The sequence below is a fragment of the Peromyscus leucopus genome, chromosome 15 (genome assembly GCF_004664715.2).
Source record: "Peromyscus leucopus breed LL Stock chromosome 15, UCI_PerLeu_2.1, whole genome shotgun sequence".
NCBI lineage: Eukaryota > Metazoa > Chordata > Mammalia > Rodentia > Cricetidae > Peromyscus > Peromyscus leucopus.
In genome coordinates, this window is record NC_051076.1 from 56,972,875 (window position 1) to 57,043,710 (window position 70,836).

Below are 70,836 nucleotides of genomic sequence, written 5' to 3' on the forward strand. Positions count from 1 at the left end.
CACAACCTCCACCACCAGAACACGCGGTGAAGGAGACACTTGAGGGTTTTACTGATCTGCTCCAGGTTCTGGTACAGGCACCACATCCCAGCTCCCTCAGGAGCAGGAACACACACACACACACACACACACACACACACACACACACACACACACACACAGAGTCATCCAGGGCCACTTGGGTCTGCAGCAGGGTCCAGGGGTGTAAACAAGCCCCTCCACCCCACGCAGACCTGTTCAAATGGAAAGAGAACTCTCTCTGGAGGATTACCTCAGAATTACTCCAGGAGTCCTAGGGTTTCTGCCTTCCCTCACTGCACTGGGAAGAGACAGAGTCTCCATCAGAACCTGGTTTTCCTGCATGCCACCTGCGACAGGACAGGTGTGGGTGTTCCCCTCCTATCCCCAAGCTTGGAGTGGAGAAGACCTAAGTTTCTAAGCACTGGGGATACTTGCCCACCATGCTGTAGGCCTTGGGATCAATCCCAGAACCTAAATGCATCTAAAGGAAAACCCAAGTTTGGGGGGGGGGGTTGTTCCCAAAGGACAATATGCTGAGCCCCTTGAGGTTCCAAACGGAGCCACAAAAAAACAATGTTCACATGAGACTTTGTCTCCCGTGGGGCGCGGGGGGCAGGGATGGGGATAGAGGGCGGGTCTGGCAGATTCTCCAAGTCCACCTGCAGCATCCCCAGGATCGAGTGATGAGGATTCAGGTCGCCAAGAGGAAAGGCTGCCCTGTAGGGCTCACGGAGCGTTTGGCACGCGAGCCGGCGGGTCGTGCTCCTCCGTAGGTTCCAGTCCGGGGGGCCCCCGGGGACGCGAGGTGAGGCGGGGCTGTCCCCGCGGCGGGACACGTGCGTCCACGGCGCCCCCGACCGCCAGGCGTCCCCGCGCTGGCCGAGGGCGGGGCAGCTGCGCGGCGCTCCCCTCCTCTCTTCTCCTCCTCCTCCCGCCCGGCCTCCGGTCGACCGGCGCACTCGGCCCTGGGCGAGCTGCGAGCTGCCGGCCGAGCCATGGGCTGCGACGGCCGGGTGTCGGGGCTGCTCCGCCGCAACCTGCAGCCCACGCTCACCTACTGGAGCGTCTTCTTCAGCTTCGGCCTGTGCATCGCCTTCCTGGGGCCCACGCTGTTGGACCTGCGCTGCCAAACGCACAGCTCGCTGCCCCAGATCTCCTGGGTCTTCTTCTCGCAGCAGCTCTGCCTCCTGCTGGGCAGCGCCCTCGGGGGCGTCTTCAAGAGGACGTGAGTGTCGCGCCCGCGCTCCCCTCCACAGCCCCGCAGCTGTGACCACTGCCCTTCTGGGCCGGTTCTTAACCCAGGGGCTGCCTCCCTCCCCCACCACAAGCTCTCCCGGAAAACTCTCCTGGGACTGAAGGTGACTTCTGGGCTATGTATTTGTCTTCACTCACCCCCAAGAGAGCTTAACACCGGTCCACCCTCGCTCACCAAGCCCACCAGCCAAGGAGTGATGGAATGTGCCGAGATACGTAGGACCCTTATTTCGCTGCTCCTCTTAAGATTCTGTAGCCCCAGCACCGGGATTGGCACTGAGGTGGTACCGGCTCAGGGGGGCAGTTCTCCGTGACAGGGCTGGCCTTTGGTTTGAACAGGAGCCCATGCTGGCTCCACTAAGAGTAGCTCCACGTCAGTTGACACAGGTGATCCCCTTTACCTAGGTGGTGGGGCCCCTGGGGTGCCCCTGAGGGTGCCAGGCAAGGCTGTAGCGCTGGCCTGCGGAGGCTGAGCCCTTGGGAATCTGAGACGCGCATAACGAGGGCCAGATAGAAAAGTATAGAGCCTTCCATCCATCGTCTACCTCTGGTACCCAGGGTCCCCCTCTGTACCCCTCCGCCTTGTTACTCCTCCGTGGCCTCTGCCAGGACAGAGCTCCGATCGCTCTCTAGCACTCGGAATGGCACCCTTGGGGTGCCACGCAGAGCACCATCCTCCTGGCTGATTGTGTAGGAGCCCCTCTTTTGGAAAGGTGGCAGCCTTCGATCTCTGTTCAGTCGGGAGCAGGGACCTAGAGCTGAGATGTGAACGGCTTGCGCACCCGAGGCTGCTGTGTGGTCTTCCTAATTCCTCCTGGACTGCAAAACCACGCCTGGGAGGTCTATCACCAGACAAATGACTTAAAAACCGTGTGTAGGGGCCATTCTGGGCCACGGGGCGCTAGGGCTCAGTCCTCCAGGTGTGCAGCTGTGGGAAGATGCAGTGCAGAGGTCAACATAAAGAGGACCCCAGTCTAAGCCACCCAGAGCCTGCCACCCCTCAGCACCTGGAGAGTGACGAATCTCATTTCCCCCACATTCTCCTGCAAAGGCAAGAATTCTCTCGGAAGCAAGTCTTGTGCCTATCAGTGTTTCTGTGGGTTTGGGATAGGATCCAATATGCAGGGATTCCAAAGATCTGTTCAGCCTGAAAAATTAAGGAGAAGGAAGAGGGAATATCTCTGACTGTCAGAGGAGGGAGTCTGTCCTTGATTGGGGGTGCTGGGCCTGGAACCGGAGGATACAGGTGTGCCAGGCAAGCTCCCTGCCGCTGGGGCCACGCTCCTAACCCTCACAGATGTTCTGTTGTGTCCTGCCGACTTGGAGGAGCTCTCCTTCCTAGCACTTTTTAGGAACGTAGGTAGCATAAACAGGAAGAAGAATGAGGATCATTCTGAGTGGCAGGTTGGCAAGCCGGCTTTTCTGAAATGGGAAGAAATACACACCCAAGTGGGCCGTCTCTCCCTGGCCGCGTTCCTCTCTCTAGGTTCCTTATCCACCCCGGGCTCTGAATAGGAAACCACAGCGATATCAACAGCAGTTCCTGAGCACCGTGCAAAGGGTCTGTGCCAGGGCTGGTCTCAGTTCTTCTACCAACTCACTTAAATTTCACCACAAACCCTGTAGAGGGGTACTTGTCCCTGTTTTATACACGAGGAAGCAGAGACACAGCGTGGTTAAGAAATTCACCCAGGTGTGGTAATCCCAGATCTCTGGAGGCTGAGTGGGGAGAATCTTGAGTTGGTGGCCAGCCTGGGCTACATAGCAAGACCCTGTCTCAAGCAGCCAAAAAGAAAAAAGAAAAAGAAAGAAAGGACAGAAGGAAGGAAGGAAGGAAGGAAGGAAGGAAGGAAGGAGAAGGGGGAACGGACTTTGTCCCACATCACACGGCTCCAGGGTTTGAATGTGGGCGTTTGCCTGCAGTCCCCATGTGCCTTGGAAACGGCTCCTGCCGTATGTGTGTCAATGGCTGCCCTGTAGCTAAGGTTTGTGCTGGAGATGGTTACCCTGTCGGTCTTCATGGGGCTGAGTTTTCTTGAGCTCGGACTGTGCCTGGCAAGGCCATGTAGGCCTCTGGGTTTCCTGCTGAGATCTTTCAGAGCCAGGTGGGCTCTGGGGTTGGGCTTTCAATTCCGAGTTTCAGCCTCCACAGCTTCAAGACAAAATGTCACCAAGAACCGTTTTCTTTGACACATAGCAAAGCAGGGCTCTGATGGGAAAGGGGGAGATCCTGAGGGTCAGCAATGGTGTCCCCCAACGGGCTAACTCTGAGCAGTCTCCCCCTTCACACCCCTGAAGTGAACTGAACAGAAGCCCCACCAGTCCAGACGTGGCCTCTAACGTGTGGAGCACAGCCTCGCCTGACTGTTGAAATGCTAATGTTCCTGCAAAGAAATGCTTTGCAGTGTAAGTGATTACCAGTCAGTGTGCCAGGCTGGCACTGGGAATGGGGGATTGCCTTAACAAATCTCCAGGGCCAGCTGTAGAGAGGGTGTGGGGGAGACTGATACACCAGATGCTTTGCTTTAGGGTTCTGCTTAGGGCCTATCGACTGCCTAATGGAAGGGCTCTGGGCCACAGGGCCTTCTAGATGCCTAGCGCAAGCATTGGAATGGGTCCTCAGGGCAACACCAGCCTTCCTCCCTGACCTTAGCAGAGACAAAGAGCTTGGCCTTTGAAGGAGGCCATCTGCAGGGCCAGCAGAGGAAGAGCAGCCACCAGAAGCTGCACTGGAGCCCCCCTAGGAAAATCTGGTTTAGCACACAGAGGAAATGGCTTCCCATGCCTCTAGAGAAGAGACATGGGAAGCCACCTGGCTGGCAGGGTGACTAGGCATGTGATTTGACAGGACAGGTAAGGAGTATTTACACAAAGGGTTAGGGTTTTGTTTTTTGTTGGTTTTTTCCCCCTGGTTTGTGGGACCTGTCTAACCACCCCGGGCAGTTGGGAACCCCCTTATCTCAGGGCATCAGTAGATTGATGATTTGAGATCTCCAGCATCTCCCAGCCTCCCCACGGCTTCTCCTCTGCACTAAGTTAAGGGCTTGATATCTACCTATGCCAATTGACACCTTTCTTATCTTTTAAATCTAATCCTCTCTTACCTTCAAGTCCCATGCTGCTTAGTCCCAGCTAAGAACCCTTCCTAGAAACCTTTGTAGCAAACTGAACCTTCCCATCTTCCTCATAGCCAGCTGGACGTGCGTCCACTTGGGTCTCCAGTCACTTGCAGTCCCTGGAACACAGTACCATCAGTTCCCCTCTCTGGGCTGGGCTCTGATTGGCCTCACTCTGCCCCTTCAACAGCTTGTCCACCTTTCAGCATGTCACAAACCTACGCCAGAGTCCTGCTAGGAGTTCAGCTCCAGAGAGGCTCTCGTTTAAAAACACCTGACAACCAGGCAGAGCGGTGTACACCTGTAGTCCCAGGCCTTGGGAGATGGAGACAGGAGGACCAGGATTCACAGTTAGCCTTCACTACATAAGATGTTTGAGGCCGGCCTGGCCTGCTTGAGAACGTGTCTCAAACAAAACAAAAACAGCAGCAGAAATTCAACAGGGCATTACCACGAATCCCACAGTTCTCCTCCTCAGTATATGCCCAAGAGAAGTGAAAAAACGTTTGTCCACACCAAAAGTGTGGACATGGATGTTCCCAACAACATTACTCATAATAAGTAAGTGGAAATAAACTAGATTTTCATGAGTAGACGGGTCAGGGACATGAAGTGTGGGGCAGGCGAGCTTGTGGAGCCATCCTTGCGAGGGTGTCTCATGCAGCCAAAGTGCTGGTCATGAGATGGCGAGTCGTGGAAGACCACACAGGGTAGGAGACCATTCACGCGGGCTGGCCAGCACAGAGAGCCTGGAGTGACAGGAAGCCTATGAGTAAGAGATCAGACTCTTACTTAGACTCTTACTGAGGCTGGAGACGGGTGTGGGGAAGCACAGGGGTGACTGCTGATGGACACAGGATTTCTCTCTGAGGTGACAGAAATATTTTAAATTTAAGCTAGACACAGCAACGTATGCCCATAATCCCAGCACTTGGGAGGGAGGGGGCGTGGTTAGGTGGGATGGCAGTGGGGATGCTGAGGCAGGAGGATTTTGAGTTCTAGGAAAACCTTGGCTATATAGTGAAATCCTATCTCACAAAGACAATAAACAAACCTCAAAATTTAAACTATGGTAATGGGTTCACCACTTACAATATGAAAAACAAACAAACAAACATTGAGTTATACACTTAAATAGTTGAATTTTATAGTATAGAAACCATATATCAAAGTTTTAATTTAAAAAAATCACAGAACTCTGCCAGATGATGGTGGCACACACCTTTAATCCCAACACTCAGGAAGCAGAGCCAGGCAGATCTCTGTGAGTTCGAGGCCATCCTGGTCTACAGAGTGAGTTCCAGGAAAGTCGCAAAGCTACACAGAGAAACCTTGTCTCAAAACAACAACAACAACAACAAAAATCTCAGAACTCATCCCATGAATTAATTCATTCATCAGCAAATGCTTCTCGAACCCCGCTCTGTTTCAGGAGCGAGGGCTCCAGACAAGGTCCCTGCTCTTCCTAAATATCCATTCTGGAAGAAGGCAGAGTGTGATAGTGGAATGGGATGGGGCCAGGGAGCGGCGGAGTTGAGTGGTGGGCTACTCTCGCTAGGTGCTCAGGGTAGGCCACTTTGGGGAGGTGACATTAAGGACTGGCTCCTGAGGAACAGGTCAGGTATGTCAGGAACTGGGGGAGAGGTGCCCTAGACAGACAGACCTGAGGTTTGGCTCCAGTCTAAGGTACTTTGCACAATGTTCAGCACCCAGTGAGCCACGGAGGACAGGGTGCAGCCACAGCCTGGGTCAGACAGGGTAGTCCTGCCTCCCCAACATGGGACCATGAACAGACTGAAACATCAGTGTGGAGGCTTGAGGTGACTGAGGCGTAGGGGGCCCTTCTTGCCCCCATCAGCCTGGCTTGAGAGAAAATTGCTAACTGATCCTAGCTCCTGGCAGGAGGGGCTTTCTGCCCCTGGAGGTTGATGAATGCTGCTTCTGCGGTGACGTCACCATTCTGGCCTCCATCCCTTCCCATGGGTCTTCTGTGGAAAGAGATGGTCCACTGGGGTGGGGTCCTGAGCATCCCCGCCATGGAGAGGGAGTTCCTGGGAGCATGGCGGTATCCCAGACCCCGGGGCAACTCCAGGCAGCCTGGCCTCAGTGGACCTCTTCCCCAGCTGGGGACAGAGAACAGGAGCGGGCCCTGCCTGTGTAGAGCCATGACGTCTCGCCTCTTTTCACAGCACCAGGAAGCCAAGAACAGGTGCCCGAGGCAGGGACACACCAAGGTGGTCACACGTATACCTGGCAACCAGTGCTGAAAGGGGGTTGGCAGCCTACTCAAGGTCACATAGCCCAGGTGGCCCAGCAGGCAAAGCCACCATAGTCACAGCCAACCCCAGAGAGGACGCTGGCCCCTCCTTCTGGCCGCTCCCACGTACAGCTTCACGTGGAGCCATTAATAAGTAACTTGACCATTTATCAGGCTTCCTGGCATAGGTTTCTTAGGCCTTGGAGGATCGTTAACACTCACATCTGAGTTCCAGCGGAGGGCAGCTCAATGGCACTCTGCTGGATGTTTGCCTCCGTTGGGAGTCAAGACCCTACCCTGGGCTCCGCTCGGCGCTACTCTCTTCCCAGCTAGACCTCAGTTTCCCGATCTTTAAAGTGAGAAGCTCTCTCGGGTTCTAGCTGAGCTGCTCTAGTTGGTTCGCTGTGTGGAGCCAGGAAGCGGGCTCCTGGGATATTCCTGGATCACTCATGAGAAAGGTGGGAAGAAGCCTAGCGTGGGCGCTGGTCCTTCTTCTTGCTGGCACATATCCTGGGCTCCGCACTGATGTTGAGGAAGCCCCGGGCGGCAAGGAGGGATGAGCACTGGGGAGGGAGCTGCCTGAGGCCTTGAGATGGAGCACTTGCTATCCCCAATTAGAGTGGGGGAAACTGAAGCTCAAGAGGGGCTGGGTGGTAGTGGCTTGCCACAGGACACACATTGGGCAGTCCCAGAGGTGAGCCTCGAACCAAGCGTTTTAACCGCACAGTCCACTGCATCTTTGATGTCAAAATCTTTTTAACATTATTACCCTGCAATCTTTGGTTACCCACATTCCTGGAAGGGGCTAAATTGCCTCAGCCATTTAAAATGGGCAATGCATAAACTTTAGTCTGGCCCTGGGAACAACGTATCCTTCTAAGGATTTCTGGAATGCCCACACATAGCCCTACAGCACCCGGAAGAGTGAGCTGCTGGCCTACTCTTTGGCCCAAGAACCCAGAACACATGTGGGGTCAGCCTTCCAGACTCCGGTGGCTTCGACTCCAACCACAGCCCAAGTTCTGGCAGGAGACACAGGGAAGGGATTATCCATGTCTGCTTCCTCCTAGCCTGGGTTCACTCGTGGGGCAAATGGGCACAAGCATGAAGCCCGTCTCAGGGTATTCTCATGTGTACTAAAAGTCTGTACCACCGTGAACGGATTTCAGTGGCTTTCGCGCACACGGTAACGCCAGGCATTACCTACCCAGTCCTTCCCTTTCCTACCTCTCTGTGGCTTCTTCTGTCACAGCTTATTGGTCTTAGGTCCCATCCCTTCAGGATTTTGCTACAAGCCTGAGTGCTGTATTGAACCACTCTACACAAGCCACACCCCCAGGACAGCCGCTAGACACATGCCACAGTCTGCCACTGAGCATCCTCCCAGCTCTCCACAACTGTTTGGTTTCTTTTGGAGTTTTGATAAATGGTCTTGCCATGTAGCCCAGGCTGTGCTGAACTCTCCACCTTCCTCCTTCTACCTGAGAGTTCTGGGGTGGCCGGCATCTACCTCAGAGCGCGAGCATGGCCGGCATCTGTAACGTACTAATTCTTCAGAGTATTTGTACTTGACTTGGTGAGTGAGGTTGTGGTAATGGGTGCAGGTACACACAGAAGTGACTCTTGCTGTCCCTGAAGCTGGTCTGCAAGAGGCTGCCTGCCTGTCTTATACAAGGAAAGGACGCGTGGGAGGAGAGAGAGCGTGGAAAGGAAAGGTCTACGGTTTTCATCAAGCCTTGTGTGCGTAGGCATCCATCCCCTCTGTACTGGGTCCAGAGGAAGAGGCAAATGAGACGTGGTATCACACAGCAGGACACAGAAACACAAGCAAGCACCCAAGTAGGGCAGCTGGGTGGTCAGGGCTGGGGACTGTCAGAGCGGGGACCAAGGGAGAGCTGCCAGACTGCAGCCTGAACAGACCACCCACCTTGCAGCCACCCTTCCCCCGCCCCATCCTCTTCAGCCCAGCCTCGAAGCAGGTCTACCCCCAGGTTCTGAGTGGGAACAGACAGGGGTCATGAACAGTAATCTCAACAGATCAGTCTGGAAATGAGAAAATAACAAAATAATGAACAGCTGCTATCACAGAAGTCTTCTGATCAAGGCTCTAATCAGATACAAGCAGATGAGGTAGCTGATGCCAGGCGGATCAGAGGCAAGTGCTGGATTGAAAAGACAATCCGCTCCACCTCTGAGGATCCCCTCTGCCCTCCCAGTGCTCAGGAACCTCAGAGGTGGTCTTGACCCACCTCTCCCTTTTCATAATCTGGGGACGTTCTTTCACAGCCTCCAGAACCTTCTTGCTGCCCAAGCTCTGCCCACAACACAGCACATTAGCCTGTAGAGTGGTCCTAAACACACTAGCCTTTGGTCATCAGGCAGAATTCACTGCCAAAAGGACCGTGACATCGATCTCTCATGGGGACAGCCCTCCGCATGCGGAAGGCTGTTCTGATGTCTGTCTGAACTGGGAGCTGCTCTGACTGGTCTCAGTAGGGATAGCCCCTGACCTCTGTCCGTGCAGAGAGGTCACTACATTAACCAAATTCTGCTATGGCTTTGCTCCTGGCAGCTTGGCTCTGCCCGGAAACACAGCTCTTGCCAATTCCTGTGTGAAGGGCACATATACCCGACCCTATTCTTGTCCACCTGAGGACTTCCAGACTCAGGCTCACCCTGGGTCCCCAACCCTTATCCGTAGATATATGGATGGCGCTGTTCCCTTGAAGATGCTCCAAGTAGCCTCCCTGACAGGAACAGGAATATTGTTTCATAGAGAATTACTTAGAGTGAATAATTGAAGGTTTTAGCAACATAAAATGATAGTCGAGCTTTGTGAGCACCAGTGTGACATCTGGTGTCCTCATGGCAGCCATGAGAAGCCATTGCTGTACTTAAGGACACGAGCCTACTCACCCACCTGCCTGTGACCCACCAGCTTGTGAGCGGTTCCCTTCCCGCTGGTAGCAGAGCAAAGGCAAGGAGGAGGGGCCTTCCAGGAAGGCTCTGAGCTCCTCTGCTGACTCCAGCTCTCCCCTGCCCAGCCTGGCCCAGTCGTTATGGGCCCTCTTCACCTCTACCCTGGCCATCTCCCTGGTATTTGCTGTCATCCCCTTCTGCCATGATGTGAAGGTGTTGGCCTCGGTGATGGCGCTGGCGGGCCTAGCCATGGGCTGCATCGACACCGTGGCCAACATGCAGCTGGTGAGGATATACCAGAAGGACTCAGCCTTCTTCCTTCAGGTGAGCTGCCCCGGGGGAGGCTGGGGAGTGGGCAGAGTGCCGGGAGCTCCCCAGGCCCTCCCCAGGGATGGTGGTGACTCAGCCTGTCCCGATCACTTACTAGCTGGACCACGCATCGCCAGGAACCTAATACCTGGGTTCGGATTGCTTCATCTCTCCAGGGGTGACCTCTGCCTGCCTTGTTGGCCTCTCCCAGGAACCCCAGTGGTTAACAGAAGTTCTCTAACGAGGGAAGGCAGTGTTACTGAGGGCTTGAGGTCCGCTCTCCCATCTCTCTCCTCCTCCTCTCCTCTCTCCTTCTAGTCACCCAGCATATGTGGCTGTTACCAAATACCCAATGAAGCAAGTTAAGAGAAGAGAGTTAATTTTGGCTGGTGGTTCAGGGGGATGCAGTCCGTGATGGTGGGGAAGGAATGGTGTCAGGAATGGCACAGTCCTCGGCACCAATCAGCAAACAGAGGGGATTGCCAGGGCTTGGATGTTTCCTTTTCACCCAGTCTCAGACCCCAGCTGATGGGATGGTGTCACCCATATTTGGGTGGGTCTTCCCTCATTAGCCTCCCTGGAAATGCCTTCACAGATGTCCCCAGAGGGATGTTTTCCTAGTGCCCTACGTGTGTCTTAATCCAATCAAGTGGATGAAATTGGCCACCATGCCAGGCACAGCACCAGTGGGAACGAGCTGGGGAAGTGAGAGGGGCCAGAAGGATTGGCTCCTGTCCCAGGGTCACCCCAGGCATCAAGGATGGTGCCAGGGGGCTTTTCTCAGCACTCTTCCTTCTCTCTCCTGCTTCCTGAGTCTTCCTCCCAACCGTAAGGGCCAGGCAGGGGCACAAGGTAAAGGTGAAGGGAGGTTGCACCCTCTGGATGCAAGTCCTGAACCAGGCTGAGCGGTGCCCACCCCCCACCCAGGTCCTCCATTTCTTCGTGGGCTTTGGTGCTCTGCTGAGCCCCCTGATTGCTGACCCCTTCCTGTCAGAGGCCAGCTGCTTTCCTGCTAACAGCACAGCCAATGCCTCCTCCAGAAGCCATCTGTTCCATGCATCCAGGGTCCTGGGCCCGCATCAGGTAACAACCCAGCCTTGGTCAAACCAGACGATCCCCGGGCCATCCCCAAAGGATTCGACGACAGAGAACCACGTATCCTTTGCCTTCTGGATCATGGCTCTCATCAACGTAAGTGTCACTGGTGCAGGCGGGGTAGGGAGCTGGGGGGGGGGGGATAGTGCATGCCTCCCAGTCCAGCTTCCCAGGGCAGAATCTTCAAACCCAAGACACATGCCAGGGACCACGGTGTGCAGCCAGAAGGGAGAAGTGGCCTGTAGGAATCATCTCCCAGGTCCCTCACTGTGACTCTGTGTTGGCAGTTCTCAAGAGAGAAAGGCCGTGGGTATGTTTACACAGTGAAGATCAGGGTCAGCTTCCACGTTCTCTGAGGCCTTGTCGAAAACCCTATGGGTTCCTCCATGACCAAGAGGCCATGCAGATAGTGACTTCTTCTCTGGAATTCTTCATCACCGATGGGGATCTCTCTCCTCGGCCCTGTTTCTTGGGTTCCTGCTTCCTTGGAGTGATAGGCCTGTCAGCTGTGGTAGAAACGGCAGAGAGACTATCCTAGTTTGGTTCTGTAACTGTGATCAAACACCAAAAATAACTCGGGAGAAAAGGATTTATTTTGCCTTACACTTTCTAATCCACCGTGGAGGGAAGCCAGGGCAGGAACCAGCAGGCAGGAACTCAAGCAGAAGCCATGGAGGAACGCTGCCTGTTGCCTTACTCCCCGTGGTTTTTTTTAAAGTAATTTATTTTATGTTCCTTGGTCTTTTACCTGCATGTATGTCTGTGTGAGGGTGTCAGAAACTCTGGAACTGGAGTTACAGACAGGTGTGAGCTGCCATGTGGTTGCTGGGAATCAAACCTGGGTCCTCTGGAAGAGCAGCCAGTGCTCTCAACCACTGAACCATCCTCTCTACAGCCCCCTCAGCTTGCTTTCTTAAACAACCCAGGACTGTCTGCTCAGGGACATCACTACCCACGTCAACCATAAATCAAGAAAATGCCCCACAGACATGACCTCCAGCCAATCTGATGGGGGCATTTTCTCAGTTTGGGTCAAGTTAACAAGTAACTAAACAGCAAAGAGACCCCGGACCCCGACCAGCTTAGCCACTCAGGCCCCTTTTGTGTGCCTGGCCAAGTCAGCACTGATTCTGACTTCTACCTAGAAAACTCCACAGCTCGACAACTCAAGAGGATCCCCTGTTAACCTAGGGGAGAGTGGGGTCCCCCTGCCCCCCAGGCTTGGGAGTAACTGTTCAAGCCATCTTAGTTACCAGGCCTCCCGGTTCTGACCCACCATGGACTGGAAGTGAGAATATTCCAGGTGGCCAATAGTCCGGCTGTGTGTGGGATAGAGTTCCTGTGTGGGCCTTCTCGCTTTGGCCCAGGGCCTCTCTGCAGTAGGCCTACCCCGTCCTCCAGAGGCAGTTGGCTTCAGAGGAATGCCTGCATGTGGCGTTGAAAGGTCCCTAAGCCCCGACCATAGTAGTCCTGGGCATGCAGAAGGGTGTCTGTCCCACCTCACGGGCCTAAGGTCCTGGTAGGGAGCTAGAATGAGGCCTAGTCTCAGTAGAGCCCTGCTCCTAAATAGCCTTCCTTTCCCTGGGCCGGAAGTCAGTGAGGCCCTCAGCAAGTCACCACGTTCCCTCTGTTCGGTCCCTTTTATGCCCAAGGCCACCATTTTGGATAAAGGCAAGTTTGAACCTGTATCCTCCAAGGGTTCCCTGATTAGGAAAGGATTCCTGCTATGACTCTGCATGCAGAAAACCCTGCACAGGCCCAGGGTCTGTTCTTCCCATGAAGGTGCAGACTGGAGAGGCTGCCATGTGGGAGCTGGGAATTGAACCTGGGTCCTCTTGCTACAAGATTTCTGGGAATTTCCCTATTTGTTTGCGTCTGAACATAAATAGCCCACCACCGAAGGAATACAGCAGTGAATGGACTGGCTTCCTATGCACACACACACACACACACCTGCCTGGCATTGGCTGGTTTTCAAAGTGGCACTGGCGTCCCTGAATGGAATTCCTGTAAAAGCGAGGTATGTTCCTGCCAGCCAATCTGTGGTGAAGCCTCTCCCTGCACCCACCTCTCTAGAAAGGCCGCCTAAGCGCCAGGCCTTGAGTCCAGCTGCTTCCCCTTGGCCTTTTCTCAGGTGTGTTCTGCTGCCGAGGCCTCCACGTGGGCTTCCTGTTTCTCCAGTTACTGGAGGGCGGCCGAGTCTCCGCAGCACAGGGACACAGGTCTCTTGCCCTGCAGCCCGCCCCCCCCCCCCCCCCCCCCCGTGTGGCTTTATAGCCTGGCGGTTTGAACTTGACCCTGTGTTTGCAGATTGGGGGTTGGGGTTACACTTGTGTGCCCAGGCTGATCTTAAACTCCTGCCTCTTGAGTGGCTGAGACTCCAGGTGTGTGGCACCACACCTAATGGTGACCTTGGCTGGCTTTTGAGTGTTGAAATAGATCACCATAGGGAGATGTCAGCATGGGTTTGGGTGGTTTTTTTTTTTTCTCTCTTCAGGCTGGTGGGAGCCACCTTTCTTGGGGGGGGTGTGCAAGGGGCTCCCTAAGAGCAGGGCACTACCAGGTTGGGTGTCTGCTTAACTTCCACGGCTGCCTGGCCTAGCAGCTGGCTACATTGAAACACTTCCAGAACTTTTGGAAGAAAAGGACCCAGGCTACAGCCCCAGCAGGAAGGATAGCCGTTAGACTCGATAAAGAACTTCCTGGTGGTGAAGGTGATTGGACCTGGGCAGGGACACCTTGGGGAGCCGGTGGCTGCTTCTCCAGGCAACCTCAGAAGTAGGAGGAGTTTCCTGTTGGACTAGTGAGCACCCTTGGGACTAAGAGGCACAGTGTGAGGAGCAGAGAGCCGGGCAGGGGGAGGGGGAGCAGGCACTTCCCCGTGCCTGTGTGTTCTAGCTTAGTCATCCAGCTCCTAGCAGAACAAGGATACACCATCACTCCAGCAGCCCAGAGGTAGGAAGATGCAGGCCAGAATCAGAATGCCAGCGCCAGGCGTGTGGTGGGAATGCTGCACTCTGTGTGTCTAGTCGACCCCCCCACCCCCCACCCCGGGTCTCTTCCGGTCCTAACAGTATGTGGCTGTATAATAACTTGGAGCCTCCTTTGTCCCATCTGGAAAATGTAATTTAAAAAAAAAAAAAAAAAAAAAAAAAAAAAAAAAAAAAAAAAAAAGAAAAAAAGAAAAAAAAAAAATCTTTTCAACACATTTTTCCCCCACCCCTCGATAGTACCAGAGTTAGACCCCGGGAGCCTTGTGCTTGGTAGACAGGCACCTGTCCACTGAGCCACATCCTCTGCCCCCTAATTGCGTTTTCAAAAATTACATGATGTGTATGAGTACTCTGCCCGCGTGGACGTGTACCTTGTGTGTGTCTGGTGACCGAGGAGGCCAGAAAAGGGTGTCGCCTCCCGGGAACTAGAATTACAGACAGTTGTGAAGCACCATGTGGGTCCTGGGAACTAAATCCAAGCCGCCTGCAAGAACAGCGAGTGCGCTTAACTGCTGAGCCATCTTTCCAGACTCCCACCCCCAGTCCCACTTTATAGAGGGGTGACATACAGAAACAAGAGGCACTGTATCGGGAACAACACCCAGCACCCGGCCTAAGTAGCAGAGGACCCTTGTAAGTCCAGGTTTTGCAAGGCTTCCTTCCCTGTCTCCTATGAGAGATGGGTGTGGCCAAGGCCAGCAGTGCTCACACCAAGCCCAGCTGGTATCCAGGGGCCCTGGCTCATGGGCTGGCAGAGGCTCTTTGGTGAGGTGAGGTGGGCACCTTGGACTGTGAGCCTGCCGCATGGGCCAGACGCGGCAGGCCAGGCCCCCCTGACCTTCTGCTGCCCTCAGCTCCCAGTGCCCCTGGCGGTCCTGTTCCTGCTGTCCAAGGAGCGGCTGCTGACCTGCCCCCAGCGGAAGCCACTGCTCCTGTCTGCGGATGAACTTGCCCTGGAGACCCGGCCTGCTGAGAAGGAAGACACCTCCTCACTGGCCCCCAAGTTTCAGTCACACCCAGGTGCGGGCTCTTGTCATCTATTCTGGCTGCCCTAGTAACCCCACACCCGGAAGATGACCCTAGACCCCAGTGCTCACGGTCAGAAACAGTCTTTGGTCCTGGTTGTCCCGTATGGTAAGTGATGGAGCCGCCTGGCCAAAAGAATGAAAAGGGCAGACGGTCTCCGTCCTCCCCCGTCTCTCCTGGGTTACCTTAGGGGCGTTAGTGGGCCTCTCTGAGCCTTAGTTCCACCAGGAGTGGGCAAAGGACAGCGGCTGCGCCTCCCCGGTGCCCGAAAGCTAGAAGAGGTGGAGGCAGCAAGCAGCCCCGGCCGACTCTCTTAACAGGTGAGCAGAGGGTGGGGAGCAGAGGTGGACTCAGCCCTCCTGTGCCCCCTCCAGGGCAGGAGGACCTGTTCAGCTGCTGCCAGAGGAAGAACTTCCGGGGAGCCCCATGCTCTTTCTTCGCCATCCACATCACAGCCGCTCTGGTCCTGTTCATGACAGACGGGATGATGGTGAGCCTTCCTCCGAAGGCGTCTCTACTGAGAGGCCTCTACCCTGATCCCTGAGTCTGGAATGGCAAGAGGAGAGAGAAGCCCATGGAGGTTCCGCAGGACGTCACCTACAGTGCAGGGAACCAGTGTCCTGCCCGTCTCCCACAGTGCCCACAGCCCCTTAGCACCAGGACTCTGTTCTGTTCTCGACAAATTTTTTTTTTGTTTTTTTTGTTTTGTTTTGTTTTTCGAGACAGGGTTTCTCTGTGCAGCTTTGCGCCTTTCCTGGAACTCGCTTTGGAGACCAGGCTGGCCTCGAACTCACAGAGATCCGCCTGCCTCTGTCTCCAGAGTGCTGGGATTAAAGGCGAGCACCACCACCGCCCGGCTTCTACTTCCACTTTTATGTGGCCCAAGGTTTTTCAGTTTTAGCTGCTTTGTTTAGGCCAAGATCAAATGTAGCCTAGGCTGGCTTTGAACTCATGGTCCTTCTCCCAAATGCACCATCCCCAGCTGTGACCCACATTTTTGAAAGCTCACAGCTCTGCTGCCCTGTGAGAGGCCACGCTATATGAACTCGGGTGCACTCGGCTTCTTGGCATGAGCCACAAATGGGGCTTCCCAGGCCAGCTGTCCATTCAGTGGGTGACCTCTGTTACTCTGTTTAGTGCCCTTTCCAGAACTCTTCTCTGTGAGGGGAGTCTTGAATGCCTGAGTGATTGACCTTGGTGGGAGGGACCCTCCTAAGAGAAGGCCCTCTTCACATGCCGCAGCCCACGGCAGACCTGCCCGACTTGTACCACTCTAGGGTGGACGTGGACCTGTCTGTCTCCTCTCTTTCGTAAAGTAAGAGGTTAAGAAGCCCTTTCCTTCTAGCCATGCCTGTCTGCCCAAGCCCTGTGGAGATTCTCCACGGGGACCTGGTGACATCTCAGGTCCTGCTGTGGCACCCATTCCGTCCTCGGCTGGTGTGTGAGTGTCCCATGTGATTTTAGCTCCCAGGGCATCTTGGGCTGAGCCACTAGGGACAAGACCAGTTGGCCTCTGCCGCCCTCCCCAGCCTGTCCCAGCTGAGGCATTGGCGCACTGAGTGAGGCTTGCTCTCTCCTCTCTCCACAGGGCGCCTATTCTGCCTTTGTGTACAGCTATGCCGTGGAGAAGCCACTGTCCGTGGGACACAAGATGGCTGGTTACCTCCCCAGCCTCTTCTGGGGCTTCATCACCCTGGGCCGGCTCATCTCCATCCCTGTCTCCTCAAGAATGAGGCCAGCCACCATGGTGTTCATCAATGTGGTAAGTGGCCAAGTGGCCTCCTTTCCCTTATTAGAAACACAGGATGTGGTTTATCCCTGGCCTTACCACTGCCCAAGATATTTGTTCGGGACTGAATTCTGCTGGAATAGTAAGGAGGTAGGAATGGAGGAGGAGAGATGCTGGAAAGAGATGGAGATCAAGGAAGAGGAGCTACTGTGTAGCCTTGGAAAAGTCCCCTCCCCTGTCTGGGCCTCTGATTTTACATCCTTAGAAGCATCAGTAGAAGAGACTGTGGGTGATTAGTGTGGCACAGACAGCTGACGTCGCCCAAGGGATGTAGGTCTCAACCTTGGACCTCCTGCACTGCTCACAGTGTCTGGCTGTTTGGAGCCCTCTAGGCAGTGGGGCCAGGCTTTGGGGTCAATGCTTCTGCTCTGACTGGGGATTTGCCTTTGGCAGCTCTCTAGGAGATTCTTAGATGACCAGACTAGCATGTAGCCAGGCAAAGGAACCGGCTTGGCTGGGAACAGGGTCTGGGCCAAGCAATAGCTAAAGGTTCATGTCCTGATGTATGTCCCTGTCACCATCTATGACAAAGGACTCCAGATTACAGAACCCCTAGGGTACACCTAAGTCAAATTTCCACTAAGGCTTGGACCACTTCTGTGACATCCCTGCCAGTCTCTGTTTAAATACCTCCAGGAATTGGGAACTCACTACTTTCCTAGGAAATCCACTATAAGAAAGCACTTCCCAAGTTGAAGAGATGGCTGCTCTTCCAGAGGACCTAGGTTCGATTTCTAGTCCCCATATGATGGCTAACAACTGTCTGTAAATCCAGTTGCAGGGGATCTGACGCCCTCTTCTGTCCTCCTCGGGCATTGCACACATGTGGTGCACAGACACACATGCAGGCAAAACACCCAGACACATACAATTTAAAAAAAAACTTAAAAAAGAAAGAAAGACCTCCCAGGTAGATGTGGCAGTGCATCCCTACAGTCCCAGCACTTGGGAGAAGACAGAAGGACTGAGTTCAAGGTCAGCCTGGGCTACATAGGGAGACCGTGTCTCTAAATAAATAAACAGTAAATAAAATGCGTCTGGCTGTAGTCAGCGAGATGCTTACTCTTGCAGAATAGTTGAGGGAAGGAGGGCTTGGGTGCGGGCAGGACTGGGCAGGAAGGTTCCCTGATGTTTCATGGGGCAGAGTGGACAGGACTTCTCTGAGTGGAGGAGGAAGGGAGCAGGGATCAAGGACAGGCCTAGAGCGACCACAAGGATGGGGCCCTCCGTCACTCCAGTGACATGCTTCAGGTAATTATAAAGAGAAAGGGGTTAGTTTGGCTCTCTTGGGGTGTCCTGGTCTATGATCCAGTCTATGGGCTGGGCATATTGTTAATGTCATGAGCCAGCTTTGGAGAGTTGGTTTTCTCTTTCCACCTTTATGTGGAGTTCCGGGGTTTGTGTGTGGGTGCTTTGCCTGAATGTATGTCTGAGTGCCCCTTGCATGCCTGGTGCCCACAGAGGCCAGAAGAGGGCATCAGACTCCCTGGAACTGGAGTTATAGATGACTGTGAGCCGTCATGCAGGTGCTGGGAATTGAACCCAGGTCCTTGGAAAGAGCAGCCAGTGCTCTCTAACTGCTGGGTGGTCTCTCAGCTCCTGTTTCTCTGTTTCTGATTGGTTTATTTGAGACAAGGTCTTACTGTGTAGCTCAGGCTGCTTCTAACTCAGAATCCTCCTGCCTCGGACTCCGAAGCTCTGGGATTACAAGTGTGTGCCACGACAGCCCACACTGTCTTTGTATTTTTACCACACAAAAGACGTTCTTCAAGTTGCCTCCCCATGGGGAGGGGACATGTTCATCTTCAGCCTCTGTTTCTTGATGAGTTTCTCTAGGGCAGGAAGGGTGGGCCTGAGTGTGACTCAAGAACACCTCACTTCTGAGCAATCTTGAGGCAGAGCTAATGGGGTTCATGTGCTGGGGTCACTAGCCTCCCTCTTCCAAGGGGGAGCAAAATCCCCCAAGGTCTGCTGTGACCCTCCGAAGGTCTCTTCCTTTCAGCCTGTCCAGTCCTTCATCGGTGAATGGAGGAGTGGGTCTGGGACTAGTTGTGATTTTTTGCATGATTTTGTAGGTCTGTGTATTTATTTTCCTAGAAATAGATATATAGACACTTCCTAGGACACTGTGTGTTTTGTGGTGCTGAGGACCAAACCCAGGGCCTTGGGCACCCAGGGCAAGTGCTCTAACACTGATCTACATGCACAGCCCCAAACCCAGGGACATTTCCCCATCAAAGCTAGGACTTGGTACAGAACATGAAGCTTCTTTAGAGCCCAGAGCTGGGGCTGTAGCTTAGCAGCGGTGGAGGTACTTGGCAAGCATGCGCCAAGCCCTGGGTTTGTCTCCCAGCATCTGGGGTGGGTGGGGAAACCACCCAGAAATGCCAGAGACGTGGAACATTTGCTGGAAGCTCGGCACTTTCAGCTCATGCCATCTCACCACCGGCCCCTTGCCAACCGCTGCTGTGAAGATGGCGGATCTAGGGCTCCTGGAGAGAGCTACTTCCGGGGAGGCACTGGGAGCACTCAGCGTGGACCTGTACCTCGGGTTTCAGACTCCTAGCCTTGTTCTGCTCCGCTCTCTTCCCAGATGGGTTTTGCAGAGGAATCACTCAACGTTTACATAAAAACGTTTTGAAAGAGCGTAGAAACTGGGTGATTTTAGCAAAACACTCTGCCTGTGAGGCACAGACCTGGCTGAGCCGCAAGGATTTCTGAGCATGCAATCTGAGCTACCCAGTTGTTAGCTCCAGCTGTGGGATTTAAGAGAAATCTAGGAGGCACCGAGCTGGTTTTCACAGCTATTGATCCTCCTGGGTGCTTGTGTTGCATTCCCAGAGGTTGGGGACCCAATGTCCACCACCCATCCTGCCGGCTCAAGGCTTTCCTCACTCTGGACCCTGGAACTCGGGTGTCAGGGAAAGAGAAGGACACTTCACAGAAGAGCAGGGCGTTAGCCCACCTCCACCAGCAGGAGGGGGAATGTTGATGACCTGGGTTCATGGAAGACCCTGGGGGCCAGCAGAGCCTGTTCCCTGTGTTCCCCGGGGTGCTGGGGGTGGGAGGGTGTGGTTGCAGTCCGGCTCACCTCCCGGTGTAGATACTGAATTAGGAATGGTGCAGGTATCAGTGAGACCACAGGGTGGCGCATGGGCCACACCATTCTCCTGGGGCCAGTGCAAATGCTCCTGCATGGCTGATCTATCCCTTCCTCCAAGATGCCCTGTGCCCCCTCTAATTCCATCTGCCTCTGCTGTGACAGGTGGGTGTGGTGGTGACATTCCTGCTCCTGCTTATTTTCTCCTACAATGTCATCTTCCTGTTCGTGGGGACCGCAAGCCTCGGGCTGTTTCTGAGTAGCACCTTCCCCAGCATGCTGGCCTACACGGAGGACATCCTCCAGTACAAAGGTGAGTGGCGGAGGGACACAGAAGCATGCTCCCTGCAGCTGGTGGCCACCTCCTCTCCTGCTCCCAGCCTGCTGTGGCATTCTAGGCCTGGACTTTCACCAGGAAAATCAAAACACCCGCTGGCACGTGAGAGCAGGCGTGTTTGGTCATGGGTGTCCTGTCCGTGGCTTTGTGTGTCCTCTCAGGCCACAGGGAAGTCTCGCAGCATGTGTCTATGTCCTTCTTCTTCCTAATAACGGCATGGTCCTCTTTATGGAACTACAGCTGACATTGTGGCTGGCACAGTGCCCTGTCTGTGTTTGACTTAGAAGAAAAACAGTTCATGTGAAAGGGTGACTCAAAGAATCAAGTGTCTTTGAGTTCCTGGCTTCTGGATCCTCTGAGTGGGGTTCGACACATGGCTGAGACACATCTCCAATCAGGGAAAGTTCTTTTGCCTGTGATTCCAAAGCAGCCCTGGTCCTGATGGAGCCGAGGGCAGAAACAACATCAGCTAGTGTCGGTGCCCATCCTTCGGACACGCCTGTGTGCTACTGAGGACATCATGAAGAACAGGGGGCCATGCCTAGGAGACACAGTCCCTTCCCCCAGCTCATCCTGGCAGCAGGGGAGGCGGCTCCCTGGGGGACCGAAGGACTCAGACTCTAAACTCAAGAGGGTCCATTAAGGGATGAAACCATGTCCTTATGTCAGTTTTCAGAGATGAACTGACAGTTCCGGCACGGCGCATTTGCGGAATGACCACTCGGCTCCATCTTCCCGGTCACTTCCCGCGGGCCAGGCTGAAATTCTGCCTTTCTCGTCATTTACTAATGGTGCTGCCCTTTGCCGTCACCTCCTCTGCCTTCGTAGGTCTGGGCTTGTCGGGTTGCCCTTCGGTCCTGCCCGCCTCGTACCCACTGGCTCAGCTTTGGGATCCCCTGGAGTTCTACACTGCAACTCCGGGCCCAGGCTCCTCCGAGTGGGATGTCAGAGTGGAGAGGTGGCCTGTTCTGACAGCATCTAGTGTGGGGCTGTCACAAGGCCACTCTCTGTGCCGCTGCAGAGGGTCCTCTGAGTGGCAGGCCTGCAGTCGAGGCGCACTAACTCCTTGGAGTTCCTTTGATGGCATGGCAATTGCTTTGAGCCGCCATGCTTTGGCCATAACCACACTTGGTCTGGACTGCCTCCATCAACTCCCCCACCCCCACCCTGTGCCCTTCCAGGACGAATCTCTGATCTCCATGGAAAGGGGTGCCCCCCCCTCCTTTGTGCCCCACTGACTCAGGCCTGTCCCTGCGGTGTGACCCATCTGACGGCTTCTGTACCTAAGCTACGTCCTCTCCAACACAGCCCCAGAAAGGGACAAGAGCAAGCGTAGGTAGGCTTTGGGGACATTGCAGACACAGGTGTCTGTGCCCCCTCTACATTTGCAGGTCTGTGACCTGGAGTGACCTCATTTCTTCTCAGTGAGCCTCCGTCTTCTTGTCTGTCATATGGCGGCTCACTCTGTAATCCTAACGCTTGGGAAGCAGAGGCAGGCAGATCTCTGTGAGTCCTAGGGCCAGCCAGGGCTACATAGGAAGACCTGATCTCAAAAAAAAGGAGGAGGAAGAAGATGAAAGAGGAGGAAGAGGGAGGAGGAAGAGCAGGCAGGAAGAGGTGGCGGCGGCGGCGGCGGCGGCAGCAGCAGCAGCAGCCTACGTCTGCTGGCCTGGTTGTACCTCAATGGCAGAGCACTTGCCTTGCAGTATCCAGTACCACAAAAACAACCCAGAGACAATCCGTAGGAACGCTCTGCATGGGAGAAGCTGTAAAGCTCTTGCTGGATTGGCATCCCTGGCAGCTCACAGGGCTCCCTACCTGCAAGTTCATAGCACGATTGCTGATGCGCTACCGATCAGCTCTGGCATGTGTCAGGGAACCAGAGAGGCGGTCCCCCTCCTGGAATAGAGTCTGGTGAGGAAGGAAGACCCTCAGCTAGTGGGTCAGAATGTGCCAGGAACAGGCAGGGGCCGTCAGGGCTAGGGGAGAAGCTGCTGTCCTAGGCAATAGGGAGTGTGGAAGATGTTCTCAAAGGAAATCTAAACTCAGGCACAACACATGAACTGGCGGAGGGAGAGAAATCTCCAGTGGGCCGGTAAAGGGCCGCATCCGAGACAAGCAGCAACACAGGTCATAACGTCAGTTTATCCTGGCTGAAGGGTGGTGCGGGAGCCAGCAGGGTGAGAGGTGGCCTTGAAAAACTACATAAAGCATTTTGACTCATCCTGAAGGTTGAGGGACCTGCCTTCAAGTGTCTGTCCTGGGCCAACACACTCTACAGAAGCCACACAACATCGCAAGGGGTGTTATAACTGACCTTAGACTCCAAGTCTGATGCTAAGTTTAAGCTCTGAAGGTCTCAGATCTCTCTGGAAAGGCAGGCAGTGGCCAGGCCGAGAAAGAGCCCTGAATGGCAGGTTACACAACTGTGAATGATTGAAGGTTTGAGAACAAGAAAGAGACACGTGAATAGCAGGAGAGAAACATTGATCAGGTAGTCACAGATCAAAGTCCTAGTAGGAACCCACAACGATCCCTTACACCTTCCAGAGGCATCCCAGAATGCTCTGGATTCTGATAGCTCACGTCTGCATCCTCAGCTTGCTCTCACCTGACCTTCTCTTCTCTTTTGGTTAGGCTGTGCGACTACCGTGCTGGTGACCGGGGCAGGAATTGGCGAGATGGTCCTGCAGATGCTGGTTGGTTTGGTAGGTGGGGTCCTCCCTGGAGGGTGGGCGGTTGGGGAGCACTCCCCCAAGCAGGTGAGAAGATTCAGCCGGCTACCTTTAAATGCAAGCTATCCACCTCCTGAATCCCACATAGCCTGCAGGAACCTGCCAGCTGGAGCTAACCGTTTCTGTCTCCAAGCCAGCCAGACTCAAAAGCCAGGGCCTCTGAGTGTGGGCTGTGGAGACCTTAATGACTGAATCCATGAATCCAAAGCAAACAGGGCCGTCTGGGCCTGGGGCCAGGGGGCCCCGTGAGAATGTCGTTGGCCCTCAGAGCCTGGATGGTGAGCTCTGCTTCTGGCAGTGTTCTTTATCCATCCTGCCCAGGTCCATGTCTCCCAGTCTGTGGCCATGCTAATTAGGACCCTCTGCTCTGACCACGCCCTTACCTTTCCTTCAACATGCCCATTGTTACGTTTGTTTCCCAAGAAATCAAAAATCAAAATCCACATTACTTTCCTTGACGACCATAACAGAGACGCCGGTCTTTTTTCAGCACAGGATCCTGAAACATAAATAACTGAGCAGCTTGCCCTAGGTCTGCTGGCTTTTAGTAACGGCCAGCAGTGCTGTGGAACCTAGGTGGTGCACCCTCCAGAATCCCCTCCAGCCACTGGAGACTCCTTTCTCCTCCCTCCATCCCGATGAAGGGGAAGAGTTACATTGTGGATGCCCTCTGCATTGAAATGCCACGTCTGGAGTCTGAGTTGGCATTTCTTCCTTCTTTTCTTTTTCTTTTTTTTTTTTTTTTTTTAAATTTTAGACAGTTTCTATATATAGTCCTGGAACTTGCTATGTAGACCAGGCTGGCCTTGAATTCACAGAGATCCACTTGCCTCTGCCTCCTGAATGCTTGGATTAAATACATGAGCTACCATACTAGACATGGTATGGTTTCTTTTTGTTTGGTTTTGTTTTGTTTTTTGAGACAGGGTTTCTCAGTGTAGCTTTGTGCCTTTCCTGGAACTCGCTTTGGAGACCAGGCTGGCCTCAAACTCACAGAGATCCGCCTGCCTCTGCCTCCCGCTGGGATTAAAGGCGTGCGCCACCAATGCCCGGCATGGTATGGTTTCTTAAGTTGGTGGTCTATGAAATTTCTATTTGCTACTTTGACATGCTCTAAATTTTCATAAGTTAAAAGTACAAACACACACACACACACACACACACACACACACACACACACACACACACACACAGACCTTCTGCAAAGTTTCAGTTAGACCTATGGGTATAGAAACATCTCATGTGTTTGGAATTTCAGTGAGCATATGGAGTTTTCCAGAAAGTTCTAGAACATGGAACTGAAAGAGTATTTGGGGTATAGACAGGTCCAACCCTAGCTTTAGGGCAGAACTTCTGTCTTCACCAAACCTCTAACCTTGGGAAGACCTCCCTACATTCCTATGTCTGGTAGGGTGGCCCCAACTTGACTGGGAAGCCTACAAGGGCCCAAGGCAGCCATTTTTCCGGTACACCGACACATGGGAATTCAATGGCCACTCTGTGTTCCTCTCTGGCAGATCTTCCAGGCCCAGGGCAGTTACAGTTTCCTGGTCTGTGGTGTGATCTTTGGCTGCCTGGCTTTTATCTTCTACACCGTGCTCCTGTTTTTCCACAGGATACACCCTGAACTCTCATCAGGTAAGGAGAAAATGTGTTTCTCCACAGAGAGGGGAAGCGGAGCGGGGGAGGGCAGTGTGATTTTAACAATCCGAAGAGCTGTTCTGTTCCCAGTGAAATGCGAGGAAGTGTTTATTTTTCTACCGTTTCCCCTGCCCTTCTCCCTGCTTTCCTGGACTGGCCACACTGGAGTGGGAAAGCAACAGAGGGTAGAACAGGCTGACTCACCGCGTCTCCCTTAGCAGAGGGGCACGGACTGTGAACCTGTCTTCCTGAAACTCCTTTTACAGTGGATCCTAGGGCCAAGAGTCGAGAGCATGAGAGGCCAGAGCTTGCCTCCCTGGCTGGAGCTTGGCCCGGTGGCCTAACTGGCCACTTCCTTGCAGTCTGGGGTTCTGACTCTTCTCCAAAGTGCTTCTTAGGAAAAAAAAAAAAAAAAAAAAGAAAGAAAAAGAAATCATTTTGGCCAAAAGGCAGGGAAGAGTTCCTTTGGAACAGAGACACTCCTAAGAATAGTCTCCCTCCTGGAGACCCCAGGCCAGGGTAGTACCAAGGCTATTTTTGTAACTCAGTATGTCCCTTGCCCAGTGACTATAGCCATGCATTGGGTTGTCTTAGCAGAAGGTGCCCGAGCAAAGCCAGTGTTCTCTCAGTGAAAACAAATAACACATGCACACACACACACACACACACACACACACACTGAAGAATTACTGCCCTCTCTTGCTAAGTAGCTATGATCACTCTATATATTAAGTACAGAGCTGGACATGGTGGCGCACGCCTTTAATCCCAGCACTGGGGAGGCAGAGGCAGGTGGATCTATGACTTTGAGGCCAGCCTGGTCTACAGAGTGAGTTCCAGGTCCGACCGGACTACATAGCGAGGCCCTGTCTCAATAAAACAAAACAACAACACAAATTTTAACTATAGATGGGAGGGAGGACACCCCATCCCCAGAACAGCCTCTGAGATGGCAGGCAGTGGCTACTGTCTAGCCCAGCCTTCTACATAGAACTTCACATAACATATGTAGTCAAGATGGTTCAACATCTTGGTAAGAGTGCCTGCCACCAGGGCTGGTGCTTTCGAGTTCACTCCTGGGAACCCACATGGTGGAAAGAGAGACCTGACTCCTATAAGCAGTCCTATGGCCTCCATACAGATATTGTGGCACACAGGCCCCCCCCCCAACACACACACACACACACACACACACACACACACACACACACACACACACACACAAATAAAGACTGGGCCAAAGAAGGAGAAGGGGGAGAGAAGGAGGAGGAGGAGAGGAGGAGGAGGAGGAGGAGGAGGAAGAAGAAGAGAAGAAGAAGAGAAGAAGAAGAAGAAGAAGAAGAAGAAGAAGAAGAAGAAGAAAGGGAGGAAAAGAGGCACACCATTATGCCGAATATCAAATGACTGACAGTTTCTGTGTTTTTCCCCCAATCCTAGACACTAGTCTCAGCCAACTGCCTCTATCAACACTTCACCAGAACTTGGTCTGACTTCCCACCGTACCGTGTGTGTGTGTGTGTGTGTGTGTGTGTGTGTGTGTGTGTGTGTGTGTGTACCCTAATGAGCCAGAGCCCCAGAACAGCAGAGACACAAAAAGCTTGTTCACTCTCTAGAGTGACCTGTTGCGGAGCAAGCCGCGGCCGCCCACATCTGCTACCTGTGCTCTCTATGTGTTCTTTCGTAGTTCTTACCCAAGACAAACCCCTAGGCGTGGAGACCTCTGAGAGCTACCAGAGGTGAAGACCTCAGCCTCCTGAGCGCCAGGGTGATCAAACTGCCACAGGAGGCCGAGGGTTGCGGAGGTTTCTCCTGCCACCTTGCTTACGTCGTCGTTTCCTTTCATACTTAGCCAGGAAGTTGAGTCCTGGTCCCTGAGTGTTCCCTGAACAAATCAAGCACCTGCCTAGCACTTTAGTATCGTCTTGTCTGGTTCAGACTTTGTAGTCCATGGTAACCAGATGGGAGGACCAAAAACAGCTCACATCTCTCCACTCATCACCCTGTGCATGGGCTAAACGCTGGGCTTGAGATCACTTTTAGTTGAGGTTTGAGGAAAAAAAAATGCTGAAATCATAAAGCTTAATCATTGCTAGATGTAGATATATTTAGATATATTTTAAAATTAATCAAAACCCTCTAGCATGTTGAAAAGGATTTATGTGTTCTTCCCTTACCCATGATCCTAAGTCCCTAACATTCCCCCTGCAGAAATCAGGCGTTCCCGTGTGTCCTCAGATAGCAAAGGAAATCCTGAGTCTTTTTTTGAGAGCCCCAGGTCAGTGGCACACGAGGCTAACCCAGACCAGCTTTAGAAAAGCTGACTGTTACATTTCCATTCTGAAAGTCGTGCAGCCATGATTTCAAGTTAAATTAACCTGTAACTAAACAAAGGCACAACTCAAAACACCACTTTTTTTTTTTTCCCTTTGGTTCTTCAAGACAGCGTTTCTCTGTGTAGCTTTGCGCCTTTCTTGGAACTCACTTGGTAGCCCAGGCTGGCCTCGAACTCACAAAGATCCACCTGGCTCTGCTTCCCGAGTGCTAGGATTAAAGGCGTGTGCCATCACCGCCCAGCTAAAACACCACTTTTTTACATGCGCAATGCTCCTGAGGTCACTGTGTCGGAGGCACAAAGGTGGAGGTGTTTCTAAGTAATGGAACGCTGCCGGGCTCCTCTCAGCTGCTCAGTGACAGCCCACGGGTAGTCCGAGGTCAGCCATGGTACAGAAATGGTCAAAGCTGCACATCATGGCTGCGCTCTCCCCGTCCCCCGGAACAGATGGTTTTGCCGGCATCTCACTGCTAATGAGCAATGTTAATTGGTTCAGAAAGCACAAGGAGACTGAAATGGACATCCTATTTTTCTTTACTGACATCCACAAGGTGCAGAAGCAGCGCTGAGAATTTAAAAAAAAAAAAAAGCTCATTGAAGTTTTGTGCCTTTTATAGAGGAAAATTTTATACTGTGTCAAGGTCTTTATTCCCCCTAGATCTAGGACCACTGAATAATTCAAGCCATGCAGTATACAGAGAGCAGTGTCAGTATGCAGAAATCGATGTCTGTCAGGAGTTCTCAGTTCTATGCAGAACACATAGGGTTAGTAATACAGAGAATTCGAGGATGCAGGCTCACCAGCCTGGACAAGGCTGAGTGCAAGATTTCTGGAATCACTGGCATGGCTGTTACAGTGACTTCCGGAAGGAATGAAATGTCCCATTACAGTCAAGGGTTTATCTGTGCATTCTCTGTGCATATACACGTGTTCTTGTGAAAGCTGAGTGGACCGTAGTCCCAAGGGCTGTCGTTCACACACTACACACCAACAGAGCAGTACCAGCCTCACCTTCTAGCTGTGAACCTGGACCCCAACCTGGCCCCGCCCCACCCCACCCCCTCCCACCTACCCACCCACCCACCAGTCCCACCCCCTGCCCCACGCCCAGGCATTTCTAGCCTCGCTTGTTTTTACCACTATGGTGGCATTTCTAAAAGCACCCTACCTCACAGGAATTCTGAGAGAATTAAGTGTATATAGAGTATTTGCTACATGCCCAACATGCTCAAGTTTTTAACCTTTATTACAAGCCTCATAAGCAGCTTAGACGCCATTCACGTTTGGTACAAACTGCAATGCAAACAAAGTCCACTTTGAAGCGCTGATGGCCTAAGCAAATCCTTTTAACTATATTTATGAATACTTTCAAAAGCACCCAATGCTAGGCAAATTGAAATGTGCAATCTAACTGTAGTAACTGACCTGGGCGAAGAGAAAAGCACAGCTGTATTTTTCTTGTAGTTTTTCAAGAAAACATCCTTTTTATACAGATTTAAAAAGAAGAATCACTGGTTATATCTACATGGGTGACGATTGATGTGTTAATAGAGAAAATAAATTAAAACAAATCAAATACTTTCCTAAAATAAAATATTTTAAGCTTAGTAAGTGTGTCATCCATCATGAAGGGCAGCTGACCCTTTATACATAAGCTCAAACGGTCTAAAGCTTCCCAGAGACAGGTCTCTCTTATAGGGTCACATGGTGCACAGACATGCACACACACACCTCATATCTGTGATACATACATGACAGGTACACATGTATGTATGTATGTATACATTTGGCGGTTGAGGGCAGTGCTAGGGAGTTCCATGCATTCTAGACAAGCACTTACCACAGAGCCACACATCTAGCTCTAAAACATTTGGTCATTTCAGACTGTTGTGAAGTCTCCCTGTTCCCAGATTCTTTCTGCAGACATGGGAATCTAACCCCCAGCACACCTAAAGGCAGGCACAGTAACATAAAGGGTTTTTTCTTTATTTCTTTCATACATTATATGTATCTTTTTTCTTTCACATATATTTTTCTTTCCATATATATGGATAATACACACACACACACACACACACACACACATATTTAAAATGTGTTTCTTGGGACGGTTCCCACTTATCTTGAGTCACGTGTTTTCAGCGCTGCTTCCTCCTGAAGAGCATCCTTCCGTCAGCCTTGCTTTTCAAGCACTGACAGAGGACAGTGGAGCAGCCGGCACACAAGACTGCCTTTTGTGCATGGCTAAAGACCGTGGTGATTTTACAGCACCCTGGGCATTTCCCATCCGTAAACTAGGAATTGGGGCTCTGCACCAGGTGCTTTTTCTTGTGTTTCCTCTTTCCTCTTCTGGAGAGGGATGAAGGGGATCCTTTGCGAGAGGCGTGTTCTCATAGGGAGATCGTCTCTGCTGGAATGGGTCTTTTTTTTTTTTCTTTTTAAAGCGGGTCTTTTGTAGACCAAGATAGACTAGATATTACTATGTAGTTCAAATTATCTTGAACTCCTGATTTTCTTATTTCTACATCCCAAGTGCTAGGATTACAGGCGTGCCTCCCCACAGCCAGGTTATGTGGGTCTGGGGAGCAAACTCAGAGTGCACACGGGAGGCAGGCATCCACCAGCAGAGCTCCAGGCCCGGTTCACAGAGGTTTACTCATTAAAAAAAAAAAAAAAAAAAAAAAAAAAAAACTAAGCGCTCACCACGTTCAAAGCAGACACTTAGGTGTAGTGTCAGCAGTGAATGAGAAGTCCCTGCCTCTCAAAGACTGCAAGGTCAAAACCATAGAAACAGCAAGTAAATGTATAACATGCTAGAGGATGGCGGAGTACTGTAAGGAAAAAGCAGGGAAGGGGTAGGCATGGGAATGCCTAGATATGCTCCGGCTATCTTACCGAGAGGACAGCATTTGTGCTACAGGAGAAAGCCAACTGGGTACCTGGGAATATCCTGCCAGGCAGAGGCTACAGCGAGGGAAAGGTTTGTGAACTGGAATGTGCTTCAAAGAACCTGAGAAGCAGCTGGCAGGCTGGTGTGGACCAACTGCAAAGACGACGGGCGGGCAGGAAACAGGGTGGGCGATGTGCTAGCTGGGGCCCAGATCACATGTACCAGGGTAGGAACTCAGGTGTTTCTGGGGGACATGAGGTTACTGACAGAGTGTGACATAGGACAGTTTCCACGTTTAAAATGGTCACTCTGGCTGTCTGAAAACTGTGTGGCTGAGTTGACAAGATCAGCTCAGGCACAATTGTAGGGTTAGAGACGTGAGTGACCTGGGCCACGTCGGTGGCAGTGGGAGTGGTGAGAGCGGATTCAGTTTGAAGGTCAAACTGGCGGGATTTGCTGGTGGACTGAGTGTGTATGAGAGAGAGGTGGCAGTCCCAGAGAAGTCCAAGGCGTCTGCCCTGTGCCGAGGTATGAGGCCATGTCGAGGCGGGCATGCGTAGGGAAGACTCCTCTTAGCTTGACTGTACACACCACACTTAACCAGGGAGACTCTGCCAACGTGGAGCTGCACACCACTCCCTAAAGTACCTGGTAACGCTGACTGGAGCTTCCTAGCAACCCTTAGCAACGCCCCTTTTATGGCCAAGGACACCCTGCAATGTATCTGGGAAGGAGACTGAAATGGACATGCTATTTTTCTTTACTGACATCCACAAGGTGCAGAAGCAGCGCTGAGAATTTAAAAAAAAAAAAAAAAAAAAAGCTCATTGAAGTTTTGTGCCTTTCATAGAGGAAAATTTTATACTGTGTCAAGGCCTTTCTTCCCCATAGAAATCGAGGACTACTGAATAATTCAAGCCATGCAGTATACAGAGAGCAGAGTCAGTATGCAGAAATCAGTGTGAGGCAATGGGTCCATCTGGCCTGGACTGGTTTAGAGTGCATGTACAAGGCAAACTATGCCCCAAATGAACTCTTAGGAAAAATCCCTACTTACCATCATGCCCGTGCATGATTGTATGAATGTAAGAGATTAAAATCGATGCATCATGGGAAAGGATATGTGCAGTGCACACATCCATACCATGCCTGTAGAGGTCAGAAGACAACCCCCAGGTGCTGGTCCCTGCCTTTCCATCTTGTCTGAGAAGGGAGGGCTCTTTGCTGCTGCATAAGCCAAGCTTTCTGGCCCAAAGCTTCTGGTGGATTCTCTGGCCTTAGCCTTCCATCTCCGGGTACAACAGTGGTTCTCAACAGGGGGTGGGGGGGTGTCACATCCCCTTTGGGGTGGCCTACGATCATTGGAAAATACGTATTTCCGATGCCTTAGGAACTGAGACACGGCATCTCTCTCCTGGCAGGTCTACCCTCCTGCAGACACGCCCACATGCAAGAATCTGGAAATGTATTAAAGGGTCACAGCAATAGGAAGGTTGAGAACCACTGGGGTAGAGGGAGCTAGGATTATAAACTGGGCTTTTCCTTGTATTCCGGGGATCTGAACTCAAGTTGTCAGGCTTGTGCAGGAAGCCCCTTTACACACTGAGCCACCTCCCTGGCTCCGTCTGCCCACTCTGCTCTCGCTCTGCTCCTCAACAAGATCTCACTGCTTTACTACTGCTTCTTGAATTCTCTGAAGGATGCCACGAACCTAGGAACAACACACAGTCCAGACAGAGACGGCCGGTAACAGTCTCAACACTGGAAGCCCAGGAATACTCAAGAGCTGTGTTAGGGCCAGAGAGACGCCTGAGCAGTTAAGAGCACTTGCTGTTCCCAGAGGACTCAGGGGCAGTTCCCAGCACCACAGGACAACTCATAGCCAGCTCTAACTCCAGTTCCAGGAGATGTGACACTTTCTACTAGTCTCTCAGGCACCAGGCACCTACGTGACACACTCACACATTTGCAGACAAAACACTCATATTCATAAAAAAAAAAGAAAATATACATATTTAAAGAATACCTGCCAAAAATAAGATTGGCTGGTCTGTGTGATGGTACACACCTTTAATGCCAACACTCAGGAGGCAGAGGCAGGCAGATCTCCTGTTGAGTTTGAAGCCAGCTTGGTTTACATAGCTCAGGCCAGCCAGGGCTACACAGTGAGGCCACGTCTTTTTAAAAAAGTTTTCTGCACATCAGTTTATGATGTTTATAACATACATAAAAGTTACATAACTTACAGTGTTTAAAGCCAAGGGACCAAATGAAATCGTCTAGGTAGTGGTTGTAGGGACTGGGAGAGTTTGAACCCCGTGAGGTCCTCCAAAACTAGAGGTTTGGGAAAGGAACTGATGCAGCAGGGTGAAAACGAGAGGCCAGAGGTAGGGACAAGTTCAGGGGCAGAGTGGTTTCCTGGGAGGTATGCGAAGAAGAGCATCTCAAGGAGAGGTCGTTAACAGGACCGAAGCACCGCTGGGCCGGACGGGAGAGGCGCTTTGGTTAACGACAGCAGTGTGTTCAAAACACATGAGATCAACACACTTAAACCCAGTAGCATCCCCAGCATCTGCCCGGAGCTGCTGCTGTTCAAATTTTCACTCCTGTGGTAGTCTTTCTCTATGACACGCCACAGTCCTTCTGAGAGACTCCCAGTGAAGTCACTTCATGATCCCTTTCGTGGCAGGCAGGTGTACCCTGGTCAGTGTATCACTGGGTAGTCATGATCAGTGTGTGATCCTGTGACTCTCAAGTATTGTCTCCATGCTGGTTTGAAAGAAAATGTCCCCAAAGGGGAATGGCACTATTAGGAGGTGTGGCCTTGTTGGAGTAGGTGTGGTCTTGTTGGAGGAAGTGTGTCACCGTGGGGGCGGGCTTTGAGGGCTCATATATGCTCAAGCCATGCCCAGTGAGACAGACCACTTCCTGTTTCCTGTAAGTCAAAATGTAGGACACTCAGCTCCTTCTCCAGCATGTCTTCCTGCAGGCCACCATGTCCCACCATGATAATAGACTAAACGCTGAAACCATAAGCCACCCCAATTAAATGTTTTTCTTTATAAGAGTTGCCATGGTCACGGTGTCTCGTCACAGCAATAGAAACCCTAACTAAGACAGTCTCTCACCTAACAGAGCCAGTCCCAAAGAGGCCCAGTGTGAGGACTTTTGTTACTAGATACCCCTGTAAACACAGGTGTCTCCAAAGTAGTGTCAACAGTTGGAAGGGCCAGATCAGAAATGGTGGCTTCCTCGGGCTTTTCCACTGGAGCACTTGGAACTTTGAGCGTTCTAAAAGTAAGACGGTGAGCTCAGGGGACCATCGACCACTCTAGATAGCACATTTGAGAAGGTAGGCAACTGTGTGGTCAAGCACTGCCTGAGGAGACATCTCCCCAGGCCTGTGGCCTGCCCGCCAGCCGTCTGTTATGTTGTTACCTTCATCTGGATGTGAACCCGCTCTCTCTGACATGATCTTGTCGCCTATTTATTAAGCCCGCTTTCCCCACGGTGTTTCAAGCCAATTCTATTTTGCCTCAATTTCACTGCTGAATGAACTGGTCTCCAATTCCCTCCTCACAGGCCATACAAGGGAAGGGGGCTAGGGAGGCCAGGCACTGGAGTGCGGCCTATCTGTAACCTCAGATGGCTGAGGCCGGAGGACCACAGTTCAGGGCTAGCAAGGTCTACATAGGAAGTTCCAGACCAGCCAAAGCTACATGAGACCCTGTCTCAAAACAAAAAAAAAGGGTGCGAGAGTGTAAATAAGCAAGGACTGCTCATTCCAAAGGCCGACATAAATGCATCTCATTAGAGTTCTACATTTTCCAAAACGTTGAAGTTGTAAAACACACACATTCCAAAGGCTGAAATAATGCATCTCGTTAGAGTTCTACATTTCCAAAACATTGAAGTTGTAAAACACACACACACACACACACACACACACACACTTCAGGGCCAGAAAGATGGCTCAGGGAATAGAGGAGGTGCCACCAAACCTTTGACCTGAGTCTGATCCCCAGGACACACAACAGAAGACAAAACCTGATTCCCGAAGCTGTCCTCCGACTGTGGCACACTTGTACCCCTGCACATACATACCCAGACACAAAGTAAATCAAGGAAATAAAATTTTTAAAGATTTCACATGACAAGCTGGGCATGGTGGCACACCCCTTTAATCCCACCACTCGGGAGGCAGAGGCAGGCGGATCTCTGTAGATCAAGGCCAGCCTGGGCTACAGAGTGAGTTCCAGGACAGCCAGGGCTGTGACACAGAGAAACCCTGTCTTGAAAAACAAAACAAAAACAAAAAATTTCACATGACAAAGTGTTTCCAGCCCATCTGTTCCCCCAGTTTCTTCCACGCCAGCAATCATTTTACAATCACCCTCTTCACTACCTCTTCTGACCTGGGCTTTACGTTTCCATGGACACACGTCAAGCAGCCGAAGACCAGGTTTCAACAACACCCGCTGAATTCATTCCTTACCCAGTTAGTGTGGGTGAAAATACCAGTGACTGGGGCGGGGGACAGGGAATAACCAAGTCAAGTCATTTGTTAAAAATATTTATTTTAAAAAAATACAATTGTCCATATCTAGTTGCACATATATCTATAAACAGATCTCCATAGCTCTGGACTTGTAGTAAACATGCCAGAGTGCTTTCTTAAAGCCAGCTTCCCACATACAAGCAAATCCCTCTGTCAGTTCTTACATAAAAGATTTTTTTAAAAAATGTATCATTTTCTTAAAATACACATGATCTCTATGGAAGTTAACAAAGCTTTTGCAGAAAGCTTAGAAGCAACAGAAGGCGTGACCCTGCCTGATTGGCTCCCCAGGGCGGCCCCTGCAATGCCTGGAGATGCACCCAGTGGACTGCTGCCTCGTCTCGGAACAGCAGTGCATTAGAAAGCCCTCAAAGTGCACATTCGTCTGCCTTTGCCCCATCTCCCTACACTCCTGACTCCACACCGGCTTCACCAGCCTTAAAACAACACCCCACTGCCTCTACAGTTAAGTGCTACTGTGTAGCTAGATGAGATGACACATTGTCCCATTCCGTCCAGCTGTAGCAACAACTAATGTTAATTTTAAGGACTGTTAGCAGTTACCTTTTCAATTGCTTTTTCAGAAAAGAACAAAAGGTGATTGTAACACTTTGCAGGTCTCCTTAACATAAACTAAACTAAATTAAGACATGTAATTAGTATCGCCCTGACAGCTCTTCTTCTGGGCAGGTGTCGCTTACACCCATCTACAGATCTACTTAGACAAAGCGGTGACACTGAGTAATAGGAGATACAGATTTCAATAAAATAAGCAAGGGGGGGTGGACGCACAGGCAACAGTTCCTCTGAGGAGCGGAGTACCCTGTCAAGTCCTTTCCACCCTCCATCCCAACTCACATACACAGGAACTCCTCCGCCCCATCCTGTGTACACACCGGGGTATATACACTGCACTCACTCCATGGCAGAACACATGCTTTTCACTAAACTGTAGACGAACTGAATGAAAAGTAAGAGTTTGTTATTTAATGTCATTTACCTTTTACATCATGTTCACACCTTACAGTGGCACCAACTGCCAGGTTCACTGGGACTCAACCACCTAGCACACACAATGTAAAGTAACCCATGGCTGGTTCCCATTCATCACAAGGGTCTCTTGCACCTTAGGTTGGTCCTGAACTTGCCACTTGACCTTGAAGTTCTTGGTCATCCTGCCTCTACATTCCTAGTGCTAGGATGACAGGCTTGCACCTCCACTCCCAGTTTGTGATGTGATGGGGATCAAACCGTGGGCTGGCATGCTGGTGGTCACTCTACCAACTGATCCGAAGCTCCAGCTAGGAGGGTCTTTTTAAAAAGTTCTAGTAGGACTCATGGGAAATTATAAGGTCATTCTCTAATGCAGATTTAAGCCAGATGTGGTACCTTTAGGCCCAGCTACTCAGGAGGTGGATACTTGAAGAGACTTTGCTAACATCAGTCTAAGCAAGACAAGACCCAGCTCATAAAAACAAAACCTACTTACTTAAAAAAAAAAAAAAAAAAAAAGTCAATTTAATCATTTGGTGAATAAAGGACATAATTCTCAGAAACTTGCTTTAACCCAAAATTTTATGTTTAGAAGCAAATTAATCAGTATCAAAATGAACTAAAGCTTCTTTAAAAAAAAAAAAAAAAAAAGGTGGTATGTTTTTGTTCAATATTTGTGCAGATGCCCACAGAGGCCAGAAGAGGGCGTCAGATCCTCTAGTGCTGGAGCTACAAGCAGTTTTGAGCCACCTGCCATGGGTGCTCTACAGGGATGTGCTACCAGTTCCAGACGGAGTTTTATATTTAAAGGAAACTGCTAGAAGCAGAGGGAAGAGCCTCAGGGCCACACCTATAAGCAGGCCTCTAGGAACTCAAAGCTCCTCTGTGAGTTTTCAGCCTGAGTAGCATTGTGGCGGATCCCAGTGACGCTGGCTCACCAGGGAAGACTGAAGCATGCATGCTGTCCTAACACACGTGCCAGCAATGGCAGCATCAGATGCTGGCCAACAGAGGCCACTGGCAAGGCTGTCCTCAAGCAAACAATGAAATGTCTCAGAAGGGACTGTGTCCCCGACATAACAGAAATAAACAAGGAAGGAGAGCAACACCTAAAATCCCTTGCTATTGTATACTTTTCAAATTTACAGTGCAATCTACCAATGCAAGTCATCTTTAAAATCATACATGTCGAAAAAGCACAATATTAAAAGCTTGTGAGTCACTTACATTCTAGCTGAAAGAGGCTGCCTTACCGAGCCTGGAAGGAAGGCTTGTCAGGAAATCCATTCCTTCCTTCTCCAGACGTTCCTAAGTTCCCAAAGCCTAGAAATAAGAAATAAACCGTATTTCCTTGACCCTCAATATCCTGAAGCTAAAATCAAGCAAAATAACCATGAACTGCTTCCAGTTATTAAAACCAAAATAGCTGGGCATGGTGGTGCATGCCTTTAATCCCAGCACTTAGGGGCAGAGGCAGGAGGAGCTCTGTGAATTCAAGGCCAGCCTGGTCCACACAGCGAGTTTCTCAGAGCTACACAGTGAGACACTGTCTCAAAAAAAAAAAACAAACAAAGACAACAAACAAGCAAACAGTGCTAATATAGATCCCGAGAAAGTGCCAAGTGATTTAACAGCAGTGCACAGAATGATTCCATCGGCAGGACCTGTGAGCCAGATGCCAGGTACCCCATCTCCCTCTCAACTTATCAACGAGATTCCAGGCTATATGAGCACAGCTCACAACTCCTGGAGGGATGAGAATCAGTGGGCCTTACTAAGACGGGAGCACAGCAAAGCTGAGACCATTCAGCCTGACCCCTTTGAGGTTCCTGCTAATGCTAATAAGATAGGGCTTAAGGGAACATGATGCCGACAAGCCAGGAGGCCTCCCTCCACTTACACCCTAGACACCTCCTGAGAAACCTCCCAGCCAAGCTAGGAGCAATCTTACATGAAAGCAAACAGAAATTCAAAGAGCGCTGGCAAAGATGTCCTTCCACTTGCTGCATGGACAGACGTCTGCAGGGTAAGACTGTTGGGAGTGGTCTAAGCCTGGGGCCCCTAACACACCGGCAATGGTCTGTAAGGCCTATGATTCCATGCATTTAAAACTGAACTGAGGCCGGGCGGTGGTGGCGCACGCCTTTAATCCCAGCACTCGGGAGGCAGAGCCAGGCGGATCTCTGTGAGTTCGAGGCAGCCTGGTCTACAGAGCGAGATCCAGGAGAGGCACCAAAACTACACAGAGAAACCCTGTCTCGAAAAAACAAAACAAAACAAAAACTGAACCGAACAAGGCACTGTCTTTAAAGGTGACACCTGTGGGTGCAGCAGTGAGGGGTTTCCTTTATTAGGTTTAGAACAAAAGTCATCCTAAGGGATACATGTGCCTCTCACGGAAAGAGTCACGTGCCCAGGGTCAACATGGCAGTATATAAAGAGAGATGTACTCAGCCAGAACCTCAGGAGGACTTAGAAATGTGCTCGATTCCCAGGTAAGTACTTCAAAGACAAGTTAACTTCATGAAACTTCCCCATGCTCATTACACTTAATAGTCAAGAGACTGTCTGTGATCCCCAGGAATTTCCTGGTGAAAGCTGTCATTTAGTTATGGAGGAGGTTGTTGCTAGGGATGTAGTCCAGTAGTGGTCACTTATTTAGCATGCATGAGGGTCCCGGTTCTGTCCCCAGCACTACAGAATCACGTCAAATCACGTGAGGAGACCGTCCCTCTCCTACAAGCCACTCTGCCTTCCTACCTTTCACAAGGGCTTCTTTCTGGCAAGCTAGCCACGTGTCCCGTTCTGTTTCAGCAACAGCGAGGCAGCTTGAAGGACTGTCAGCTTCAGATGGAGCGCTCGCTGGGGACACTCGCACCACGATGACAACTGACCTCTCCCATCTGCTGTTCACAGGTGAAGACATGACTCTGATCGCGACAAGTTCCCTGGAGCGCATGACGCACCATCACCCGTAAGCATCCCGCTCAGAGATGGAGACCGCGCCTTCAGTAAGTAGTTCTGACAATGTAAGAGAATGATGGGACAGCGCCCGCACTGGGAACAGCAGACCCAGACGAAAACTAACAAAGCGCTTTCCACAGAAGCCAGCATCTGGGCGTGTCTGCCGGAGACAGATCATGTGTCTGTCCCTTCCCAGCGCTATGTGTCCAAGAACACTTAGCCGCTCAAATCCATAGAGACCCGCATCACGCTCCCACCCCCTCATATCCCCACCCGCTCCACAGACCACAGCATCAACACTCTCCATCCTGTAGGTTTGGAAATTCATTCCCAGCCCCAGGTTTCTGCTCAGGCCTGCACTTGTCTCCACACCTTTCCAAGCCAAAGCATGGCACCATGGCATGACTCCCAGTTTTTGGCACAGGCAAATGACACATATGAAGTAAATAAGTGATAAACAGGACAAGCCACTGAGTAAAATGTTCCTCCAGCTGCTTAAGTGTCCCAAATGGAAAAAAAAAAAAAAAAAAGAAACACAACAAAAACAGCACTTTACAATCCAGCGAGAAGGCGGAAGCTGGCATATACTTCATCGTCAAGTAACCTGATGTAATTGTGAAGCTGTTGGTAAAATATAACATAAAGTCAAAGAAGTCTGTAAGAAGACTATAAAAATAAAACTGTCAGTCGTGCGTAACACAGAGATGAAAAGGAACAGCTGTCAGGACGTGCAGGGAATCCAGAAGGCATTTGGGAATGAATCCCATGAGAAAGAATTAATGGGAAATTGGAAAAAGCTATGACAAAGCTCCAGAACATTTCAAGCTAGAATTTTCCATATTAAAAAAAAAAAAAAGTCTGTATTTGAGAATCAAACAGCAACTTCATGTTGAGTCAGTGATTTAGGACAGTGCTTGATTTTAGAGTCATCTGCTGGGGTGCGGGAAGGATTCAGCAGGCCGGGATGCTATGCAGCATTTATTTCTTATGCTAACCCCTCACTGTGTATGTTACAGTGTGACTGTCATGTTAACAGAGTGAATTCTGGGGAGAAATTTCTGTGTTGAAAAACATCTACTGTGCCGAACAGTAGCTTACAGTCATAATGCCAGGACTTGGGATACCAAGGCGGGAAGATTTGCCAAGAGTTTGAGGCCAGCCTAGACTAAAAACTAAGACCCAGTCTCAAAAATCAAAAAAGAAAATAAACACAAAAGAAAACTTTTTCCTAATCAAGGTGTGTGTTCCAGGAGACTGCCAACTGTTCTTCTACGATTCTATTGAGGGTCTCAATGGTGCTTAAGACATTACCACATAAAGCTGCCTTTCAGAATGTTAAAATCACAGGCCTCAGTAAAACAGTACTAGACCTCACCCAGCACAAGGCCAAGGTGAACAAAAGACTGTGGTAACATCAGCAGCTGGCATTACGCCATAAAGGCCAAGCCTCTGGTATACCTGCCAGCCACTCCTGCCTTTTTTGATCTCTAGTACAGAATACAAATCTGAAAGGAATTTTCCAGTTTAAGAAGAAAAAATCCAGTACTCTATCCAAGTTCATGGCCTTGCTTTCTCCACCAAAATTTGAAAAAACAGTCAGACCTGGTAGTGTACACTTGTAAATGCCAGCATTTGGGATTCAGTTCACACACAGCCTGGGTGACATAGAAAGATCCTATCTCAGAAACAAAAACAAAAACCACAGAGAAAAAAAAATTACACTTATATTTTAACTGTTAAAATGTAAGGGAAAATAAACTTATATTTTAACTCAATGAAGCTTAATGATGGCCTTCTGAGGGCTTTTAGATTCAATTATATATTACATACTTTTTTAATCAGTGGAAATGTCTACTCTTATTCAAACACATAGACTACAAGGACTGTAACATCACAATAATATTATGAGAAGTCATTAAAAGATCACTTAAGTTAGACCTGACATTTTAATTTTGTATTTAAAAAAATCAGCATGAGTAAGAGAAAAGTACAGATCAAGTGAAAATGCATCCAGGGAAGTATACACAGGGGTGTGGGGCACCACACTGAGCCACAGAAAACCAAGGAAACCAGCAGACTCTCCAAACCCAGGTCTTCCCAGGACCCTGAAACCCCGACTCTTACACCTTCAGTCACTGAGCTGAGCAGAGATGGTCCAGAGCAGAAGAAAAGCCAAGAGGCCTCAGAAGATGTCTCAACCCCTGACAACCTGCTCATCTCCCCTGCCTCTGTCTACTGATACCCAGCACCATTTGCCCTGGCAAGATGACTGGGCGTGGATGCCAGATGTAAGCTGAAGGTACAGAATCTCCCCTGAATACTGACCTGTGGACGCTAAGAATTCTATGGTTATTCAAACCATACAAAGCTCAGACTTTTTCAGGAAGGAGGTAGTCTACAGGAAGAAATGTCTGCCTCACACATACAGCAAGGTTAGAAACTGACTTTAAAAAGGATACAGGCGAGCACGAGAGTGCGCGCGCGCCACACACACACACACACACACACACACACACACACACACACACTTCTTCGAATTCACTCATTTCAAGAAGAAAGCAGGTCCCTCTACTGCCCAAGGCCTCATGGTTTCTTACAAAGTTGCTCTGAGTTTTTTGCTTCTGTTTTTCGAGACAGGGTCTCATGTAGTCCAAGCTAGTCTCAAACTCACTGCGTAGCTGAGCCTATCCCTGATTCTTGATCCTCCAGCTTCCACTTCCCAAGTGCTGGGATCACAGACCTGTGCTACCACACCCAGCCTGAGTTTCAATGGTGCCCTTGGATCCATGGCACCTCTGTGCTAAAAACAGCAAGTTATCAAATATATCATCTGTGAAAATAAACCAATGGCTTTTCTCCTTTAACTCAGGAAGATAAACTTTTTTTATGTTTTCTAGAATTTCAAACACCTAGGTAGGTCTACTCTCATATTTACTTAGTACACACTATATTAACCCACTAAATTACTACAAAGTGCTGCTGAGGGTAATTCCAAATATGCATGCAAACTAAATATTCCACATGGGAAGAAAGCGCGTTACAGTGCCTGTTCCCTTCACTCTGAACATGACCTTTCAACCCTACTATTGCACGTCATGAGAACAGAACATGTAGACAACCACAAAGGAACCAGTAACAGGTCTCCAACTGCCCCACGAAGCGGGAGCTCACTGCCACCCTTCACTACCCAGCCAGCACACACTTCTGTACTTCAGCGTCTTGGCACCGGACAGCCAGTGCTGTGCACCTGAAAGACGCCACTCTGTATCCATGGGTCATCCTGAGCTTGCCAGCCCTACGTCATTCCACTCAGGTCGTGTCTAGGGTTTAGTGGGTGGAGGATGGGGCGTGTAATTTAATTTAGTTCTGGACTTTAGAGTCAAAATTTTCAAGATTCCACTCTGAGACTGCTCTCAATTCAGTCTGAGAGATCAATGTCCCTGCGTACTCCTGGCTCTGACTTACCACACAGTATTTCATAAATGTGACAATATGAGAAGGTGGCCGTAGTAATGAGAAGTAGTTCTCATTACTAATTTAACAAGCATATTCCTATGTATGAGAATGGCCACATGCAATCTGATCCTCCATAATTTAAACCACTTTTGGAAAGAAATGAGCACACCTATCTCCTGACTGACGGGAAAGTTTCCCTTTCAAGCCCACCTTCCTGATTCCACCCTAACACTGCTATCCTCCGACCTCAGATGTAAAAGGACACACGGCGAGTGCACAGCAGAAGTGGATAAAATTAGCAAGAAGAAAAGGGGGCCGTCACTCGGGGTGTCTTCTGGCTAGGAAAGGCCCCTCCTTATGTCTCAGGGTTTTCAACTGAACCTTTTTGCTTGCTTCCAATATTCAATTTTCAAACCCCAACTCTGTTCTCCTAACAATCATTTTCTGAGATGTGCTGCACAGATACAGAACCACACCACTCAGAGAGCAGACAAGAGGTCTGTGCCTGAAGTGAGGGTCCTGTATTTTCACGGAATGCCCCAAGACCCACATTAAAACTGAGCTTTCAGAGCCTGAGTGTTAAAAAAAACAAACAAACTCAGGGCCTGTTGACAGGTTCAGACGAGATCACAGGTACAGCACAGAGATCCCACCCAGGATGAGGGCAAACAAGATGCCTTTCTATGGAGCCATCATGTCAGAGCTCACAGCAAAACAGAGCCTCCCCATGGTAATACTCTATACTCCTAAGAACAGGAATGATTATTTTTCCCACTGTTCATGAGCGGCTCCTTTTAGTCATTCAACAGAGCATACTTACTACTAAACAGACTACCAATTTCCTTGAAGTAGTATTTTTATCCTTTTGGGACAGTCTCTCTCTATATATATATCTCAGGCTGGCCCTCAACCCTTGGTGTTCTCCTGCCTCAGCTTCCCAAGTGCTGGGATCACAGAGGTGGGCCATCATACACAGCTAACAAGTATTTTTTAAAAATAACAGATTCTAAGCATACTTTTTCTCCCTGGCCAAAGAGTCCTAACATGTAGGACCAGTAACTTTGTTCTGGAACTTTCTTGCAAAACACAGCTAAACCCCAACAGACCAATTTTTTTTTTTTTTTTGCACAAAGCTTAAGAAAATAAACAAAAAACAGCAATAACAACCTTTTAAAAAAGAAGTGAGGTGGAGTTTGGACTCCAATTAAGGCATTTTTATACAGTCCAACTTCAGGGAATCCTGACAAGGCCTTCAACAGGCCATGGGAAAATCACAACAGTCTGTATGAGCACTGCAGAACTTGCCCTCATTCCAAACCAAATCATGTTGGACATCTCTGTTTCTTAGCTCCTTGGTCTCTTAGTCCACAACTGCATGGGTTATGTCTTCTGTAGGTCTGGAGAAAATGGGCCAGGAGTGGAAGGTCCGTCCAGGCTAGACAGAGTGAAGGGTCCATGACTGTTGAGCACGGATGGAAACTGAGGAGACAAAAGCAGAGCAGCATCCTATTACGACCTCCACTCCACTTCGTCCCTCCTATTCCCCGGGGCACAACACAGGACACGTCCTCAGGACAAGGGCAGTGACTGTGTACCACAGACGACTGCGATGGATCTCCATGTTCTGTTTCAATTGATCACGTGTGGGGTAGGGTGGGGTAGTGCACACACAGGCGCCAGGCTGCGTGTGAGGTCAGAGGACTCTGTGAGGGCCCTTCTCTCCTTCCACCTCTGTGGCTTCCGGGGACCAAACAGGCCGCCGGCAGGCTTGCACAGTAAGAACTTCACCCACTGTGACATCTCGCAGGCCCAAAAGATGGTTATAGCAAAAACACACAAACAAAAATTTCTTTGTCCTCCAAGAAGCTACTTGCAATCGATAGCCCACTGGCAAAGGGAAAATCCATTTTCTCCATGAACTGTCCCAGGGTGTACCAACCAGACTCCAGGGCAGGCCCATGTCCAGGAGCAGTCAGTCTGCCAACACAAAACAGACTCCCTGGTTTTTGTTGCTGTGCGTTTTTTTTTTTGTCTTACTGATTTATTTTTAGTCTGTTTATTTGATTTTTTTTTCTGTTGTTTTTTTTTTTTTTTGTTTTTGAGACAGGATTTCTCTGTGTAGCCCTGGCTGTGCTAGAACTCACTCTGTAGACCAGGCTGGCTCGAACTCACAGAGATCCGCCTGCCTCTGCCTCCTAAGTGCTGGGATTAAAGGCGTGTGCCACCACCACCCAGCTTTCTGTTGGCTTTAAGAGATAAACAGACCCTGTGTTTATTAGACACAGAGAGAGAACATGAAGTTGAGTGGGTAAGGAAGTGAGAAAGACCTGGGAAGACATGGGGGAGGAGAAAGAATATGACCCAACTATATTGTATAAAACGTGTTTTTAATAAAATTTTTTAAAAAAATGTGTTTGTCCTAACAATGTATATTCTAACTATACTAACTCTTTCTAATCTACCTCAAAGGAATGGCAACATTTACTGTAATGACATCCTGGTGTACACCCTTACACAACTTCAAAGGGTTAGGAGATGTGTTAGAAGACAACACTCACTGCGAGCGTTAGGTATAGGGAAGTGCAGAGAGGCGCAGTGGTCACCAGACCCTCATCCTAGAGGACCGCTGTGACATTCTGAGAGCGTCTGCACAGCGGTCAACCCCAGGCTGACCCTGGGGACAGCATCGGGAAGAGCTCAAGGGCTCCGATCTCTCCACTCCATTTCTTCTGGGGAGAACCACTCCCCACATGCGGAAAAGTAAAAATGTAACATGGAAAAAACGCCTCAATGCTCTTCCCATGTAATAACATTCAATAATTTAGGAAGTGGGGTGAAAAGGCAGAGGACAGCAGTGGGGTATATTCCACAAGCAGGCAAAGCCCCAAATTCAATCCCCAGTATCACTAATACCAAAAACAAAACAAACAAACAAACAAACAAACAAACAAACCGGGCAGAGACAGAACGGCCTCGGGGTGGAAGCTGGTGCTGGGCCGAAGCCAGAGCCTAACTACCACTGAGCCACTACCACTGAGCCACTCAGACCCCAGTCCCTAAGATTTTCTTTTCTTTTTTAAAACCCAGTGTCTCACTCCGTAGCCTAGTATAGACTGGGGTTCAGCATCCACTCTCTACAGCCCTCTCAAGTGCTGGGACCACAGGTTTGTGCCATCACGCCCAGCTCTCCTTTTCTTATTTTTATTTTGTGCAGTACTAGGGACTGCATCCAAGACCCTACATGTGCCGGGCAAGGACTCTATCACTGAGCTATATGTCCACACCTTCTTTTATAGATTGTAAGATAAAGTCTCACAAATTTGCCCAGGCTGGTCTTGAACTGTCTGCCTTTGGAGTAAACTGGGATTACAGGCAGGTAGCAGCAGACTTAGCCTTATTTTATTTTTGAAAGAATAGATGATTAAATTATAAAATGCAAGAAAATTCCCCAGGGCCAGTCACCGCAGAACAAGCAAGTAAACCAGCTGGAAGAATGCCTGCGTTTATAGTCTAAATGCCTGGGGCAGGACAGAGGTGACATCGATTATTCAATGTTACTGAATGAGAAGGGCGTTCAGTTTTTCCATATTTCATTTTTACTTTTTTGTATGTGAGGAGTGGTTCTCCCCAGGGGGGAAAATGGAGTGGTAAGAGTGATTGAAACCTTAATATAAGACCTTCCCTAATATCTTGGTGGGGAGATGATACAAAATTCATTTCCTAAACTTTGTATTTAAAATGCTGATAGAGGCTGGCAAGAGGGCTCAGCAAAAAAATGCTGATATGTATCAATTTTGAGAGGTAACTGATACAACATTCTCAAGACTTTCCTCTTTAAAAAAAAAAAAAAAAAAAAAAGGCTGGAGAGATGGCTCAGTGGTTAAAAACACTGGCTGCTCTTCCAGAGGACCCAGGTTCAATTCCTATCACCCAAATAGCAGCTCAAAACTGTCTGTAACTCCAGTTCCAGAGGATCCGACACTCACAGACAGACATGCAGGCAAAACACCAATGCACATAAAATAAAAATAAATAAATCATTTAAAATTTTTAAAAGGAAGTTTTAAAAAATGTAATTAAAAGTGGGAAACTACAAACAAACAATTAAATTTTAAAGAGAGAAAACCTATGGGCAGACTCTGCCCCCTAGCACGTGTGCACCAGAGTCAGGCAGTACACATCTCTGTCCCGGGTCCTGTAAGATTATGACGCTGAAACTGTCTATCAACTTGTAACATTACAGCTGCCCTAGAGTCTTAGTGCCACACACTCCCCAGGTGTTCGTGTCCACAATCTCCTGCGGTGTACTCGTAGGAAAGCGCAAGTGCAGCACAGAGTTGTGAACAGTGCCCTACACTCAGGAATGAGAACGCCACTGGTTCATGTATTTGCCATGCGCCATTATTACTTGCTGTCCTCCTACCACCAGCAGCCTTAGACACACATCTCCGTGGCCACTCTGTGTTTAGACAGGGTCACACTGTAACTTAGGCTGGCCTGCAACTGTGTAGCTCAAACTCACTGTCATTCTCCTCCCCAGTCTCCCAAGATGTGAGGTGCCATCTCCATGTTGCATGAATCCTAAATGGTTTTATAATAACCACCGAGCCAGATATCGGGTAAAGTCAAAAGATCAGAGGGAACAAGCCACAGCCACTTCTCACTCGCCAACTGCTCAAACCCTCAGACTGAATGCCTCTGAGTCCTTAGCCTCAGGCCTAGCTCCTGTCTCCTCAGGCCTCATATGCCTTTCTCTGCCCAGCCATTTCACTTCCTGTCTCAACCTTCCTAGTGCTGGGATTAATGGCGTGTGTGCTGCCCTAATACTGGGGTTAATGGTGTGTGCCACCACTGTCTGCCTGTTTCTCTCCTAGACTGGATCAATCTCTTGTAGTCCAGTGTGCCTTGAACTCAGAGATCCAGACAGATCTCAGCCTCCTGAGTGCTAGGATGTGCTGCACAGAATCGTTTCTCATCTTGCACCTCACATGCATGTACAGCATAGTAGGCTTATATAAGTGCAACATGACGGCACGGGACAGAAATCACCGCATGATTCCCTTCTCAAAACATGTCCCCATCAAAGGAGAACTCGTGTGCTACGAGGGAGGGGCACTGAGAACGGAAAAGCCTAAGCAGGAACAGGAGTGGGAAGGAAGGAGGGGAGGAAGAAGGGAGAAGGAGACTAACCAAAGCTAAGTATTTTAAAATCCTTAATGGAAATCTACTTTGTAAGCTAACTAAAGAATGTGGTTTTTTTTAAAAAGTAGTTTGAATGAAGATACCTTGCATGAGTGAATAATGTTGTTCCCAGAAGTCATGGGCTATTAAACAAATTCCAGGGCCAAGTCTGGGATACTTCCTTATGAGTATCGGGGAGTCCTCAGAGGCCCTCAAGACACTGCAGACTGTTGCTACTGCTCTTGGTCGCCAGCAGTTGCTAAGACCTTTTGCTAGAGACACCTCACACTCTGGTTGCAGGTCAGAGAAATCAAGCTGGAACTGACCTAGAAACTTCCTCCCTGATGGCTAGCTTTCACAGTGCTGGAACACGGCCCTGGAAGAGAAAAGCCACCAGTACTATGACCTGGCGGTGGATCGCACACGCTGAATACTGACCAATGGTACGACATCAATATTACGGGAGGAACCAACCACTTTTGATTAGACTGACAGCCAGCCCCATGGGGAGCAAGTCCATGCCTAGCACTGTAAACCTGGTCAAAGGCCACAGCTGGGGTGCTCATAGGCCTTAAGGGACCCAGCATTATTGTTTTACTAAATGGACATGTTGTCCAATAGCCTTCTAAAAACAACCTTAATCCAAAGAGATGAATGCAGCTCTCAACTCTCAACAGGGAAGCTTTAAAAAAAAAAAAAATTATGTGGGTTTGTACATGTGAGTTCAGGTGTCCAAAAAGGGTGTTGGGAACTGAACTCGGGTCCTCTGCAAGGGCAGTGCACAGTTTTAACCGCTGAGCCGCTTCTCCAGCTCCAAAGAGGCTCCTTTTTGCAGTAAATGATGGTTAATATTGAGATTCACCCGGGTCAAAGTGCAGCGAACAAGGGTCTGTGGCGAGCTCAGCCATAAATGGGATGTCTATAGTACGCACGCGCGCACGCGCACGCACGCACGCACGCACGCACGCACGCACGCACGCCCCCCAAGACTCAGGGAACACTGTGGAAGAGGGGCAGAGAATTTAGGAGCCAGAGGATGGGGAACAGTGCTGTGATCCTGTCTTCCCCATATGACACGGCGTTGTACTCCTCAACTCACAGCAGCTGGGGTTACTCAAGATCGAGCAAAATCAAGCAAGTCAACATTCCAGCAAGGAGAGGAGGAGCGCCTAGGCCTGTCCTAGCTGAGGAGCTGTAGTCAGGAGCTGCTGACTGAGGAGGACTCATTTTCTTCAGGGGTGTGGCCCTAGATCCAGTAAATAAGCCCGTATCTACTCATGCATAGACAAGTAACCCTAACCAAAAAAAATAAATAAATAAAAGACAGACATGAACACGGGAGGAGGAAGTGCTGTGAAGAGGGAGGAAAAAGGATTCCAAAGGGAACAGAAGGGGTGTAAGCAAGGGGACTAGGTTGTGTATGTGTGTAGGTATGTAATTCTGATCGAAATGCATTAAATGTGTCCTCATCATGGCTGTGTGTACACACATTAGTATATGTACACAAACTGACTTACAGTGGTTTAACTTAACACAGCACAAAAAAATGCCATATGCATTCAAAAGGAGCTGTGCCTTGAACACCAGTGTTTTCCCGGGCTAGCAATTTGCACTAGGAAATTCTCTTGCTAGGCTGGGCAGCAACCGAGAGCCACCGCCCCCAGACACACATTGCATCACAAGGAAAGGCAACCAGTGCTCCGCAGTGGTGTGTGACGATGACACGGAGCCGTGGGACACCACCTCTGCCCACTTCCGCAGTGAACGGTGCCCGATCACTGGAGGCACCTGGGGTGATTTACCTGGAAAAGCGTATTAGCACCTTGCAGTCTGGCTGGGCTCAGGGGAGCAAACGGGCTGAGAGTACTCCAAAAGTGGATGCTGGAGAGCAAGGGACTCGGAGTCAGCAAGATGGGCGTCTGCAATACACAAGAAGAGGGCTCAAGGGCTTGCCAGGACTGGCCCCAGCATCCCAAAACACAAACAGAATCCACACGCTACGCTCTTCTCCTCCCCAGACACCTCTAAGCCCGAAACTTTCTCATGATGAAGAGCTCAGAAGTCACTTCCTAACCTAGGAAAGACAAAGGTCACCACAATTACTTTAGAACCTAACTTTTATAGGGTCTTTGCAAACTAGAAAGCAAACCTAAATTTGGGTACAAAGGGCAACAGCTGAGAACCTATAATCTCAGACCATCTGGGGTGATCTTATTCAAAAGTTCTCCAAGGGAGCAAGATAACTATGTATAGGTAAGCTGAGTACACAGCCCACACCAGTCCTTCTCTCAAGGCTCCCAGTCACTCGTGTTTTCTCTTTCCTAAGACGGCAACAGTTTTAAGGGAGTCTCTGAAGTTGCTTTCTTTAGGAGGAGATAGGAAACCCTGCAAATCAATGACTTCTGTTTTACTTAGAGAGGGTCTCATGTAGCCCAGGCTGGTCTCAAACTGCCTATGTAGCCAAGGATGATCTTCAACTTCTGATCTTCCCGCCCCAACCCCTGAGCACTGGGATTCCACGTATGCGGCCCCATGCCTGGTTTACTCAATGCTGGGGATGGAACCCAGGGATTTGTGCATGCTAGGCAAGCACTCTAACATCTGAGCTATATCCTCAGTCCAAGAACAATGAATTTTAAAAGATGAAATGTCAAATCGCTTTTGTTTTGCAGATTCTAGTTAAGGTAAGGAAATGAGTCTCACAGGTTCACACATAACCTTTCTAAGACAGCCCTAATTAGCAGATATTTAAGTTTGCAGGTATAAGCTCTAGATACAGTTTAAAAGATGAATAAATGCATTCACACTTGAGAGGAAGAGAGCAAACTACCTGTGAAAAAAGGGCTGGTGTAAGAGACGCTGTTGGGAGAGATGGACTTAAGATCCCCAGGGGGCTGGGGTCACTGCCTGTGACCACAAGGGCGGGCGTCAGTTCTAACCCTTTGGGCTTCTTGGACCTTGATGAGTTATTTGTTTTGTCCTTTTCTGGCAAAGCTGAATCCTCATTTTTAGGCTCCAGTGACAAGTTCTCTGGAAGTTCCATTGGCTGAGAAGCCACGGAGTCAATGTCTGTGTCGATGTCTGGGTTAGAACTCAATGGTGGAGAAGGCGTCCTAGGAGGCTCCTTCGGAGGGAGGGGTGCCGGGGGGACTGGAGAGGCGGGGTTAAAGGCAGTAGCCAGAATGGATGCAGAGCCGGGGCTTCCAGAGAGGGTAGTGTGGGAGAAACCAGCGTCTCCAAAGCTTGAATGGTTTCTTCAGAAGACGGAGAAATACTCGGGCTTGTGGAAAAGGTAACGGCAACAGGTTCAATGGGTGGCTTTTTGGCAGGTGTTGTTACAAATTTGATGACAGATGGTACTGGCTCCTGAGTTTTTTTCTCCGCCAGTTTTTCAGCTGGATTCTCTATCTTTATTGACTTGAAAAGCTTCTTATTGGAGGTGTTCAGAGAGTTGAGAGTAAATGAAGAATACAAACCAGAGTGTATGTAGTCGTTGCGACTAGATGTCTTGGCTGCAGGCTGGGGTGCCCGCTCCTTTCCCCCGCTCTCTGCATCTTTGGAACCGCTGGCTTCAATGGAATTTAGAGTTTCACAGTCTCCCTCAATCCTGCCTACCGTTAGAGGATCCATTTTCAAAATCTCTGGATAAGAGACAAACTTGTACACAAACTTCTGACCATTCACTTTTTTAATGATGTTCTGCAGACAGAGAAGACAAGCATTCTTAAACTTTCTTATAAATTTACATCTCATAGTTCATGCAAAAGGGAACCCAGTGAAGCGCTCTATTTGAGAACTAGGCATAGCTTTTAAAAAAGCTTCAAAAGCACCTACACTCTTCTCCCCGGGCCAAACACAGTCCCTGCTAAAGCAGTTCAAGGCCTCCTCAGCAACTGGACTAAGATAAGACAGCACATAGGAAGGAGCCGAGGCTGGGCCTGTCTGACCCTCTCCATCGACACCTGTACTAAGTCAGAACTCGCTGAACTCCAGTCTCCAGACAGTCCCAGTGGTGTGAGCCATAAGCATCTGAGGACGCTAAGGGGTCTCAGCACGTGACAGCTGTGAGCTCCCTTCTTCAGCTGGGAAGGTCAACCACTGAAAGGTGGAGGAAGACAGCTCAGACTCTGACGCTAAGTCTATTCTTCAGAGGTGTGTGTTTTTCTCCAGTGCCCAAGAAAATATTCCAAAGTCACAAGGTATTAGAAGTTATAATTTTGGGCTAGGAGATGGCTCAGTGGTTAAGAGCACTGGCTGTTCTTCCAGAGGTCCCAAGTTCAATTCCCAGCAACCATATGGTGGCTCACAACCACCTATAATAGAACCTGATGCCCTCTTCTGGCCTACAAGTATACATGCAGAGCACTCATACATAAATTTGGTGGCACACACACACCTTTAATCCCAGCACTCAGGAGGCAGAGCCAGGCGGATCTCTCTGAGTTTGAGGACAGCCTGGTCTACAAAGCGAGCAAGTTCCAGGAAAGTTCACAAAGCTACACAGAGAAACCCTGTCTCAAAAAAGAAAAAAAAAAATTTTGGGGGGGTTGAGGAGATGGCTTGGCAAGGAAGGGTATTTATTATCTATGCAAGCCCGTGCCCCCAGCCTGGCCCCCAGAATGTAAAAAGCTGATGGGGTAGTTATGGTCATGCAATCCCAGCATTCCTACAGAGACAGGGAGCATGGACAGAACTGCCAGGAAACTTACAGGCCAGAGAGCCTGTAATATGCAGCTCTGCAGCAGAAACAAGAGACTCTGTTTCAACAAGTACCACAGAAAGGGAGAACAGACCCTCAAAGCTTATCCTCTGGGAAGACTGAGGAGACAGCTAAAGCTGGATGCGGTGATACGAGGTAGGGCACGCCTTTAGTCCCAGCACTCAGGAGGCAGAGGCAGGTGGATCTCTAAATTTGAGGCCAGCCTGGTTTAGAGATATCCAGGACAGCCAGGGCTAGAGACCCTGCCTCTAAATAAATAGACAGGCAGGCAGGCAGGCAGGTAGGTAAGTAAGTAAATAGGCAGGCTCTGGCCTCCTCAGGTACCAGGCACACAAGTGGTACACAGACATGCATACAGGCAACACACTCATACACATAAAATAAATCTTTAAAAAAAAACCCAAAAAACTTTGTCCTTGACCTCCACAGACATGCTATGGCTCCCTCTCTCCCTCACACACACATAAAATAAACTTTAAAAATTTCAAGTGTAATTGAAACTAAGAACTCAACTCTATTTTAAATAGCTTCTCTTGCTGATCTAGAATCCATGGTAATCCCCTTGCTTCAGCCTCTCGTGTGCTAAGTCACAGGTGAGCCACCATACCTGGAGCAATAGCTATTCTTTTTTTTTTTCTCATTCTCTGTGTAGCCCTGGCTGTCCTGGAACTCATAAACCAGGCTGGCCTCGAACTCACAGAGGTCCGCCTGCCTCTGCCTCCCGTGCTGGGATTAAAGGTGTGCACCACCACCACCACCACCACCACCACCACCACCACCACCACGCCAGCAGGCTGGCAGTAGCTCTTCTTTAAGGTACTAAGGAACTGTGGAGACAGCTCAGTTGGTAAAGTGCTGGTAATGAGAGTGTGGTGACCAGAGTCTGCTGCCCTGCACCCACGTAAAAAAGCCAGCTATGGAGCACCTACCAGTGCTGGGTGGCAGAGACAGGGGGAATCTCTGAGGCCTGCTAGCCAGTCTAGACAAATCAGCGAGATCCAGGTTCAGTGAGAGACCTCGTCTCAAAAAAACACCCCCCAACAAAAAACCCAAAGCAACTGAGAACACCACCTGTTGTTGACTTTTAGCCCCCACGCACACATACATACATGCACACACAGGTGCACACATACCTTCACACATGGGAACACCACATACATTCCTACACACACAAAAATTTCATCCTATTTAAATTGGACTAAGTAAACCACATTCGTACTCAGCGTCTCAATAGAGACAAAGGATGAATTCTTGTTTTGAGGGTCTCTGATAGCGTCAGGGTCAGGGAAGGTATTTACCTTTACATAGTAGTATCTCAGGGCTCTGCTGAGCTTGTCGTAATTCATATTAGGCTTGTTCTTGCGAATGCCCCAGAGACGCGCCACCTCCTCGGCCTGCAGAAGCTTGAACTCGCCATTGTTAGACGTCCAGCAGATCATGTGCTCATTCTGAGGCTCCTGCAGGAGCTGAAGAAGGAACTGCCACAGAGTGATGGCACTGTCCATAGCAAGGGGCTGAAAGAGCATACGGACAGGTGAGTCAGTCACACTTCCTGCCGGCAAGCACCGCTGCTAAGTGTCTAAGTGTCCTGCACACTCCTGCAGGATACACACTACTCTTAACACCACCACCCAGGCTGGCCTCGAACTCACAGAGATTCGCCTGCCTCTGCCTGCACACTCCTGCAGGATACACACTACTCCTAACACCACCATTTCACCTCTCAGAAGGAGATTAACAGAGGGCTAAGTATCAAATGCTAACACCAAGAAAAGCCTAGGCGATCGGAACCGGGGTCCACATTCTTACATGTGCTATGCTACTTAGGTTTTGATTTGACAGTGTCACCTGTGTGGCCTCGGCTGGCCTTGAACTCACAGTTCTCCTGCCTCAGCCAGCCAAGTACTGGGGTTAAGCTATGTACCACTATGGCCAGCTCCCTTAAGAAATCTTTTTTTTTTTTTTTTTGGTTTTTTGAGACAGGGTTTCTCTGTGTAGCTTTGAATTATGTGTATATTTGTGTCTGTGTGTGCATTTGTGGACATGACAGAGGTGCTCACAGGGCCAAAAGGGTGTCAGATCCCCTAGAGCTGGAGTGCTTGGCATGAATGTTGGGAACCAATCTCAGATCCCCAAAAGCAGCACATACTCTTAACAGCTGAGCCAGGTCTCCAGCCCCTGGTTTCAGAAGTCTTAAGCACAGCTGGGTATGGCTCAGCAGCAATACCCTGTGCATGCAGGAGGCCTTGGGTTCCATCTCCAGCATGACAGCAGAAAAATGTTACCTTAAAGACAAGCGGCTTCCAAGGAAAACAAAGCTAGTTCTGTAAGTGACAGGAGTGAGCTAAAGACTGGAAGTCAACAGGGGGTGAGTTCTTAACTTTGACCTTTACAGTCCTATTGTCTCATTCTCTCAGGAGACCATCTCAATGTCTAGCTAAAGGAGCCAGCCCACTGTGTTTGTGTGACAAGATGTGTGTCTCAGGGTGCCAAGGGGCTGAGGTGGAGGGAACAATCTGTTCCTAGTCCAACTGGTATTTCTCCTCCAAATAGTAAGCATCATGGCAGGATAGTTTACATACAAACTGGCAACACTGAGAATTCAAAAGAATGTTCCACAATTCAATCTGCAAGTCCTGTTGCTGTTCACAGCCTGCAGAGTTTCTTCTTTTATTTAATTAGTGATCAGGACAAGAACAGAAGAAATAAGCCTTCAATATTGGGGTCTTCCAGTTCGGGCCAGTTCTCAATTCCAGCAAGCCTGCCGGTGGAGCTGGCTAATCCTGTGCTGTGGGACTGTCCAGCACACTGCAGCTGGTTCAACAGCACCCTGGCTTCCGCCCACTAAACACTAGTACCCTGGCCACTGAGACCGTCTCTACAGTCAAATGATCCCAGCTGACAACCACTCTCCCAGACAGCACACAGCAAGGTAGTGCTCTCACAGGGACATTTTCCTCATAGAACTTCCTGGGAAGAACTCCTTACACAGCAGCTCTGACCGGATCAACATCTAAGTTTATTTATATGTGACAAAGTGACTGAACGTCTTCCAAAAAAATAAAAACTAAAATCAGAAAAAGTCTCTTCTCTAGGAATGAAATCCCAGCAGGTCAGGAGAGGGTTTGAAGACAATCAATTCTATTGAAACACCACAAAGACAGGCAAATTGGACTACATAGACATTGTAGACTGCGCTGTGAGTACCAGCAAGCCCAAAACAATCCCCCTGTACGCTTTAACCCCCAAACCCTCTCACAAATCATGTGTCATAAAAGGAACTTGCACCCGAGTAGGTAAACAACTCTTAAGGCATAAAAAGAAAAGCCAGGCACAGGAGTCTCTCCAGAGAAAAGCTCAAAATAGCCAATAAGCACACAGAAAGCTCTCCCCATCACTAACAATAGGGACTGGAACTCAAAACCAAGCAAAACCCACCACATGCCTATTACAACAGAAAGAGCAACAAGAGCCGACACAGACAGAAACTGAAACTCACACGCTGCTGGTAGAAATTTTACAGGCAATGCCTCTACAGTTAAGTTTACCATGTGACCACATACACATCTAGATAATGGAAACCTATGTCCACAGAAGAACTGTACTGCACATGCCTTTAATTCCAGCACTAGGAGGCCAAGGCAGGCAGATTTCTATGAGCTCAATGCCAGCCTGGTCAACACAGCAAGTTCTAAGCCAGCCAGAAATGCATTGCAAAACTCTGCTTCACGCCAAAAAACAAAACCAGAAATGTTCATAACAGAATTATTCATAAATTCTAAGACTAGAACCAATTCAAATGTCCATCCAACTTATGAATGAAATGATAAAAATATAGTAATTCATATGTTGGAATACTATTCAGCCATTAAAAGGAATCAAGAGGGGTGGAATGCTGGACAAGCAATGAGGGCCTACTTCGAATCCCCAGAATCTACATAAAGCTGTAGTGAACATCTGTAACCCCAGTGCTCCAAGGAAATGTGAGTGGGCAGGAGAATCCCTTCAAGCTTGGGGAGCTGGCGCAGTACATGGTGGCAGAAGTCTCATACAAGGCAGAAGGGAAGAGCTAACAGCTGAGGCTGTCCTGGTACATTATGCTACACACACACACACACACACACACACACACACACATAAAAATACCATTAAGTTTAAAGGAGAGGCGGGGGATGACTCTGGATAAAAGCGCTTGTGCAAATGTGATGTCCTAGGGTTTCTATTGCTGTGAAGAGACACCATGACCATGGCAACTCTTACTAAGAAAACATTTAATTGGGGCGGCTGGCTTACATTTTCAGAAGTTCAGTCCATTATCATCAGGACGGGGAGCATGGTGGTGTGCAGGCAGATGTGGTAGCTGAGAGCCCTACATCTTGCAGGGAGCAGGAAGTCAACTGACTCACTGGGCGCTATCCTAAGCATAGGAGACCTCAAAACCCGCCCCAACAGTGACACACTTCCTCCAAAAAGGCCACACCCACTCCAAGAAAGCCACACCTCCTAATAGTGCCGCTCCCTATGAAATTATGGGGGCCAATGACATTCAAACTACCACACCTGACAACCCGAGTTTGTTGTCAAGAACCCACAGTGGAAGGAAGGGACTGATTCCTCACATTTGTGTACACACACACACACACACACACACACACACACACTTAAAAAAAAAAAAAAGACACCAAGTACTGACAGCATGGATGAGCCTTGAAAACAGGACAGATGTGCAAAGCGCCAGCCACCAAGGGCCAGTGGATGGCTCCAATGAGATGAAGTGTTCAGACCAGACCACTCCACAGACAAACGGAGATCACTGTGGCTGAGCCACTGAGGTAGATGGAGAAGCACGGGGTGGAAGGAGCAATGGGAAGAAAATTGGAGAATAAAAGCAGATGACCACAAGGCTTCTTTTAGGGTGCTGAAAACGTTCTCAACTAAGATTGCAGTGACTCCCTTCTGTGTGCACTAAAAAGCACTCAACTGTGTGCTCTCGGCAGGTGATGGTACTCCCATGAAGACGTTAAAACAAACAAACCTAACGCAGCCAGCATTACAAAATTCAGGCATGAGAAGACTAAGCCTAACAACACATGACTCAGAGGACAGATTAGAGCACCAGCCAGGAGAATGTCTGGGTTTCTAGAATTGCTCTCCAGCATGAAAATGCCCTCCGTTCGTCTTTCGTTACCAGTTCTGACGCTGTCTGTACAGATACTGAATCCAAAAATGAGAAAGGAGATGCGGCCCACGATCAGAGTGGCTGGTTGAAAGGGAGACAGGAATCCCAGGCTCCGTCAACAGCCATGCACGCCTCTGCTCCTGAAAGAAGCCTCTTCTCCGTCCAGCAAGAGCATTGCTAGCATTAAACACCAGAGACCGCAACACCGATCCACAAAGAACCCACTCGACATCTTCCCTACAGCTTCACTTAAGCCGGGTTAAAACAGTAGCTACCATTTCCATTGTGGCAGGGGAGGAAGTGATCCCTGTCATTGTTCTGAATTTTCCAAACAGACCTTTTTTTTTTTTTTTTTTTGATGATGTCTATTCTTACGGCAATTCTTATGTCTATTCTTATTCTTTTTATTAGTTTTCCAATTTTGGCAATTATATCCTAGTCCAGCCTGTTAAAACTACTCATAAATAGGAGCGTAAGGGAAGAGCACATTTCAGACACCACCTTCATGTCAAGAATGTCTGCAGGGCCTTGCCTGGTGGTGCACGCCTTTAATTCCAGCACACAGGAAGCAGAGGCAGGTAGATCTCTGAGTTCACAGCCAGCATGTTCCAGGACAGCTGGTCTGTTACAATAAACTCGGCTCTTGGGAAGCAGAGAATCAACAAATCAAGGCCACCCTGACCTATAAGAGACCATGCCTCAAAACAGCAAAAACAGCACTAAAAATTTGTAGTGCTGGGGATCAAACCCAAGGTTTTCACACAGTAAACATGGGCTCTACTACTGAGCTACAACCCTCAACCCATGAGTCAATTTTGGTGGAAGGCTGTTCTTTCAATGAACTCCTAGAGACAGTAGAAATTCTTCACTTTAGCTCCTACAAATGTGATATTAGTTATGAACTTCATAATGATTTCCTCAACTACAATAGAGAACTGGGCTTGGCATGGTGGTGCACGTCTTTAATCCCAGCACTCTGAGGCAAAGGCAGTTGGACCTGAGTTCTTGGCCAGCACAGTCTATAAAGTGAGTTCCAGGCCAGCTCTACATGAGATGCTGTCTCAAAAACAAAACAAAACAAAACCAGAAGACAAGCAGAGGAGAAACAGGCCGGGTGCGAGCCTATAACCCTGGCTCTCCTGACCACGAGGATGGAGGGCTGATGAAGTCAGCCTGTCTACATACTGACAGACAGGAACAGAAACATACACGGACAGAGACTTGTCTAATTAACAACAGTTACAGTTTCAAAGGTTTTTTTTTGTTTTGGTTTTTAGTTTTGTTGTTGCTGTTTTTCGAGACAGAGTCTCTGTGTATAACAGCCCTGGCTGTCCTGGAACTGTGAGAGACCTGCCAATAATGGTGTGTGCCACCACCACCTGGCCAAAAGGTTTTTAGAAATATAACAAAGGTAGACTTCAATGGATCCAAATGAAGGAATATGATCGGTGACGGGTTAAATGCTGGCAAAGGTTTAACACTCAAAGACCAGGGGTTGGGGATTTAGCTCAGTGGTACAGCGCTTGCCTAACCAAGCACAAGGCCCTGGGTTTGGTCCTCAGCTCCGACAAAAACAAAACAAAAAAACCACTCAAAGACCAATCTCTAAACCACACTGGAAGAGGGTTGTGGGGGGTGGAGAGCAGCTCAGTGGTGCAGTGCTCGTCTAGCACACTCGCCATAGATGGCTAGCTCTGCAGCTAGGCAATGAAAACAGCTGCTACCTTCGCCAAGCCTGGGATGCAGATCAGCTGATGAACACGAGCTGCAGACCCTGGTTTTGATACCCAGCACAAGAAGGGAGGGAGGAAGGGGGAGAGCAAAGATGAGCCACAGAATCCTACGCAAAGGGGATCTTTAATGTATACCTTTTTTCCTCTTTTTTTGTTCTGGTGACAGAGTATCACTCAGTACATCCCCAACCTCAAATATATAATGGTATCCCAAAACTTAAAAAAGTATCTCCCCGGGGCTGGAGAGATGGCTCAGAGGTTAAGAGCACTGACTGCTCTTCCAGAGGTCCTGAGTTCAATTCCCAGCAACCACATGGTGGCTCACAACCATCTGTAACAAGATCTGATGCTCTCTTCTGGCCTGCAGTCATACATGCTGTATACATAATAAATAAATAAATCTTAAAAAAAAAAAGTATCTCCCCAAAATATAATGAATTTCACGTAAGCAGTTTCCAGTTTTAAATAAAACCAAGGATCAAAGAACAAAGAGCTCCTACGGGGGAAAAGTTGAATCATACTGTTTTAACAACAACACCACTGCCAGCCGGAAATACAGAAGCTTCAAGTTCTGTGCGCAGGGAGAAGGGAGAAGAAATCTGACCCTAGAACGACACACAGGCAGCCGTTCTGCAGAAAAAAAAATCTTACTTAAATGACCTAACCTTCAAATTGCAACGGCTCGAGAAAAAGCCAACTATGTCTTCTGACTTCACCCAACAAATTCCCCTTATTTTCTGCGGACGCCTGTTAAAAGATTCCTCGCCCAAAAGATGTTTCCAAATGCTTTTCGGAGGAAAAGCTTGCCACGGCTGTACAGTAAGCGAGGAGGGCGGCTGAAAAGGAGAGAAAGGAAAACCCGTGGCCGTGGCGGGATAGACAGCGAGGTCGGGGAAGAGAAGAATGCGGCGTGAAGCCGCACACCCCGAGATCAAAGTGAGATCAAACCTCCGGCCCGTGGGCGAGCCATGAAAGCACTTTCACTTTCCAACTTCCTGCCAATGCAACAAGTTAAAACTGTTCCCCTCCGCCCCACCCAGGCAACAACAACAAAACAAAACCGCTGCCACCTTCCGCCTAAGGGACTTCTCAGGACCCACCGTGGTGCGGGCAGCGCGAAGGGGGCGCTCGGCGAGCACCTGAGCGCCGCGGGACAGCTCCCTAGGAGAGCGCGCCCGCAGGCCCCGCCCACTCAGCGCCAGGCCCCGCCCTCCCCGCCGCCAGGCCCCGCCCCGCCCGCCGCCGCCGCCGCCGCCGGGCGCACTTCCTGCCGCGCCCGCAGCCCCCGCCGGCCCGCGCCGAAAGCAGGCTGAGGGCGGTGCGAGACCCCGACGGACGGACGGACAGACGGGGCGCGGGGGTGCCGCTCACCGGGCCGTGCGCGGAACCCTTCTCGGCCTTGAACGCGGTGCTCGTCTCCGACCGCTCCTCACGCCAGGAGCTCAAGGACGGCGCGGCAGCCGAGGCGACCCCCGCGCCGGGGCCCGAGAAGGCGGCGGCGGCGGCCGCCGAGCCGAGCCAGCCGCGCGCCCGCAGCCGCCCGCATCGCCCGCCGCCGCAGGTCTCCAGCCCCGCCCTCCGCCCCGCACACGCGGCCGGGGCGCGATGTGGCCAGTCGGGTTGCCACTCGCCAGACGCGCGCGCTCGACGTCCTGCACACCCCGGCCCGGCTCGCCCGTCGCTCCGCGGCCGCCGCCACTCTCAGATCCCCCCCCCCCCCCCCCGGCGCTGTCGGGGCCCTTCCTCGACGCCGTAGCCTCGCGTCACTTCCGGGGGAGGGGCCGAGCCCCCGAAGCCAGCGTTGTGTGTCTGGTCCCCCGGGCTTGTGTTTGTTCCCCTCGGAGGCCGTCCGGTGCCCTCGCTCCGGGGCCGGCCAGCTTCGAGGGACTTTCGCCCTTCCCCGCAGGACCAGAGTCGGGCCTCGGGGCTCCGCGGGTAGCTGCTTGGGGCGAGCGCGGCGGCAGCGGAATTGACGTGTGAGGGTGACGCCCTCCGGGGAGCCTCCACGGTCTCTTGATCGATCATTCTCGTTGACAAGCAGCCCCTCTGGTGGTGTGGGAAAAGCTTTCCGGCTTTACCAACTTTGCTAGTTCCAGGACTTTAATTTTTTGTTTGTTGATTTATTTTTGTTTATTGTTTGTTTTTGAGACAGCGTTTCAACGCGTAGCTCTTTGCTGGCCTGAACTCCCAGGAAGTCCGCCTGCCTCTACCTCCTGAGTGCTAGGAATACAGATGTGCGCCACCAAGCCTGGCCTAAATGACTTCCCTGAAGAATTTAAGGCCCAGTGACGGCGGTGTGCGTGCCTTTAAAACCAGCACTCAGGAGGCAGAGGCAGGTGATTCTCAGAGTTCAAGGTCAGCCTGGTCTACAGAGTGAGTTCCAGGACAGCCAAGGCCACACAGAGAAAACCTCGAAAAACGGGGTTGGGGGGTTGGGGGGGTGTATATAAAACACCAGTGAATCGTCTGTAAAGTGACTGAGAGAACCCAATGTTAAAATTGTAACTACTAAAGAAGGGGTGCAAAAAATCACCGCCAAATTCACAAGTTTGCAATATGGTTCTCAGTATTTTCGAATTCTAAAGGCTGAGGTGGTTAAGAGTTTCAGGCTAGCCCCGGCCGCGCACTGAGACTGTGTCTCCCCAACCTACCAAACAAATGAGTGTGATTATTATCTATTTAGGCTTTTTGAGACTAAGCTTCTGTAGTTCAAACTGCCAAGAAATTGACTGTGCAGCTCGAGTTAACCTTGAACTCTCAGCGACCCTGTGTCTGCGTCTCCAGTGCTAGAATGGTAAGCGCAAGCTACCAAGTTCGTACAAATTTGCTTTGTTTGTGGAAACAGGTTTCGTAAAGTCTAACCCGAGGTTGACTTTGAACTCCTGACCCTGTTTCCACCACCTCCCAAGTGATGAAATTACAAGCTTTCAACACCATGCCCAGTTTCATACGTATAATTTTTTAAAATATATCGATGTAATTTTTATGACACTTTGAGAATTTCATACACACATACAATATATTTCAGTCATATTCACCTTCCCTCTCCTCCCAGATGTTCCATGTGCCCATCTCAACTTGATGACCTCTTTTTCCTGTTTGTTAATAACCCACTGAGTCCAGTTAGTGTTGCCCGTATATGCATGGGTGTGAGGCCGTCCGTAGTCATCTACCAGGGATGCGTCCCCAAAGAAAACTGACTCATTCTCCTAGCAGCCATCAGGAGCCAATAGCTCTTCAGCTGGAGGTGGGGCTTCTGTTGCTGTTCATACCGGACTGTTGACGGCCTGCTCCAGTACGGGTCTTTAACAGGCAGCCTGTGAATTCATGAGTGCAAGTGGTCATGTCCAGAAGATTACAAGCATCCCAGATCTCTGGCTTACAACCATTCCACTGCCTCTTTCTCAACGTTCCGTGAGCCTTGGGTGGTGGTGACCTGATAGAGATGCCCCGTTTATGACTGAGCGCTCCACAGACATTATTAGTTCTTTGCACTTTGGCCAGTTGTGACTCTGTATAATCTGGTGTGCACGGCAAAAAGAAGCTTCTCTGATGATGGCCGAGAGTTGCACTGTTGATTTAATGTATTTCCAAGGCAGACACTGTCCATTTAGCAAAATTGACTTAGAAGCAGATTCACTTCCAAGCCTATGAGCTCCCCAGCTGCTGGATCTTGATCAAATTTACAGTAGCGGGCTGCTGAGTTACCTCCTGTGGAGTGGAGCTTAAACCCAACCAGAAAGTAGTTGGTTGCTTCCATAATATTCACGGCACAATTGCACCCACTGGAATGTCTTGCCAATCCAGTGGTTACTGCAGCCCACAGGGTTCACCACTAGGTAAAACTGTTGATTACTTGTCTTCCCCAGAAACCTGCATAGCATCTTCTGGTATTATGAAAACTAGTCAACAAGGAGGAAACTTCCTGACCAGTACCTGCCTAGGGACGCCAGAAGAGGGTGTCAGATCCCAGATCCCTGGAGCTGGAGTTACAGGCAGTTGTGAGCCACCCACATGGGTGCTGAGAACCCAGCGAGGTCCACGGGAAGAGCAATGCGCACTCTTAACCACTGAGCCATCTCTCCAGCATCCATAGCGATAATTCTTAAGGAACCAAGTCACACTTGGTTCAGGAAAGCACTTGAAACAGCAGCCAGAGGGATGAAGGACCATTAAACTGTGGCTGCTGAAAAACAGCTCTGAAGAAATAGATTGCGATCTCATATTTAACAGGTTGCCGGGCAGGTCAGTGTCTGCGTTGCTGGTTTTCCTGGCTGTTTGCTGGCTGTGTTGCTTTCAATGAGCTGCTCAACTTCTCTGATCTTTTTAGTTCCTACATTTCATCAAAAGATGAGAATATGCAGCATCACTGAAATGATTAGATGAAGAACATGATTTCTGGACGGTACAAAGTAGACGCTCCGTAACTGTGATGTCATTTCTCTCTACCTGTTACTTCTCTCCTACAATTGAACACACTGCATGACTGCAATTGTATCATCCCTTTGTAAGCTTTGGAAGATAACCATTACTTCCTGTGTCTCCAACCTTCCCCATAACACCTGGTAACTAAAATACACAGAGGTAACTAAGCCTGTATGACCAACTTAACCAAAAGCTGTTAGTTTTTCAAAACTAACTTTAGAACTGAATGTGGTGGCCCCTGCCTGTGAGCCCAGCACTCAGGAGGCAGAGGCAGGAGAACCACAGATTGAAGACCAGCCTGTTCTGTATAGTGAGTTCCAGACCTGCCAGGGCCACATAGGGAATCCCTGTCTCAAAACAGCCAAGGGCTGGAGAGATGGTTCAGAGGTTAAGAGCGCTGGCTGCTCTTCCAGAAGACCTGAGTTCAACTCCCAGCACCACACGGCAGCTCACAACTCTTTAGTCCAGTTTCAGGTGACCTAAAACTTCCTAGGGTAAAACACTAATGCATATAAAATTAAAAAAAAAAAAAACAAAAAAAACCCAAAGCCTACTTTGGGCATGCTAGGCATGATGGTGCATGTCTGTAACCCCAGAGGCACAGGAGAAGGACTGCAGGACTGAAGCAACCCTGGGCTTCAGAGAGAGTTCTGGGCCAGGACTGAGGCAACCCTGGGCTTCAGAGAGAGTTCTGGGCCAGGACTGAGGCAACCCTGGGCTTCAGAGAGCGTTCTGGGCCACCCTGGGCTACAGCAAGACTTGCCTAAACAGACCTAAAAGTGAAAAAAAAAATGTTTTCCCAAAGGATGTAAAGATATTTTAATTCAGAAATATGTTTTTAAGTCTAGTGTGGTGGTACACAGTCATAAGATCAACTACTTGGGAACCTAAGGCAGGAGGATGACAATTTAAGAGGTTTGCCTAGGAAATTCAGTTGAGTCGCTGTCTCACAATAAATTTTCCCCAAAGGGAATGTAACTCAGTGGTAGAGTACATGTTTCATGTGAGTGAAGCCCTAAGTTCTTTCGAAGTTTGGTTTAAGACGTTTAAAGCGCCATAGCAGGAGCAGTGAAGGAGTGTGGAGCTGATGTTCCTGCTGCTCCTGAACCAACCAACAGGAAACATCTGGCCCAGCCTGGGGCCAGAAACTGTGTCACAGCCTTTTATACTGAGTTTATAGCGCTATCAATTACAATGTATTTTTGGAAAAAGCCTGCTCTGGGAGTTCTGACATTAGTCATAGCAAGCCTGTCTGCTTTTAAATTGACTTTTTTTTTTTTTTTAAATGCTGCACATGTTGACAGAAACTGGGGGAAAGTGAATTTCCAATCAGAGAACTAGACTCTGGGGGACTCAGTAATGTGCCTGGTTTTCCCCCTCAGGAGTCTGCAAAGAGGGACTCTCCACAGTTCCTTCCAAGGCACATGGGTCTGCTTTTGCTAAACCTCATGGTGATTGGTCCACCAAACATACTGCTGTTTTGTTATCTGTGACCTGTCATTTTCCACTATAGATGGACGTCCAGTCTTAGCCTTGCCGTCTCAGGGCCACCCCAGGTCAAATGAATGGACGTTACTGGAACATCAAATGCTTTGCCCATTCCTCAGGGTTTGCCATTGCACTCATTGTCTCAGCCCAAGGACCACCACTGATTTACCTTTCCTATCCCCGAAACACGTCAGGATCGTTCTTCTCAAGATGGTGTCCGTCCTCCGTTCCTATGTCTCCGCCCTGTCATTACCCCCACTTAGTCTCCTTCTTTTCTAAAGCACTGTCTCCTTGACTCTGGCTGGCAAAAAGTAAACGGGGGGGGGGGTGGGGTGCTGGGTGTGGTGGCGCACCCCTTTAATCCCAGCACTCAGGAGGCAGAAGCAGGTGAATCTCTGTGAGTTCAAGGCCAGCCTGGTCTACAAAGAGCTCCAAGCCATCCAGGGCTACACAGTGGGACCCTGTCTCCAAAACCAAACAGCGCAATAGCCATCTAGTCACCTGCAAAGTCTCTAAGTCAGAGGAAGGACCAACGCCAGAGGAGAGAAGTTTAAAGCAGATTAATTTCAGCATGAGCCACGCCTAAGAACAAAAACCAGAGACCGCTGGTTCGTGCCTCTGGGGCTCCCTTGATCCTCCTGAAAGAATGCTGGTGATAGCCTTTCTGGACTTCACTTTCTACCTCTTTAAAAACAAGAGACTCAGAGCTGGGTGTGGTGGTTCACAACTATAATGCCAGCACTTGGGAGGTAGAGGCAGGAGGATCAAGGCTAGCCTCAGCTACACTGTGAGGTTGAGGCCAGCTTAGGCATCATGAGATCCTGAAGGAAGGGAGAGGGAGGAAGGAGAGGCCCACACCTTTCACTTCTTGGTTGTAGTAGAGTAAAAGGAAAAGTTAGTTAGTCAAACTGTGCTTTGAGCCCTTATTACATGACCTTATGGATACTGTATTGTGTGAACTAAAATCTTCGAAGGAAAGTTATTGTTAAAAATAAATGCTGCTAATAAATAAATAAATAAATAAATAAATAAATAAATAAATAAATAAATAAATGCTGAGTGGCTATAAATTGAACCTGGTGGGTGGCATCTATAAACTCCATAGCCAGGTCCAAAACTTTACCAAGTAAAACTAATAAAATGATGTTTAGAGATATCTTTCACCAACAATATTACTCTGGGCAAAGAAGTTTCCTCCTTGTTAAGATAATTCAGAAAGTATCCAGAGCTCACAGAAGATCCGCATAGAAAGGTCCTTTAACAAGGTACTGTGGCCTCTAGACTATGAGGTAAGCTCAGACACCATCTTCCAGCCCACAGTATGCATCATTTGAGGACTTGACAAGACATGAATTACCACAGTTACGTGCCTGGGGCATAGCCATGACCTAAGACTAATTGCTTCACAAACAGCCAGGAATAGAACATCATATGATTTGAATGTTGGTCTCTACACCCAATCCGCTTGCTTCTTCCTCCACTAATACTTTGGATGAAAAATAATTGTATTAGTCTGATAAATGCACTTTTCTGGGCTGATAAAAAATGAAGTGGCGAAGGGGAGTTACTACTCTGTTTCTGATTGTACCTTGGAAAAATATACCTTAATAAAAACTCTTGAATTCCAATCTTGGGTCACAGTGGAACCTTGCAGGGTTCGTATTCCTCTGAATTTTAAGCTAGAAGGGTTTCTCCTCTGTGAATCTTTTTTTTAAAGGATTTATTTATTTTATGTGTATTAGTGTGTTGCCTGCATGTATGTCCATGCACCATGTGCAATAACTGCTACTCAAGGAAGCCCGAAGAGGGTATTGGATCCCCTGGAAAGAGCCACCATGGGGGTGCTGGGAATGAACCAAGGCCCTCTGTGAAAACAGCCAATGCTCTTAACCACTGAGCCAGCTCTCCAGCTCCCATCTTGTATGTCTTAAAGCATTGAGTGTAAAGTCTTTCTTCTTCAATTAGAATTAATTTGAGGGCTGGAGAGCTGGCTCAGTAGTTAAGAGCAACTGCTTCTCTTCCAGAGGATTACAGGCTCGAGCTCCCAGGCTCAGCTCGTTCTGTATAATTTGTTTTTAAACAGAGTCTCACTGTCTTGCCCTGGCTGGCCTGGAACTCACTCTGTAGACCAGGCTGGCCTCGAACTCAAAGAGATCCGCCTGGTTCTGCCTCTTGAGTGCTGAGATCAAAGGCGTGTGCCACCACCGCTCGGCCCAAAATGTTATTTTTGAAAGGAGACAGATACTAATACAAGAAGTCTATTTTCAGAAATTTTCTGAATTAAGCTCAGGGTCAGCTATAGCCATTCACTCCCTGAGATGGGTACAGTTTAATTTCCCAGGGACTGCAGGAATACAAGCTGGAGCTCCACAGAGAAGGAGGTGAGGTCATGGTTTGCTCTGCTCCTCCCTGGCCACCGTCTCAGGAGCGTCTTTCCTTCTTTCTTTGAGGAAGCGCCATGCTGTGTGGAGCCTGCTTGTGCACCTTGTGAACCCCACTGCAGGGATAACTGCGAAGACGGGGTCTGCCTCTCGGTTTCCCCCGCTGCGTGCTTTTCCTCACCCAAGTGGCTCTTTATTGCTGGAGGTGCAGCTCAATGGGAGAGAATTTGTCTGACGTGTGTGAGGTTTGGAGTTCAGTGCTCAGAACTGAAAATAAAAAAAAAAAATAGAGGGGGAAACATTTCATCTAGTTGTTTAAGTTTCCACAAAAAGCAATGCCAGCACATTATTTTCCCAGGAATTCTGATATTCAACGTCTTTTTTTAAAAAAAAGTATGTGTGTCTGTGCATCTGAGTGCAGGTACCTGAGGAGGCAAGTAGAGGGTGTCAGGTCCCCTAGAGCTGGAGGTCCAGGTGGGTGGGAGCCACCTCTATGGGTGCTGGGCACTGAACTCAAGTCCTGGGCACGGGCAGCAAGCACTCTGAACTACCCGGCCATGGCTGCAGCCCCTGCACTTACAGTCGTTTCTGAGTACGCTCTCCAAGTAAGGTAAGAAGTAAGACCGGTTCCGGGGCACCTGCAATTGAGTGAGATTCGTCTCTGGCTTCAGCATCCAAGAGTTCACAGCTTACTCGGTGTTGGTAAATACAGGAGGGGCTCTTACGCCAGCCCTGTGCTTCCTACACAGCTCTGCCACAAAATCAGGGCTCTCCGGAGAAACAGAAAGAATACGTGTGTGTGTGTGTGTGTGTGTGCGTGTGCGCGCGCGCGCACGCGCGCTGCATAGATGCTGGTTGTGGTGCACATGTCTGTTATTCCAGAGCACTTAAAGTTGGTGGGGGGGGGAGGGATCACCGCCATTTCCAGGCCCAATGGTTACATAGTGAAACAATGTCTCAAAAACACCAGGAAGAAGGAAGAGGGAAGAAGAGAGGGAGGAAACCTACAATAAAGAATCCGGGAGGGGGAGAGATGGCTCAGGGGTGAGAACCTTTGCTGCTTTTTCAGGAGACTCAGGTTTATTTGCCATTATCCATACAGCAGCCACACCCAACTGTAACTTCATTTCCAATGGATCTGGTGCCCTCTTCTGGCCTTCATGGGCACTGCATGCATTTAGTACACATAACATACAGGCAAAACACTCAAACACCTAAAACAAAAGTAATTTTTTAATTTTTTGAATAATTTAAAAAATAATTTTAATTTTAAATAGAAGGAATTGGGTCATTAGGAATCTGGGAAGATGGTTTAGTTGTTGAAACGCCTGCCGTACAAGCATAAAGACCTGAGTTCAGACACCTCACAGCAGATCAAATCAGGGTGTAGCAGCGCACATCTCTCATTCCAACACTGTAGAGCAGGGTCTGGGTAGATACGAGCAGAGCCCTGGAACTCAATGGCCATCTAGTCTGGCCAAACCAAGCAAGTCTAGACTCAATGAGATAGGCTTTCTCAAAAAACAAAAATAAGTTGGACAACAGTAGATGATAAAGATACTCGTGTTGACCTCTGTCCATTTCATGAACACAGGTACACACAAACACATGGATGGACGGACACAAACACATGGACAGACACACACAAATGCAGGGTCTCTCACTAAACCTGAAGCTCACCATGTACGCCTGGCTGGCCGGCCAGGGATTCTTGTAATCTGCCTATCTGTGCCTCCCAGTGCTGGCGTTACAGGCATGTGCAGGCATGCCTGGCTGTTACATGGGTGCCTGGAATTCACACCCAGGTCATCACACTTATAGAGCACGTGCTCTTACTCACTGAGTTACACCCCACCCCCAACTCACCAGGATATTCTTAGAGGCAGGTGATGGTCACTTGTGAGATCCTGCTTGTGAACAGGGCACTTCCAGGTGGGTTCCCGGGACTCTGGATACAAAGTCAAGGCTATCTCTGTTGTCCTGCTGACTTCTCCCAGCCCCTGCCCAACTTTTAATGTTTTTTTTTGTACTCCCTTTTCCCTCCAAGACAGGTTTTCTCACCATGCAGCTCTGGCTGTCCTAGAATTCGCACTATAGACCAGGCTGACCTCAAACTCACAGAGATCCACCTGCCTCTGCCTCCCCAGTGCTGGAATTTAAGTCGTGCACCACCCAGCAAAAGATGGTGTACTCTTTGTGGGGGGGGGGCTTTTTGTATTAAGAAAAACACAAGGTAGTTTCAGGAAAACATTACTCATATAACTCCTAAGTACTTCTAAAAATAAGCAGTTCTTGCTATAGTACACCAAAACAAAAGCCACAAAAATGTTTTTCAAACATGTGAAACCACTTATCACTCCCACAGCACAATGGTTCCTCCTTCTCCCTGGTTTCACTTTCTGTGGGTTTTTTTTTTTTTACCCACAGTCACCCACAACTCTAAAACATGAATGGAAAATTCTAGAAGCAGACAATTTATGAGAGTTTGACCTGCTTTTCTGATGAGTGTGAACAGGTCTGTGTTACCCTGCCCCATCTCACCCGAGACACAAGCCATTGTTCAGAGTTTCCACAAAGTATATGCTACCTGCCTATGGGAACTGAGACCACATCCACACAGCTTTTATTATAGGATATGTATTTTATTAGTTACTTTTGTTAATGTCACTGTGCCTACCTTAGGAATAAAACTTTTTATATTATATATGAATATATATAGACATATATATATATATAATATATATAGACATATATATAATATGTATGAATATATATAGACATATATTATATATATATATGGGGAAAGAGTACCTATTACACTGTACTGGCTGAGTACTATCTGCGGTTTCAGGAATGCACTGGGGCTTTAGGATGCATCTATTGCAAATAAGGCAGCTGTTGTATTACTGAACTCAGTCCAAAGGTCAGGAAAACCCACAATAAACTATGTGTCATGTGAAGGCCAAGGCAGCCTCAGCGTTAGTCCGGGTGGCTAATAGTGGTGTCAGGCTGAGGTTGTCTTCTTGCTCAGCATTTTACCCATCCATTCATTGTGTTTGCTCAAGGGTGCATTTATCCAAGCACGTACATAGGAAGAGCCCCCTGCGTGTAAATACTGAGAGGGATGTGGCGCTACACAGCCATGTCTAAGATGCAGGCTTCTCACTGGACGAGCTTGGTAGGGAGCAGAGGGCAGGTTCCTGCTTGGGCTCCCGCTCTTATTTTGGCGTTACCTCCCCCAGGAGCTCGTCCTGGTCCCCACAGCCCCATCTCAGGCTGGTCTAAGGACCCTCTACCCACTCAGCCAGTCCTGTGCCATTGGCACACCATCGTCCATCACTCATTCTGCAATGGTGTCTGTGAAGAGCCTCGGCTGCAGACATCCAAGAAAGCAGGGACTACATCCCGGTCTCCAACCTGTCACATGGCTGTGGCTTAGAAAATCTTTGTATGGAAGATAGATGGTTATGTCAGACAAGTTGCAGCCTAATGGTCATGAAGACCACAGTAGCACGTGATACAGGCAGGCAAAGGAGAGAGTGAACTTCTCCAGGGGGCCGTAAAAGGAGAAGGTCCAGTTGCGAGTTGGAGAATAAACACAGCCTCTGGGGGCAGAGACAAGGCAGAGGATTCCCCCACGGAAGGAACAGAGCAAGCGCAAAGGCGCAGAGGCTCCAAGGAGCAAAATTTGCTTGAGTGGCAGGAAACCGCTCATTGTGGTTAGGGCAGGGTTTCAGTTGGGGACACAGGATTAGTGTGTGAAAGCGGTGGATGGAGCCATCTGAGAAGCATCTGGCTTGTGTGCTATGTGCAAAAGCCTTTAGCCAGGCATGAGGGTGTATGCCTGTGATCCCAGCACTAGAAAGGGAGAGGCAGGAGGATTACAACTCCAAGGTCATCTTTGGTTGCATACTGAACTTGGGGCCAGCCTGGGAGAGATGAG

At 49.5% G+C, this 70,836-nt stretch overlaps 2 protein-coding genes across 3 annotated transcripts; one reads left to right on the forward strand and one right to left on the reverse strand.

Annotated features, from left to right (window-relative positions):
• Positions 1 to 904: 904 nt before the first annotated feature.
• Positions 905 to 41,358, forward strand: Mfsd4a (major facilitator superfamily domain containing 4A). Of its 2 annotated transcripts, none has more exons than XM_028876525.2 (10): positions 905 to 1,246; positions 9,693 to 9,891; positions 10,804 to 11,067; positions 14,819 to 14,984; positions 15,365 to 15,480; positions 16,579 to 16,752; positions 20,045 to 20,192; positions 22,854 to 22,924; positions 24,469 to 24,589; positions 38,283 to 41,358. In XM_028876525.2, exons 1-10 carry the CDS (start codon positions 1,017 to 1,019, stop codon positions 38,342 to 38,344), a joined length of 1,551 nt encoding a protein of 516 aa, XP_028732358.1. In that variant the 5' UTR covers positions 905 to 1,016; the 3' UTR covers positions 38,345 to 41,358. The 2 variants fall into 2 exon arrangements, with proteins under 2 accessions (XP_028732358.1, XP_028732359.1); XM_028876526.1 differs by lacking the exon at positions 38,283 to 41,358 and adding an exon at positions 26,277 to 26,636 and having other exon boundaries at positions 906 to 1,246.
• Positions 40,038 to 60,256, reverse strand: Elk4 (ETS transcription factor ELK4). Its single transcript, XM_028876527.2, is given in 6 exon segments — positions 40,038 to 43,265; positions 48,770 to 48,886; positions 49,798 to 50,165; positions 50,168 to 50,666; positions 52,986 to 53,201; positions 59,971 to 60,256. Coding segments are annotated over 5 exon segments (1,290 nt in total). The 5' UTR covers positions 53,193 to 53,201; positions 59,971 to 60,256; the 3' UTR covers positions 40,038 to 43,166.
• Positions 60,257 to 70,836: the final 10,580 nt, after the last annotated feature.

What these genes read in the sequence shown, in the direction of transcription:
- Mfsd4a (XM_028876525.2), top strand. Translation starts at nt 1,017, where the DNA reads ATGGGCTGCGACGGCCGGGTGTCGGGGCTGCTCCGCCGCAACCTGCAG. An exon ending in GGATCATGGCTCTCATCAAC is followed by an intron (nt 11,068 to 14,818) that starts GTAAGTGTCACT and finishes TGCTGCCCTCAG; the next exon opens with CTCCCAGTGCCCCTGGCGGT. An exon ending in GGACATCCTCCAGTACAAAG is followed by an intron (nt 20,193 to 22,853) that starts GTGAGTGGCGGA and finishes TCTTTTGGTTAG; the next exon opens with GCTGTGCGACTACCGTGCTG.